Here is a 72,089-nt window from a genome sequence, read left to right on the forward strand (position 1 = left end):
GTTGGAGAGAGCCCAGGATCATATACATGGTATACATGCAGACGTGTGATGAGATAATGGACCCTCCCTGGAATTTCTAATGGATCAGCGTGCCAGACACAGATACTGGCTTCTCCCTGAATCCACAAGGACCCCCACACAGATACTGACTCCTTCCTGAATACCCTGCTGACCCCTTGGGACGGAGACTTCCTCTGTTCATGTCCTCACCCCTCACCCAACCGCAGTATAAAACAAAACACTCCCCTCCCTGTTGGCACAAATCCACTGGCCCTGTCTTTGGGGTTCGTGGGTCGCCTGAGGACGCAGAATAAAACCTTTCCTTTTCTTTCTTTTCTGATTGACTCGGCTCTCTTTATTCCCTATGCCACCTCCTGAGCCACCTAACCTAACATTTGGTGCCTTGAAACTAGGGTGGTGTGAGCACCCCATTTGGTCATTTCTCAATGGCTCGGGGTGCCCGCCTCTACCTCCTCGTGGCTCTGGATCCCTCAGGACCATACTTCTTCAACTCAGCAGGCTTTCTAGGTTTGGCAACATCAGCAGTCCCTACCTCCCTCGGTCCCTCCATCCGTCCGTAGCTTGGGTCAAATCGCTAGGATGCTGGCCTTTGGCCCCCGCTACAGGCCACAGGTATCAAGCACGGGGAATCCAAATTCCAAACCTGACCTGAGCACACGTCTAGGGTGCCTGCCTGCCGACCTGGGTAAACACTAGGCCTGCCCCGGACCTGCGTCCTATTTCTGTAACATATAGCATGGCCTCAGTATGAAAACGGGACTTTGATTTTGCCATCTGTACCGATCTCAGTAATTTCTGGCAGCGAACAGGGAAATATGCTCAAGGCTCTCTCTCTCTGTCTCTCCCTCTCTCTGAGTCCCCTTCCCTCCCTCCAATGCCCCTCCTGCCTTCTCTCCTTGCCCCGTCCTCCCTCCTCCCCCTTGGCTGTGGCCGCGCAGCATGCCACCAAGCCCACGGTATGTGTGGTGCGTGTGAGGGTGGGTTCATGTGCTGTGTGTGGGGGGTCGGCGATGGCATTGCCATTGTCCCCGCGTCCACCCCTCCCCACCGGAGACCACCGAGAACTCCCCCGGCAAAAGCCACCCGTTCTCCTGCCGGGCTTGTGCCCCTGTCCGTCCATACCCTCTCCTCCTCCCTCCCTGCTGGACCCACCTCTAACCACGTCTTCTCCACTACCTACTGACCCTGCCTCCCCTCTTCAGCCTACACAGCAGCCACAGCTGCTGCAGGAGCCAGAAACTCAAACCGCTGGATGACAACCCCTCCCCGACCCGTGCCTGCTTCCCCAGTTGGTAAACACATGCTTCCGCAGGCCCCACCTTCCATCTGTCCCTCCTCCCCTCTGCCCTGCCCCTGAGAGGTTGTGGAGTGTGAGTATGATTGAAAAGCGGCTGGTGTCTTTCTCGCCAACCCCACCGCATTCATCGAAGAATTCCGGTACCTCTCCCACGCCTACCCAAGCCACCTCTCCTGCTCCCCCCCCTCCCCCCCCCCCCCCCCCCCCGCTTACAGCCCTACCATAGTAACCTGTACCCCACGTAGTACCCAGTACCCTCTGTGAGTTCTAACCGCCCGCTTCACACCGTGCGCTCTCCACCAAATCTCTAGCAATTGAATTCACAGGTGGCTGGCCAGTTCCCTTTGGGAGAGGTTGCAGCTGGGAAGGATTTTATCTGGGTAGCCATTCTCTCTCACTTTGATCTTCCTCAAATTGAAAAAAGCCTTGTCTCTTTCTCTTCAGACCCTCTTAACCAGCAGCTGCCTTCTCCCCTATCCCTGAGAGCCCAAATCCTGAGAACATGAGCTGTTTCTGTGCCCATTCTACCCCTGAGGGAGGCAGCAGGGGCTGAGGGCATAGTCTGAATCTATGTCCCCCACTCTCTATGTCCAGCATCACAGATTGAGAGGCATCTCAGGTCCTTTTCCACTGACCTGACCACCTTTACCGTAAACTTCCATAAGCCCCTAAAAAGACCTTGTTAACCTGACCTTTAAGGTCCTTAATGGCCCTCAGACCCTGGTCTGAGATCTAGTAAATATGGCCTTTAAGGTTTTAATGCCCATGAGGAGCAGGCACAGTCAGAATGGGAGGCCCCCCTTCGACAGAAGGTAGGCCTGCCTTGGTTGTGGCCCTGCGGCTGATGGCAGCCGCCATGACCCCAAGGGGGGTGAAAAGAGAGAAATGCCACCCAGAGAATATTTCAAATGTGGAAATGAAGGCCAGTGGGCAAAGCAGTGCCCCCAGCTCCGGGCTACAACCAAGCCCTGCCCGGCGTGAGGTCAAAGCGGCCACTGGAAAAGTAACTGCCCCTGGAAAGGTGGCGGGCCCTCTGCACCCCAGCGTGGAGGGGCCACCCTTCCAGGTTATGACCCACCGCTGGCCATGCTGGGACTGGCTGAAGACTGAAGAAGCCCAGCCTCGACGGTCTCCACCACCCTCGCCAAGCCCTGGGCTGCACGGAAGGTAGTGGGTCACCTTCCTGGTCGACACAGGGGCTACCTTCTCTGTCCTGCCCTCCTTTTCAGGGCTCCTGTTTCCTTCCACGATCTCGGTCATGGGTATTGATGGCAAATCCACCTACCCGCTGACCACTGAACCCCTACCCTGCCTCTTTGATGATAACCCTATAACCCACTCTTTCTTAGTCAAGATTTCATGCCCCGTGCCCCTTTTAGGATGAGATATTCTCACCAAATTAACAGCCACTCTGCAGCCCACTCGGAGCCCTTCAGACTCCCTGCTCCTTCCACTTCTGGCCCCCTCCCTTCACAGGGACGCCGATTCCCCACTGCCATGCATCCCATTATGGGGTCCTGTTGTCCCAGGCCACAGTCACCTACCTCAGTCTCGCTGTGAACGCCTTATCTCCTTATCTCCTCCATGACTGTCCTCTCCTCTGAACAAGAAATGTTCTGCTTCTTCAGGCTCACTGGGCACTCTCGCCTCCGGGCTCACACCTGTAGTCTTCTTGAAAACCTCCTTTATAACATGACATGGCGATGGAACCCCCTCAATAAGCCCATAGATCCCAAGGCCAACATCCTCACCTCTTTAGTGCTCTGAAAACTGCTCTGACCTCAGCGCCTTCTCGCCCCACCCCCCTCCACCTTTCCCAAAGGAAACTTCCTTGAATGCACAGGTTTATTCAACAGTCTGACTATTATCAGAAACTGAGATCATTATCTCTAGGAAAAAGGCAGCAACTTTAAAAGCCAAGTGGCTAGAGGCCTGGGAACAAGCTGCACAACATGCTCCCTCCCTCCCCCTGCCTTTTCTCCAGCCTCATATCCAGGTCCCTGGCTTCCGCTGCTCCTTCCCTTTCTCTTTTCCCTTGGATAACAGTGCATTCTAATATTTCCTCCCCCTTTCACTGCAATACCTACCTCTCTCAGGCTCACCAAATGCCTCCCACCATCCCTGAAGAAGATTCAGCGACATCATCCAGGACCTGATGACCTATCATTCCTCACAGGCTCTTACCTGGCAAGGGACCCTCCAATTTTTACTCCAGAAAAAGCTCAGGTTTTTGATATTTTCAGGTGAAACGGACATGGAATGATGAGGAAGTCATCAATTCTGCTGTTTGAGATGGGAAATCCTCTAGTGTCACTCTCTATCTACGAAGCCTGGACCTACTCCTATGCCCACCCTCATCAACACAACTTTCCATCTACTCTCTAATATCAATCCCTCCTCCTCTACATCCTGCTGGATTTGCCTGTATCTGGCTCGAACCCTCATCATAGCCACTCCATTCCAACCTATTAGACCATCTAACTAAACTGTCTCTAGAAATTCGCAGCTCCTGGCTGAACCTCCTGCCCATGTCCCCGACTAGAATCCAGGCTACACCAAGGAGCCCCACCTTCTTAAGCCCTTTTTGAACTCCTATATGGGAGACATTCTTGCTCAACCACTGTCTCCTTACTGATCCTCCTCCCCTGGGTACGTATCTCCCATATCTGCCCTTACCCAGGCACCTTTTCTGAGAACACGCAGACAAGTTTCTGCCCAAGCCAGAGCCGACCAACCAGGACTTCCAAGGACCAGCCCTTCACCCTGTGACTCGGTCCTCCTTAAGAATCTACATCCAAAAGCCTTGGAGCCTAGGTGGACAGGACCTCACACTGTAATCCTCACAGCCACCACCATGGCCAAGCTGCTTGGTGACTCCAGCTTGGCGACCCATCGTGGCACCACCTCTCCAAACTCAAGGACCCTGGAGCAGCATGACTTCTATAAATGTGAGGTGTTGGGCCCCACTACGGTCTGCCTTGGTCACCCTCCCCCTCTTCCTTCTCCTCCCAGCCCTGAGCAACCTACACCCACCCCCACTTGCTTATGTGTGGAGGTGCAAGGTCTAGGAAACCTACTACCAGACGGCAAACAAGTCACCCAGCAGGTAGGCTCTCAGGACTGCCCTCTGGTCAGATGCCAGACAAAGATCCAGATGGCTGCTGACCCTATGTCTGTTTTGCTTACGACCAGCGGAACCCAGACAGGTGTAATCAAAATGTCAACACCTATGGGGGTTGCCTCTGGAGAGACTGTGTCATCCATGATGACTATAATGAGGTCAGGGGTGGCCCCCTTTTATTTCCCTTTGGGAACCCGAAATTCCAGAGTCCAACCGTGACCCCACGGATATGCTACCAGACCAGTAATCTGGTAACTGGGGGACGAGTCACTTGGAACTGCATCCAAAACCATACCGCAGCCAGTCTCACTGAGGCCAGCCCGGGTACCTTTTTGGTGCAACAGCACCTTAAGCAACTGCATGAACTCCTCTGACCCCGGGCCTTGCTTCATGGTCATAGTAGTTCCCCAACTAACCTTGTATGGAGAGTCGGAGCTCACCCGGCTGCTACCTCCTTCCCACCCCAGGACACTCCGGGTTCATTCCTCCCTGTCATGTTAGGGGTGAGTATCGCTGCCTCAATAGGCCTCACCGGGGGGCCCTTGGGAACAGTCTGGTCACTGCTCAGGACTTTAATGACAAGCTCCAGTTAGCCCTGGAGTCTACTACTGCCTCTTTTAGCCTCCCTACAGTGGCAAGCAACATCAATGGCCCAGGTAGCCCTACCGAACCAGCGTGCCTTAGATCTTCTGACTGCAGAAAAAGGAGGAACCTGCATATCCCTTCAGGAAGAATGCTGCTACTACATCAACGAGTCCGGAGTAGTGGAACAAAATGTACAGACCCTGACTAAGCTGAGTGAAGAACTACATGCAAGACACTTCCAAGACAACTCTCCTTTCTGCTGGTTCCAAAGCCCCTTAGCTACATGGGTCCTACCCATGATAGGGCCCCTGATTCTCATCTGTGTCTTTTTTCTCCTAGCCCCCTGCCTCCTCAAGTTCATCCACTCCCGGATCGCGGAGATGTCACAGGTGACTGTGAATCAGCTCCTGCTCCATCCCTACACTCAGCTGCCCTCTGACCTGCCTCTGCCTGACCCTGGCCTTTAAACTCCCCCCTTATCATCCCTGGTCAGCTGGAAGCAGTCAGAACTAGTTGGCAGCCCCTATCACCAAAAGGCTGGGATATTAGGTCAGAGAGAGCCCAGGATTGGATACCTGCAGATGTATGAGATAATGGACCCTCCCTGGAATTTCTAACAGATCAGCGTGCCAGACACAGATACTGGTTTCTCCCTGAATCCACAAGGACCCCCACACAGATACTGACTCTTTCCTGAATACCCTGCCTACCCTCTGAGACAGGGACTTCCTCAGTTCATGCCCCCACCCCTCACCCAATTGCAGTATAAAACAAAACGCCCCCCTCTCTGTTGGCGCGAATCCACTGGCCCTGTCTTTGGGGTTCTTGGGTCACCCGGGGACACAGAATAAAACCTTTCCTTTTCTTTCTTATCTGATTGACTCGGCTCTCTTTATTTCCTATGCCTCCTCCTGAGCCACCTAACCTAACAGAAAGCTTATCAAATATACCCCAAAGATTATATTATATACTTTTTATAATTATTCTAAAAGATATCAATTAACTTTAAACTGTTTTTTGTATTAAAAATTTGGTCGAGATCACAGGATCAATCCTCTTTTTTAATTAGACCATATAAAATATTATAGCTTAGGTTGAAATTTTACCACACTTGGTGCATTAATATAATTTAAACTAAGTTCTCTAGAGAAAACACAAGAATTATTTTCTCAAAAATAAATTTCTATACTTTATGCATTTTATTATCACAACTATATTATTTCTCCTAACTTAATATGAACTTTAAACTCTTAGAAGCCTTAAATTTTAGCTGGCAAGTTAAATACCTAGCATTTCTTAGATTAGTAATAACTACATTTTTAAAACACAAGACATTTTTAATTAATAGATTCAATTCTGTCCTCTGTCCTCTAGATGTTTCTTTTATATGAGGCAAACTCAGATTAACATTTCAGTACTTTGTTATTTCAAAATACTTAGGTAACTAATACATTTTTATTATTTAATTTAGTAAACTGTAAAGGTTAAAGTTGCCAATTACTTTAGAAAACTATGTTTGAGGCTGGCAAAACAGGTTTGACCTAGCCTGGTCTATTTAAATGTAAAATCGCCACATTCTTTCTGCTGGGGGAAGGGCGACTACTAGCCCCTTCCTCCAACAAGGAGTGAAGCCAGTTTCCCCTGGGCTACTAGACCCCCACTACCTATAATTATCACTGAAAAGCTCTACCACAAATCTTTCCTATTAGTTATATCCATGTTTCAACTATTTTGAAATTTTAAAGCCAATTATTATTATCCAAGGCATTTTACTTTGGAACAGAGATAATTTACTGACTTTCTGGCAGCCTTAATGTTAACTTTGGAATGTGGTTGATTAATATTTAAAAACTATCCTTTATTATGGAAAATACCAATTTTCTTGCTTAGAACCTGCCTGTATTATTTCTTTGGGTCATCTCCGCCATTATTTGAGGAAAAAACATCCTTAGGTTTATTCTGTAACATCCATAAAGAGATCAAATTTAGCCCAAAACCTTGTCTAATATCCGACGGAGAGCTCTTTTGTTTTAAGCTAGTTTTCTCTCTTTACAATACAGAAATCCTAGACGCATTCCTAAATTCTGCAAAACTTTTAAATGATGAACCAGGAAACAAAAATCATGGCAAAAATGAGACTTTTTTAATAGTACTCTCGGGAGTGGGTGTCCATTTTACAGGATCACACATTTCTCTCCACCCCCACATCTTGCTTGCTTTGGGAAATTTAGCAACTGACCTGGCTGCCCAGGTTTCCTTTCTTATTGAATTAAAGGCATGCTTAATAGACTAACAATGAACACATTAAACCAATAAAATGACAGATAAAACTACATTCAACAGATAACATATAAACTTAATAAATCATAGTTCTTTTCCTGAATCTTTTCCTATTCCACTCTCCACAGCATTGACTGGTCTTTAAAGTTATTTTAGCTAAAATCTGCCTATCCTAAGGCGTCCTATGGTAATTTGTTTTTAAAAAGCATCCGAGAGTTCTCGTGCATGAGGATTAATAGTTCCACCCTCTCTAGCAGGCCTTGAACCTCTTGACACCAGAAGTGGTGGATCTGGCAGGGCCTGAGGTATTACAAATTTTTGATCCCCAATACAAATTAGGCGTTTTGCAATTTGAACAAGAACCCACATAGTTAAAGATGACAACGGCACTCTTTTTCCTTGAGCCTGATTTTAAAGAGTACCTTTCTACATTTTAATTTCTTTATCCTTGAGCATGGAAGCTAAAAATTTACAATGATATTTTTGCCAAAGCTTGGTGTGGGCTTCACTGTCAGTGAATCTCCCCACCTTTACCAGTGATTAACTACTTTTCTTCACTCTGGCGAATCTTCTCCAGACGTACTTGTCTCGGGTACCATTAGTGCCAGGATCTTATCCATATCTACTAGGGTTCAGGGATCTGGAGAAAGGGCTGTGATGTAAATGAATAAGCTAGACATGAAATATAAATTTGGGAGGCATTTTGGGGGAGCCAGAGGAGGTTTAGTTCTAGTAACTAAGCTCTCTGAATCTCTGTACCCAGGGCTTTTTATTCACACATTTTGCCCTATAGCAAAACAGATATACATATCAAAGGTAAGGTTTGGTAAACTATAAAGTATTATCAGATTGGGGGAACTGCCCTCAGCTGTCTGGCAGCAGGCAATAATGTATGCAGATCTTCAGCCCTGCTGAAGGCCCAAGGTTCATCAACCTTTTGATGAACTTCCTGCATTTTATTATGCCCTGCTGAAATTTGCTTCCAGCATTAGGGGAAATGGTTTTAGTTTTTGCCCATTGAGTATGATGTTGGCTGTAGGCTTGTCATATAAGGCTTTTATTATGTTGAGGTATTGTTGTAATGTACCCCGCAAACCACAGAAGAGTGCCTCATGAAGTCGAATTAAAGAGTCACATTTATTGCAATCCGGGACTACAAGGGAGCAGTTAGGGCCAACCAGGTTGGCAGGAGAGGGCAGTTAGGGGTGACCAAGCAGGCAGGCAGAATAGTTAGGGGCAATCAAGCCAGCAGGCAGAGGTGGTTAGGGGCTATCAGGCAGGCAAGCAGGTAAGCAGTTTGGAGTCAGCAGTCCTGGATATGGTAGAAGGAATCAACAGCAGATTAGCGAAGAATGGCTCAATCACCTGGAAGAGAGACTAGTAGAAATTTAACAATAAAAACAGCCAAAAATTTTAAATATGTTAAATAAGAACAGTTTAAGGGATCCATGGTATAACATCGAGCACTCAAACATACATATTATAGGGATCCCAAGATGAAAAGAAGAGAAAAATGAACAGAAACTTTATTTGAAGATACATTTGCTGAAAATGTTTTTAACCTGGGAAAGGAAGCATGCAAACAAGTTCAGGTAGCACAGAGAGTACAAAACAAGATGAATGCAGAAACCCAGACAATGACATAGTATAATTAAAATAGAAAAGGTTGAAGATAAAGAGACAGTTTTAATGGTAGCAAGATATAAACAATGAATTACATAGAAATGAAACCACATAAGGCTATCTGCTGATTTCTCTGCAGCAACTTTACAGAGTAGAAGTGAGTGGCAGGACATCTTTAAAGTGCTGAAATAATGTACTCTACAACTTAGAATAATTTACACAAGTTATCAATCCGAATTGAAGGAGATATAAAGATTTTCCTAGAAAATCAACAATTTTAAAAGTTTATCACCATTAAACCAGCTTTACACAGAATTTTAAAGGAATTTATTTAAGCTGAAAAGGAAAACCATAACCATATAAGAATATATGGAAGAGGAAAAAAGTCACAGGAAAAATGAAATATTTAAGAGATACTGTTAATCAGACATTGCAAAATCTACTATGAAGGTCAAAAGACACAAATACAAAACTCAACTCAAGAACAATGAGCAGATAAGAGATACGTAAAAGAAAAAAGATGTAAAATATGACATCAAAACATACAGTATGGAGGATGAACTAAAAATATAATTATTTTATAATATATTTGAACTTAAATTATTATCAGCTTAAAATAAGTTGCTATAGCCCTGGCTGGTTTGGCTCAGTAGATGGAACATTGGTCTGAGGACTGAAGGGTCCCGGGTTCGATTCCTATCAGGGGCACATGTCCTGGTTGCGGGCTCCATCCTCAGTGGAGGGCATGCAGGAGGCAGCCAATCAATGATTCTCTCTCATCATTGATGTTTCTATCTCTCTCTCCTTCTTCCTTCCTCTCTGAAATCAATAAAAATATATTTAAAAAAATAAGTTGCTATAGATATAGAATGATATACATAAGCCTTGTGATTATCACAAACCAAAAATTTCTAAGAATATACAAAGAATAAAGTGCAAGGAATTTAAACAAAACACTAAAGAAAACCAGCAAACCACAAGAGGGGAGATCAAGAGAAGAAAGAAACAGACTAGAGTTACAAAAATAACAACACCAATAAAAAAGAATAAAATGGCAATAAGTACATAATTTTAATAATTAATTTTAATATACATTGACTAAATGTTCCAATGAAAAACAGAGTGGCAGAATGGATTATAAAACAGACTCATCTATATGCTGCTAACAAAGGACTAATTTTAAATAGAAAGTTATATAAAGACTGAAAGTGAAGGACTGGAAACATATATTTCATACAAATAGAAATGAAAAGAAAGCTAGGATAGCAATACTCATATCAGATAAGAATACTTTAAAATTAAAATAAAAAACAAACAAAAAAGACATTACATAATTATAAAGGGGTCAATCCTAAAAGAGTATAACACACACACAAAAATCTATGCACCCCAGGGTGTTTTCAAGATGGCAGCAGACTAGGCAGATGTTATTAGCACCTACTTCCAGAGCAAGACTGGAAAGAAAACTAAATTGAGGAACATTCACCCAAAATTAACAACTTAGACTAGCTGAAGAGGAGATTTTTAAACAAGGAAATGTAGAAACCATCAGGAGACATGTAGGAAAAGTGGGGTAATGAGAAGGGCTGGCCAAGCTTCCATAGGTGTCAGGCTGAGAGTGAGGAGAGATCTCTCAGATGCAGAGGGGGTTTCCCTGAAAGGATCAAGGCATGGACCCCAGGCTTGGCTTCCCAGCCCTGAGCATAAAAGCTGAGAACAGTAACATAAGTAGCATCCAGCCGTGAAAAGTGGTGGGGCTTCTAGCTGCCAGGGAGATCCAGAGCCAGTTGTAGATAAAGCCACATTTTTTAAAAAAAATAACACAGGACTTTCGTTTCCAGCCACTCACACAAGGCTTCAGGTGGTAAGGGTGGTACAGACTGGAGTAGCCTGAAAAGAGGCTGGGGTGAGAAGCATTGGAGGGAAACCTGGAACAGTGGCAGCCAGGAGGCCTGCAATTGGCTGCCCACCTGCCCAGACTGCAGCAGACATTTTCTTTTTCCTGAGAGGCAAAGGCCCTTCCTGGCAGCCATAGCTCAAGAAAATACAAATACCTTGCACTTGGGAATACAGCTCACTCCATCCTCAGGAATCCCACTTCTGTCACCCTGTATCTTGACCCCTGCTGAGGAGACAGCGGCAGATGTCAAACTTAGGGTTGGAACAGCCTCAGGGAGTATCAGTGACAGGCATTGGGGTGGAACCATCATGCCACTGTCCTGGGAGCCTGACTGGTGCTTCCCTTTCACAGGACAGCTGATAGAAACTCCCAGCTTCCAGCAGATCTCACTGGACTGCATATGAAGAGCTCCATCTAGCCTAGACCAGGGAAATATTCTGACAGCCTCAGAAGAATGGCTCTAGGATGGAGGGAACATACTCATCATCTTCCCTGATATCTGAATGGCACATATATTTCATGGGAGATCCAGAGGTCTCATACTCCTGATTCCACACAAAACCCTGGAAGAAACAGCCTTTTCAGTCACTAAGACTGCCAGTAGGCCAGCAGGCGGATGCAGGCTGAGGCAGGCAGAGGCAGAGCCCTAAGAACTTTAGAACTTTTGCTAAAATGTCCCTGGTTCCCAGGCTGCTAACTAGATGACCTTAATACAATTTGGCTCCTCCTGCATGCAGCCAAGTCCTGTGGAAGCAGGCAAAAACTAAATCGCTTGAAGCTTCTAACAAGTTGCTGAGAGGCAAATGCGGACAGTTTCTGACAGGGGCTAGCACCAAAGTACCTCCCAGGAGTACCATAAATGGCAGACAAAACAGGCAGCATCAATTCAATATAAAAGCAAGATCCAAAAGGAGTTCCCAGGAGACACTAAACTCTGTTGAGAGGAGTGACACTTCACTTTTTTTTTGCATTATTTTCTTTATTTTTTCTTTGTTATTATTTTGCCTCTAATTTTTTCTTTCATATCTCTTTATTTTTCTCTTTTCTTTTCTTACTGTATTTTTTCTTTCTCTTCCGTTTCATTTTTCCTTTTATTTCTGTATTTCTTCTTTCTCCTCTTTTTCATACTTTTTTTCTTCCTCTTTTCTTTTTTTAAAAAAATATATTTTGTTGATTTTTTTACAGAGAGGAAGGGAGAGGGAGGGATAGAGAGTTAGAAACATCGATGAGAGAGAAACATCGACCAGCTGCCTCCTGCACATCCCCCACTGGGGATGTGCCCACAACCAAGGTACATGCCCTTGACTGGAATCGAACCTGGGACCTTTTAGTCCACAGGCCGACGCTCTATCCACTGAGCCAAACCGGTTAGGGCATCTTCCTCTTTTCTTTTATGTCATTTTAGTATTCCTTCTCTCCCTTCTGTACTTTCAAATTACTTTTTATTGCCCTGTTTTTCTTCTTGTATTTTTTTCTTTTCTTATTTTATTTGTCTTTCCTAATTTTCCTTTCATTTGAGGTTGATTTATTGTTGTTTTAGGGTCTGTTGTATGTTTCTGTTTTGTTTCTTGTTTTGTTTTGTTTTTTCATCACCTGCACAACAGCTTGCATGACATGGTTGGGGTTGAGCCTCACAGTCAATCAGCTTGACAGGAAATTCTACTCATGAATGGGACAACAACAATCAAGACCAAATGACAACAGGTGATCCCAAATAACCCACTCAAGGGACATTCCTAGAGCATTCAGTACAGGAGATAAAATAGACTGCTCCATTGTGTTCCACACAACATTTACTATATAAGAACACCCTACAACGACTGGCATGCATAGTAGTTCCATGTAATATATAGTAACAAATCAAAGAGATAGCAAAAAAGGAGAAACAAAGAAACAACCCACAAATGAAAGAAAAGGAGGCAACTCCATAAAAAGAGCTAAACAAGCTATTTATCAGATATGGACTTCAAAGTAATGGTTATAGGGATGCTCAAGGAACTTAGTGGGAACTACAGCAGCATGAAATTGGAAATAGGAACCATGAAAAAGAACAAGTTGGAAATGAAGAATACCATATCTGACATCATGAAAACAGTGGGAGGAATCAAAAGTATATTGAATGAGGAAGAGGAACCAATCACTGATTTGTAATACAAGATAGACAAAAACTATCCAATCTGAACAAGAAAAATAAAAAAGAATTAAAAAGCAGGACAGTAGTTTAAGGGAACTTTGGCACAACATGAAACATAACAAAGTCTGCATCATAGGGGTACCTGAAGGAGGAGAAAGAGAGAAAGGAATAGAGAAAATGTTTAAAAAATAATGACAGAAACCTTTCCTAGTCTGGTAAATAGTTACACAAGTTCAAGAAGAACAGACAGTTCTAATCAAGATGAATAAAGGGACCCACTCTAAGATACTTCATAATTAAAATGACAAATGTTAAAGACAAAGAATCTTAAGGGCATCAAGAGAGAGACAAAGTGTTACCTATAAGGAAGTTCCCATTAGATTGTCAGCTGATTTCTCAACAGAAATCCTTTAGGTCAGAAGGGAATGTCATGAAGTATTCAAACTAATAAAAAGCAAAGACATGAACCCAAGACTATTCTATCCAGCAAGGCTATAATTTAACATTTAAGGTGAAATAAAAATATCCCTAGAGCACAAAAAGGCTAAAGGAGTACATTACTGTGAGATAAGCATTGCAATAAATGTTAAAGGGACTACTTTAAGAATAAAAAAAAAAACTGCATAGAGAGAGGAACATAGGTACAAAGGGAAATGGCAACAAATAAGTATCTATCATACAAGTAAATGGACTAAATGCTCTACTCAAAAGACTTAGGGCAGCAGAATGGATAAGAAAATATATGAGACCCAACACAGAACCAACAATTCAAACAGAATGAAAGTGAAGGGATAGAAAATAACATTCTATGCAAATGTAATTGAAATAAAAGCTGGGGTAGCAATACTTATATCTCACAAAATAGAATTCAAACCAAAGACCATAAGAAGAAACAAAGAAAGTTATGACTTAATACTAAAGGGATCAATCCAGCAAGAAAACATAACCTTTGTAAATGCATATTTACCATATATATATGTATATATATATATATATATATGTATATATATATATATATATATATCAAACTCTTGGAACACTTTCAGGTAGAGACTGATAGCAAAACATTAATAGTAGGTGACTTTAACCTACAACTAATGTCAATGGATATATTTCCCAGACACTGGGGCAGTGGGGGCCTGCCCTTGGAGGTGGGAGGGGTTGGGGGGTCAATTGAGGAAAAAGGAGACATACTAGTATGTAAAACTTTAGAAAAAAAATCAACAAGGAAACAGTGACCTTAAAGGGCACACTAAATCAGATGGATTCAATTGATATTTAGAGAACAATTCATCCCAAATTGTCAGAATACATAGTCTTCTCAAGTTCACATGGAACATTCTCAAAGTTAGATCATATTTTAGGACACAAAATAAGTCTTAAAAAATTTAAGAAGACTGAAATCATATCAAGCAACTTCTTGGATCACAATGGCATGACTAGAAATCAACTACAATAAGAAACAAAAACTAGAAAAGCCCAGCTGCTGTAGCTCAATGGTTGAGTGTTGACACATGAACCAAGAGGACACTGGTTCGATTTCCAGTCAGGGCACATGCCTGGGTTGCGGGCTCAATCCCCAGTAGGTGGCATACAAGAAGCAACCAATCAATGATGTTTCTCTCTCCTCAATGTTTTTATTTCTCTATCCTTTTCCCTTCCTCTCTCTCTAACAGTAAGTAAAAAATATATTTTAAGAAACTAAAAATAGATTCAAATACATGTAGGATAAATAGCATGTTATTAAACAATAAATTGATTTGTTACTTGCCCAGCTGGTGTGGCTCAGTAGTTGAGTGTTGACCCATGAACCAGAAGAAAACAGTTCAATTCCCCATCAGGAGTGTTGTATAGGAGACAGCCAATCAATGAATTAATGATACTCTCTCATCATTGATGTTTCTATTTCTTGCTCCCTCTCCCTTTTTCCCTGAAATCAATATATATATATAGTATTACCAAGCAGATATCAACAAAGAAATAAAAAACTTCCTGGAAACAAATACAAATGAACACAAACCAAACCAAATCATCATTATCATCATCATCATCATCATCATCATCATCATCATCATCATCATCTATGGGACACAGGGAACACAGTCCTGAAAGGGAAGTTCATAGCATTACAAGCCTACCTCAAGAAACAAGAAATGCCCAAATAAATAGGCTAACCCTACAACTAAAAGAATTAGGAAGAGAGAAAACAAAACAAACAAACAAACAAAAAAACAGAACAGAGTAAGTAGAAGAAAGGAAATAATAAAACTCAGAGCAGGAATAAATTACATACAGACCAAAAAATAAGTCAGTACAAAAGATCAATGAAACCAAGAGCTTTTTCTTCAGAAAGATAAAAAAAGATTGATGAACCTTTAGTCAGACTCTTCAAGAAATAGAGAGGCCTCAAATAAATAAAGTCAGAAATGATAGAGGTGAAGTAACAACTGACATCACAGATATACAAATGATTGTAAGAAAATATGTTGAACAACTACATTCCAACAAACTACATCCTAAAAAAATGAAAAATTCCTAGAAACATACAATCTTCCAAAGCTCAATCAGAAAAAAAAAAAATCCTGTATAAGCCAATAACAAGCAGTAATGAAAACACTCCCAGCAAACAAACTCCCTGGTTAGGATGGCTTCACAGGCGAGTTTTATCAAACATTCAATGAAGAATTAACACCTATCCTTCTGAAATTATTTTAAAAAATCAAGACTTCCAAGATGTTCATAGGAGGAAAAATTATTCTAATTGTAAAACAAGGTAGATACCTCAAAAAAAGAAAATGACAGGCCAATATCCCTGATAAACATAAATGTTAAAATTATAAAAAATATTATTGATAAAATTAACCTAGCTTTTTGAAATTATAATTGTAAATTGACCATAACTCTGTGATAGATTCATGAGAGAGTTGTCAAGTAGTTTGTAAATAGGCAAGTAATTTTATGTGTGATATAATTCAATTTATATGAGTGGCATTAATCTTTGTCAGAATTTCTAAATGGATGTGATTTATTCAATTTTAAGGAGCATAGCTAGGGCATATGTTCAATAAATGAAGATGATAGAAATATTATCGGTGGCCAGGAGGAAATTATTATTTTTTAAGGAAATGTGTTAATAGGAATTGCGTTGGATATATAGTTGCTTTGGGAAGCATGCACATTTTAATGATGTTAATTCTTCCAATCCATGAACATGTTACATGCTTCCACTTATTTGTAACTTTCTCAAATTCTTGGTTAAATATCCTATATTTCTCAGTTCAGGGTTTTAGTTAAACACAGTCCTAGGAGCTTTGTTTTTGTTGATGCAATCTTGAATGGGATTGTTTTCATAGTTTATCTTTCTGATATCTCATTATTGGTGTATAAAAATGCCACCAATTCCTTAATATTGCTTTTATATCCTGCTTATTTTTCAAATTCATTTATTAGGTCTAGTAGTTTTTTGCTGAGTTTTTAGGGTTTTCTATGAACAGTATCTTGACAGCAAATAATGACAATATTAATTCCCCCTTTCCAATTTAGATGCCATTTTATTTCTTACTAGTAGCCCGTCACGCGATATCGCACACAGTAGGCTGCCCACCACTTCTGGGGGAGCTGGTGGGAACCGCAGCATGCGGCCAGGAGCTGCGCTGCTTCCACAGGAGCTGTGCGGCTTCCACGGGAGGTGGAAGCAAGCTGCAGGCACCCATGGGAGCCGGAAGGGAGCAGCACCGCTTCTGCAGGAGGCAAGAGGGACCCGCACTGCTTCAGCAAGAGCTGGGAGGTACCCGCTCCAATTCAGTGGGAGGTGGGAGGGACCCGAGCTGCTCCTGTGGGAGGTGGTTCGCCAGCTCCTCTCTGGGCCTGTGCTTGGCAGCAGAGGCTGAGGACCAGCCTCCCTGTCCCTGTCCATGTCCATTCTGGCTCTGGGGGGCTGGCCCAAGCCAGGCACAGAGACAAAGCAAGCATTCCGCCAGGCTGCTCATGCTTCCTGCTCTCAGCGGCCACCTCCCCGCCCGCTCCCCCCCCCTCCCCCCCCCCCCCCCCCCGGACTGGGGGACTGCGGCAGGGCTGACAGGACTGGGCCCTGCCATCTTGTGGCTATGGGTGCCGCCATATTTTTGACAGAGTGATGGTTAATTTACATATTGCCCTTTTATTAGATAAGATGTTTATTTGATTGCTGTGGCTAGGACTTCCAGTAATGTGTTGAATATAAGTCATGAAAGTGGACATCTCTATCTTGTTCCTAATCTTAAGGAAAATACTTTTACTTTTTGCCAATTGAGTATGATGTTGGAAACAGGTTTTTCAAACGTGACTTTTATTATGATGAGGTATGACCCCTCTGTTCCCACATTGTTGAGAGTTTCTATCATTAACTAGAGGCACCATGCACTAGTGGGATCCCTCAGCCTGGCCTGCAGGATTGGGCTGAAACTGGCTCTCCGACATCCTCAGAGGGGTCCCAGATTGCAAGAGGGTGCAGGCCAGGCTGAGGGACCCCACCAGTGCACAATCAGGGCTGGGGAGTGTGCGGGAGTTTGGCTAGCTGGGGAGGGACCGCGGGAGGGCTCCAGGACCTGTCTGGCCCATCTCGCTCAGTCCCGATTGGCCAAACTCCAACAGCAAGCTAATCTACCTGTCGGAGTGTCTACCCCTTGGTGGTCAGTACACGTCATAGTGAATGGTCAACCGATTGACTGTCTGACCCCAGTGGTCAGTGCATGTCATAGTGAGCAATTGAGGGGCCTTAGCATATCATTAGCATATTACACTTTGATTGGTTGAACAGGGTACCAGATGACCGGTCCTTAGCATATTAGGCTTTTATTATATAGGATGGGTGCTGGATTTTATTTTATTATTATTTTTTATTATTGTCTAAAGTTTTACAAATGTCTCTTTTTCGCCAATTGACCCCACCACCCCAGCCATTTCCATCCCGGGCAAGCCCCCACTGCCCCAGTGCCTGTATCCATTGGTTATTCTAATATGCATGCATACAAGTCCTTTGGTTGCTCTCTAAGCTTCCCTCCCTTACTATTTGTCTTTGGATCTATTCTTGTTCATCAAATTATGTTGATCATTATATCCCACGTATGAGTGAGATCATGTGATATTTATCTTTCTCCTACTGGCTTATTTCACTTAGGATAATGCTCTCCAGTTCAATCCATACTGTTGCAAATGGTAAAAGTTCCTTCTTTTTTATAGCGGCATAGTATTCCATTGTGTAGATGTACTACAGTTTTTTAATCTACTCATCTGCTAATAGGCACTTAGGCTGTTTCCAAATCCTTGCTATTGTAAATTGTGCTGCTATGAACATAGGGGTACATATATTCTTTCTGATTGCTGATTGAATGCTCTTTCTGAATCTATTGATATAATCATATGATTTTTATATTTCCTTTTGTTTATGTGATTATCACATTTATTGATTTGTGAATATTGTACCAAGCTTGCATTCACATAAAATATCCCACTTGATCAGGGTGTATAATATTTTATTTGACTGCTGGATCTGGATTGTTAATATTTTGTTAAGAATTTTAGTATCTATGTTCATCAGGGATATTGGTCTATAATTTTATTTCTATGTAATTGCTATCTGGTTTTGGAATTAGGATATACTGACCTCATAAAAAGAGATTGAAAGTTTTCCCTCCTCTTATTTTTTTTGGAATAGTTTGAGAAGGATAGGTACTAGTTCTTCTTTGCATTATTGGTAAAATTTGCCTGTGAAGCCATCAAGTCCAGGACATTTGCTGGGAGTTATTATTATTACTATTTCAATTTCATTAGTTTTATTTTTTCCATTTATTTATTTATTTACTTACTTATTTATTTATTTTTTATTGCTTAAAGTATTACAAAGAGTATTACATATGTCTCCTTTTTTTCCCCCTGCCCTTGACAATCCCCTGGACTCCCCTACCCCCCAGTGTCTTATGTCCATTGGTTATGCTTATATGCATGCATACAAGTCCTTTGGTTGCTCTCTTACCCACACCCCTCCTGCTTTCCCACCCACCCCGGCCTTCCTGCTGTAGTTTGACAGTCTGTTTGAGGCAGCTCTGCCTCTGTATCTATTTTTGTTCATAAGTTTATAATGGTCTTTATTATCCAGAAATGAGTGACATCATGTGGTATTTTTCCTTCATTGACTGGCTTATTTCACTTAGCATAATGCTCTCCAGTTCCATCCATGCTGTTGCAAATGGTAGGAGTTCCTTCTTTTTTATAGCAGCATAGTATTCCATCGTGTAGATGTACCACAGTTTTCTAATCCATTCATCTACAGATGGGCACTTAGGTTGTTTCCAGATCTTAGCTATGGTGAATTGTGCTGCTACGAACATAGGGGTGCATATATCCTTTCTGATTGGTGTTTCTGGTTTCCTGGGATATATTCCTAGAAGTAGGATCACAGGGTCAAATGGGAGTTCCATTTGTAGTTTTTTGAGGAAACTCCATACTGTCTTCCATAGTGGCTGCACCAGTCTGCATTACCACCAGCAGTGCACAAGTGTTCCTTTTTCTCCACATCCTCTCCAGCACTTGTCGTTTGTTGATTTGTTGATGATAGCCAGTCTGACAGGTGTGAGATGGTACCTCATTGTTGTTTTGATTTGCATCTCTCGGATGATTAGTGACTTTGAGCATGTTTTCATATGTCTGTTGGCTTTCTGAATGTCCTTTTTTGAAAGGTGTCTATTTAGGTCCTTTGCCCATTTTTTGATTGGATTGTTTATCTTCCTTTTGTTAACTTGTATGAGTTCCCTGTAAATTTTGGAGATTAGGCCCTTATCAGATATGACATTGGCAAATATGTTTTCCCACGCAGTAGGTTTTCTTGTTGTTTTGTTGATGGTTTCTTTTGCTGTGCAGAGGCTTTTTATTTTGATGTAGTCCCATTTGTTTATTTTCTCTTTAGTTTCCCATGCCCTAGAAGCTGTATCGGTGAAGAAATTGCTTCGGCATATGTCTGAGATTTTGTTGCCTTTGGATTCTTCTAGTATTTGTATGGTTTCCCATCGTATATTTAAGTCCTTTATCCATTTTGAGTTTATTTTTGTGAATGGTGTAAGTTGGTAGTCTAGTTTAATTTTTTTGCATGTATCTGTCCAATTTTCCCAACACCATTTATTGAAGAGACTATCTTGACTCCATTGTATTTTCTTGCCTCCTTTGTCAAATATTAATTGAGCGTATTGGTTGGGGCTGATTTCTGGGCTCTCTATTCTATTCCATTGATCTATATGTCTGTTCTTGTGCCAGTACCAGGCAGTTTTGAGAACAGTGGCTTTGTAATACAGCTTAATATCTGGTATTGAGATCCCACCTACTTTGTTCTTTCTCAGGATTGCTGCAGCTATTCGAGGTCGTTTTTTATTCCAGATGATTTTTTGGAGAGTTCGTTCTAGATCTGTGAAGTATGCTGTTGGTATTTTAATGGGAAGTGCGTTGAATTTATAGATTGCTTTGGGCAGTATGGACATTTTAATGATGTTGATTCTACCAATCCAAGAACATGGTATGTTCTTCCATCTGTTTATGTCTTCCTCTATCTCTTCTTCAATGTCCTGTAGTTTTCTGAGAAGAGGTCTTTTACCTCTTTAGTTAAGTTTATGCCTAGGTAGCTTAATTTTTTTGGTGCGATGGTAAATGAGATTGCTTTTTTAGTCTCTCTTTCTGCACATTCACTATTGGTGTATAGAAATGCCATAGATTTCTTGGCGTTAATTTTGTATCCTGCTACATTGCCAAATTCTTTTATTAAGTCTAATAGTTTATTGATGGGGTCTTTAGGGTTTTTTAAGTATAATATCATGTCATCTGCAAATAAGGAGAGTTTTACTTATTCTTTTCCAATTTGGATGCCTTTTATTTCTTCTTCTTGTCTAATTGCAATGGCTAATACTTCCAATACTATGTTGAACAGGACTGGTGAGAGTGGGCATCCCTGTCTTGTTCCTGTTCTTAGAGGAAATGGTGTTAGTTTTTGTCCATTGAGTATGATGTTGGCTGTGGGCCTGTCATATATGGCTTTTATTATGTTGAGGTATGATCCTTCAATTCCCACCTTGCTGAGAGTTTTTGTCAAAAATGGGTGTTGAATTTTGTCAAATGCTTTTTCTGCATCAATTGATATGACCATGTGGTTTTTTTTTCTTTCAATTTGTTTATGTGATGTATCACGTTTATTGATTTGCGGATATTGTACCATCCTTGCATCCCTGGGATAAATTCTACTTGGTCATGGTGTATGATCTTTCTGATGTACTGCTGGATCCGATTTGCTAAGATTTTGTTGAGGATTTTGGCATCGATGTTCATGAGGGATATGGGCCTGTAATTCTCTTTCATTGTGTTGTCTTTACCTGGTTTTGGTATTAGGGTGATGCTGGCTTCATAGAATGAGCTTGGAAGTGTTCCTTCCTCTTGGATTTTTTGTAGCAGTCTGAGGAGGATAGGTTTTAGTTCTTCCTTGAATGTTTGGTAAAACTCCCCTGTGAAGCCATCTGGTCCTGGGCTTTTGTTTGCTGGAAGCTTTTTGATGACTGCTTCAATTTCTTCCATAGTTATTGGCCTATTGAGATTTTTAGATTCTTCCTGATTAAGTTTTGGAATGTTGTATTTTTCTAGGAATATGTCCACTTCCTCCAGGTTGTCTAGTTTGTTGGAGTAGAGTTGTCCATAGTATTTTTTAACAATCATTTGTATTTCTGTGGGGTCTGTTGTTATTTCACCTCTATCATTTCTGATTTTGTTGATTTGGGTCCTTTCTCTTTGCTTCTTAGTGAGCCTGGCTAGAGGTTTGTCAATCTTGTTTATCCTTTCAAAGAACCAGCTCTTTGTTTCATTGACTTTCTGTATTGTTTTTTTGGTCTCTATGTCATTTGTTTCTGCTCTAATCTTTATTATCTCCTTCCTTGTGCTCACTCTGGGCTTTTCTTGTTGCTCCCTTTCTAATTCTTTGAGCTGTAGATTTAGATGATTTACTACCATTTTTTCTTGTTTTTTGAGGTAGGCCTGTAGAGCTATAAACTTCCCTCTCAGGACTGCTTTCATTGCGTCCCAAAGGTTTTGGATTGTTGTGTTTTCATTGTCATTAGTTTCCAGGATGTTTTTAATTTCTTCTTTGATCTGATTGGTAACCCAATCAATATTTAATAACGTGCTATTCAGCTTCCAAGTGTTTGACTATTTTGAGTTGTTTTTGTTGTAGTTTATTTCTAATATTATGGCCTTGTGGTCTGAGAAGATGCCTGGTATGATTTCAATCTTCTTGAATTTGGGGAGACTTTGTTTGTGACACAAATATGTGGTCTATTTTTGAAGATGTCCCATGAGGACTTGAGAAGAACGTATATTTTGTGGCTTTGGGGTGAAGTGTTCTGAAGATGTCAATTAAGTCCATCTGATCTAGTGAGTCATTTAGGATTGCTGTTTCTTTGCTGAGTTTTTGTCTAGCGGATTTATCCTGTGATGTCAGTGGTGTATTAAAGTCCCTTACTATGATTGTATTGTTGTTGATCTCTCCCCTGATATCCTCCAGGAGTTTTCTTATGTATGTGGGTGCTCCTGCATTGGGTTATATATGTTTATCAGGGTTATATCCTCTTGTTGTATTGATCCCTTTAGTATTATGAAGTGGCCTTTCTTATCTCTTGTTATGGCCTTCACTTTGAGGTTTATTTTGTCTGATATAAGTATTGCTACCCCAGCTTTTTTTTTTCATTTCCATTTGTCTGAAAGATATTTTTCCATCCCTTCACTTTCAGTCTGTGTGAGTCCCTTCTAATGAGGTGGGTCTCTTGTAGACAGCAAATATATGGGTCATGTTTTTTTATCAATTCAGCCACTTGATGTCTTTTGATTGGACCATTTAGTCCATTTACGTTTAAAGTTATTATTGAAAGGTACTTGTTTGTAGCCATTTCTATTTTTTTTTTGTGGCTGCTTTCTTTCTGGGCTTTTTAGTTCTTCTTTTTACACCAGTTCCTTTAGCATTTCTTGCATTGCTGGCTTGGTGGTGATAAACTCCCTTAGCCTTTTTTTGTCTGTGAAGCTTCTTATTTCCCCTTCAATTTTGAATGACAGCCTTGCTGGAAAGAGTATTCTTGGATTCAGCCCTTTGCTTTGCATCACTTTGTAAATTTCTGTCCATTCTTTTCTGGCCTGATGTGTTTCTGTTGAGAAATCATTCGATAATCTGATGGGGGATCCTTTGTAGGTAACTCTCTGTTTCTCTCTTGCAGCCTTTAAGATTATGTCTTTGTCTTGTACATTTGCCATTGTTATTATGACGTGTCTTGGTGTGGGTCTTTTGGGGTTTATCTTGCCTGGGACTCTCTGTACTTGCGTAACTTTTTTCTTCCCCATATCTGGGAAGTTTTCTGACATTATTTCTTCAAATAGATTTTCTCATCCTTGCTGCTCTTCTTGTCCTTCTTGAAGCCCTATTATGCGTATGTTACTTCGTTTCATGTTGTCCCGAAGCTCCCTTAGGCTCTCCTCCTGCTTTTAAATTTTTTTCTCCAGTTGCTGTCCAGATTGAGCTTGTTTCTATGCCTTATCTTCTAATTCACTAATTCGGTCCTCTGCTTCTTCTAGTCTGCTGTTGAAACTTTCCATGGTGTTTTTGATTGTAGCTATATCACTTTTCATTTCTTCCTGATTCTTGCATAGGTTGTTGATTTTCTCATCCATTCGGTGAATGAATTGTACAACCATTATTCTGAATTCTTTTTCTGTCATGTTGCATGCTTCAACTTCATTAATGTCCTTTCTTGGTGACTCCTCATTGTCTTTCCTCTGGGTGTTGTTTCCTCTCTTCATTCTGATTATCTCCCGATTGTTCAATCGTCGAGTTGCGTGGTCCTGGGCCGTGTGCAGTGGGAGCCTCCCATCACCCTAGTGTCACTGAAGAGCTCTGACACTAAGATGTGTGGTTGTGGTGGGTTGGTGGGAACCAGGCTCGCTCTGAGTCAGTGTTGTCAGCGCTCAATGTGGCCTCGTACGCGCCCTTAGAATCAGGGACCCTGCCTGCACTGTGCTGAAACAGAGACCCCCCCTGAAGCGTGTTGAAAACCAGAGCCCCCTAGCGTGTGCCAGGAGTCAGAGTTCCCCAGAATTCAGTATCAGAGTCTCTGATGCTTCGTGTGACCTTGCCTTGAGAATCAAGGTCCCTGTGTGCCCTTGCACCACTGGCTCTTAGTATGAATGCACAGGAAATCAGGATCTCAGGTGCAGGTGATAAGAAACACAGTCAAGTCACTGGTGCTTGGTGCTGCCTCCTGCCCAGAGAATCGGGGTCCCTGGGCCTGTGATACACGGGACTAATTCCCAGCCCAGGGCTCAGAAGCTGGCAGTGCGAGTAGGATCAGTTCCAAGGTGCTCACCCACTTCCAGGCTAAAGTTCCTGGAGCGCTGAGGCCCTGGCAAGGGGTGGGTCTATCAGTTAGTTACTCTGGTGCTGCCCACAAGCCTGCGGGAAGGGGGGATGGGCTCTGTTACTCACGGATCTGCCGCGGGGATTTCTGAACTTTTGGTGTCCGCAGGTCTGTAGCTGTGGTCGCAGGTCTCTGTCCCCAGTGGCCGCAGGGTCCTGGTATGCCTCTGAGATCAGACTGGGTGGTGCTGAGGCCAGGATCCTAGTCTCAAGCAGCTCTGTTTCCCAAGATGGCATGGTTGCCGTGCCTGTGCTGGCTGCCCAGGAGTGTCCGTGCAGGGAGCCAGACTCCGCCGCCTAAGACTGCCCGGTTTAGCATCCCCTTAGAAGACCTGCAGAATCTAACTGTCCCTAGCTCATACACACACACCACACGTGTCCACACACTCCTCTATCACTTCCTTGCACTCTCACACTCTCTCCCTCCCTACCTTCCTGCTGGTCGCCATTTTGGAAGTCCCAATTTCATTAGTTTTAATTGGTCTATTAAAATACCAATTACATATTACACATATATAGAACAAATTTTCCAAAAATACATATGAAGACAAATAAGTCCCTGAATAGCCTCTGTAATCTTCATAAAAAAAAAGAACAAAGTTTTAAGGGTCACAATACATGTTATGAAACTGTACTACAAGGTATTTTAACCAAAGCAGCCTCGTACTGGCATAATAACAGACAAATAGATCAATGGAATTGAACACAGAGCCCAGAAACCAACCCACACCCCAAACCAATATGCTCAATTAATACTTGACAATGGAGGCAAGAGCATACAATGGAATAAAAATAGTATCTTCAATAAATGATGTTGGGAAAATTGGACAAGTACATGCAAAAAAATGAATTTAGACAACCAACTTATACCATATACAAGATTTAATTCAAAATGAGTAAAAGACTAAAATGTAAAACCACAAAACCATAAAAATCCTAAAAGAAAACGTTGGCAATAAAATCTCAGTCATCTCTCATAACAATACTTTTGTCGATATAGCTCCTTGGGCAGGGAAAACAAAAGAAAAAATAAGGAAATGGGACATGAAACTAAAGTGTTTTGGCACAGCAAAAGAAACCAGCAACAAAATGAAGAGGTAGCCTACTGTATGGGAGAGTATATTTGCTAAGGATGCATCTGATAAGGGATTAATTTTCAAAATATATAAGAACTTATACAATTCAACACCAGGAAGACAGAAAAATCCAATTAAAACATGGGCAAAGACATGAATAAACTTTTTTCCAAAGAGGACATACAAATGACCAATAGACATATGAAAAACTGCTCAACATCACAAATCATCAGAGAGATGCAAATTAAAATCACAAGGAGACATCATTCCAAACCTGCCAGAATAGCTACCATCAATAAATTAAAAACAAACAAACAAACAAGTGCTGGACAGGATGTAGAAGAAAGGAAACACAAGTGTACTCTTCATGGGAATGCACACTTGTGCAGCCACTTTGTAAAACAGTATGGAATAATGGCTTTGTAATAAGGCTTGATATCTGGTATTGAGATTCCTCCTAGTTTGTTCTTCCTTCTCAGGACTGCTGCAGCTATTCGGGGTCTTTTTTTATTCCAGATGAATTTTTGGAAAGTTCGTTCTAGGTCTGTGAAATGTGCCGTTGGTAATTTAATGGGGACTGCATTGAATGTTTAGATGGCTTTGGGTAGTATGGACATTTTGATGATGTTGATTCTACCAATCCATGAGCACAATATGTTCTTCCATCTGTTTATGTCTTCTTCTATCTCTTTTTTCAGTGTCCTGTAGTTTTCCATGTAAAGGTCTTTTACCTCCTTAGTTAAGTTAATTCCTAGGTATCTTATTTTTTGGTGCGATGGTAAATGGGGTTGCTTTTTTAGTCTCTCTTTCTGTAAGTTCACTATTGGTGTATAGAAGTGCCATAGATTTCTTGGTGCTAATTTTGTTTTCTGCTACATTACTGAATTCATTTATTAAGTCTAATAATTTTTTGATGGAATCTTTAAGGTTTTCTACATACAGTGTCATGTTATCTGCAAATAAGGACAGTTTTATTTCTTTCCAATTTGGATACCTTTTATTACTTCTTCTTGTCTGATTGCAATGGCTAGTACTTCCAGTACTATGTCGACTAGGAGTGGTGAGAGTGGGCATCCCTGTCTTGTTCCTGTTCTTAGGGGAAATGGTTTTAGTTTTTGCCCATTGAGTATGATGTTGGCTGTGGGTTTGTCATATATGGCTTTTATTATGTTAGGGTATGATCCTTCTATTCCCCCCTTGCTGAGAGTTTTTATCAGGAAAGGGTGTTGGATTTTGTCAAATGCTTTTTCTGCATCAATTGATATGACTATGTGATTTTTATCTCACAATTTGTTTATGTGATGTATCACATGTATAGATTTGTGGATATTGTACCATCCTTGCATGCCTGGGATAAATCCTACTTGGTCATGGTGTATGATCTTTCTGATGTACTGCTGGATCGGATTTGCTAAAATTTTGTTCTCATTTTGTTCTCAGAACAGCCTGGAACTGGCACAAGAACAGATATATAGATCAATGGAATAAAATAGAGAACCCAGAAATCGACCCAAACCACTATGCTCAATTAATATTCAACAAAGGAGGCATGAACATACAATGGAGTCAAGACAGTCTCTTCAATAAATGGTGTTGAGAAAATTGGACAGATACATGCAAAAAAATTAAACTAGACTACCAACTTACACCATTCACAAAAATAAACTCAAAATGGATAAAGGACTTAAACAGTAGATGGGAAACCATAAAAATAATAGAGGAACCCACAGGCAGCAAAATCTCAGACATATGCCAAAGCAATTTCTTCACTGATACTGCTCCTAGGGCAATGGAAACTAAAGAGAAAATAAACATATGGGACTACATCAAAATAAAAAGCTTTTGCACAGCAAAAGAAACCATCAACAAAACAACATGAAAACCCACTGTATGGGAGAACATATTTGCCAGTGTTATCACCGATAAGGATTTCATCTCCAACATTTACAGGGAACTCATACAACTTAACAAAAGGAAGATAAACAACCCAATCAAAAAATGGGCACTGCACCTAAATAGATACTTTTCAAAAGAAGACAGAAGGAAAGCCAAGAGTCATACGAAAACATGTTCAAAGTCATTAATTATCAGAGAAATGCAAATCAAAATGACAATGCGGTGCCATGTCATACCTGTCAGAATGGCTATCATCAACAAATCAACGAAGGACAAATGCTGGCGAGGATGCAGAGAAAAAGGAACCCTTGTGCACTGCTGGTGGGAATACAGATTGGTGCAGCCACTGTGGAGAACAGTATGGAGCTTCCTCAAAAAACTAAAAATGGAACTCCCATTTGACTCAGTAATCCCACTTGTAGGAATATATCCCAAGAAAGTTGAAACACTAATCAGAAAGGATATATGCACCCCTATGTTCATAGCAGCACAATTCACCATAGCTAAGATTTGGAAACAGCCTAAGTGCCCATCAGCAGATGAATGGATTAGAAAACTGTGGTACATCTACACAATGGAATACTATGCTTCAGTAATGAAGAAGGAATTTTTATCATTTGCAACAGCATGTATGGAACTGTAAAGCATTATGCTAAGTGAAATAAGCCAGTCAGAGAAAGATAAATATCACATGACCTCACTCATTTATGGACTATAATGAACAACATAAACTGATGTACAAAAACAGATTCAGAGACAGAGAAGCATCTTTCAGACCATCAAATCTCAGAGTGAAGGTAGGGGAGAGTGGCGGTAACGGGGAGAGATCAACCAAAGGACTTGTATGCATCCATATAAGCCTAACCAATGGACACAGACAACAGGGGGGTGAGGGCATGAGTTTGGGAGTCAGTAATGGGGCGATAAGGACACATATTTAATACCTTAATAAAGAAATTAAAAAATACAAATAACAGTAACAATAAAAATTTAAAAAATAAAAATAGTATAGAGTGTCCTGAAAAATTAAATATAGTATTGCAAGTCTGGGCATATATACTAAGAATCCCAAAAGACCAATTCAAAAGAATATATGCACCCATATGTTTGTAGCAGCATTTTGTATAATAGCAAATATCTGGAAACAGCCCAGTTGCCAATCATTAGATGAGTATATAAAAATTTTGTGGTATATTTATACAATGGAATATTATATGTGCATAAAAAGAAGGAAATCTTTCCTTTTGCAGCAGCAAGATTGGACCTGGATATTATTGTGCTAAGTGAAATAAACCAGTAAGAGAAATACAAATATCATATGATCTTATTTATATGTGGAATCTAATGAACAAAATGAACCAAGTAACAAAATAGAACCAGAGACATGGATGCATGGAACATATTGAAAGCTGTTAGAGTGGGAATGGGGGTGGGTGGTGGGACTGGATGAAAGAAGGTGAAGGGATTAGCCAAAGAACATATATGCATAGCTCATAGACACAGACAACAGTGTGGTTATGGCCAGAGCAAAGGGAGGACAGGGGAGTTGTGCAATTGGGCAAAGGTTTGTTAAATAGGGATATCTGTAATAGTGTGAACAATCCTATCTAATAAAAGAGAAAAATGGTAATTGGCGTACGACGATACCCTTTTCATTGGCTAATCAGGGCTATATGCAAATTAACTGCCAACTAAGATTGGCAGTTAGCTGCCAACTAAGATTCGCAGTTAACTGCCAACAAGATGGCGGTTAATTTGCATATGTAGGCACAATGCAGGGAGGCGAAAGGGAAAGCAGGAAGAAGCCCCCTGCCACTGACAGTGATCGGAAACCCAGGGGGGAGCTAAGAGCTGGGGGGCAGGGCAAAGGCGGCCCTGGGGCTGCCTTTGCCCTGCCCCCCAGCCATGATCGGAGAATCAGGTGCCTTTTCCGCCCTGGCCAGTGTTAGCAAGAAGTAGGGGTGGAGCCAGCGATGGGAGCTGGGCACGGTCGAAGCTGGCAGTCCCAGGAGCTAGGGGTCCCTTGCCTGGGCCTAAAGCGGAGCCCACTATCGCGGGGCCACTGCAGCTGCGGGTCCCCGCTGCCCGGGCGGACGCCTCAGCCCAAGGCTTCCTGCAGGGGCAGGGGCGGAGCCTGCAACCGCGGGGAGCTGGGGGTCCCCTGCCCAGGCCTGACACCTCTGCCAGAGGCCTCAGGCCTGGTCAAGGGGCCGATCCGGTGATTGGTGATCGGAGGGTGATGAGGGTCAACTCCTCTGGCCGAGGCATCAGGCCTGGGCGGGGGGCTGAGCCGGGGATTGGGGGGATATGATGGTCCCCTTGCCCAGGCCTGAAGCCTGGGTCAGAGGCGTCAGGCTTGGGCAGGGGGTGGAGCAAGAAATCAGATGGAGATGGGGGTCCCCTGCCCAGGCATGATTCCTGGGCCAGAGGCCTCAGGCCTGAGCGGGGGCCAGAGCCAGTGATCAGGGGGAGATGGGGGTCCCCTGTCCAATCCTGACACCTCTGGCGGAGGCGTCAGGCCTGGGCAAGGGGCCGATCAGGCGATCGGAGGGTGATGGGGGTCTACGCCTCTGGTCGAGGCATCAGGCCTGGGCAAGGGGCCGATCCTGCGATTGGAGGGTGATGGGGGTCAACGCCTAAGGGCTCCCAGTATGTGAGAGGGGGCAGGCTGGGCTGAGGGACACTCCCCCCCCACACACACACCCAGTGCACGAATTTCGTGCACCGGGCCCCTAGTAAAAAATAAAGTTAAAAAAGTTATATGTACTAAACAAAAAAGAAGATATGTAATAGAAAATATTTATGACCCAGTATTAAGCAAAAATTCTCATATACAACATCATAACCTAAATTCCATAAAAGAAAAAAATCAATAGGATTTAATCAAAATAAAGTATTTTTCTCTGTGAAAGACACTGTTAAGAGAATGAAAGACAAGCCACATAATGGGAGAAAATATTACCAAAATTATATTTAAGAAAATACTTTTTATTCTGAATATGTAAAGGACACAAACTTAAATTATAAAAAACAACAACAACCCAATTTTAAATTAGAATAAGGGGAACTCAACTGGTGTTGCTCAGTGGTTGAGCATCAACCTATGATCCAGGAGGTCATGATTAGATTCCTGGTCAGGGCACCTGTAGGAGTTGAGGCTTGATCCCCAATAGGAGGTGTGGAGGAGGCAGCCAAGTGCTGATTTTCTCTCATCATTGATGTTTCTATCTCTCTTTCCCTCTCCCTTCCTCCTTCTTCTCTATGAAATCAATAAAAACACATTTAAAATAGATATATAGGACTTAAAATTTTAAAAAATGGTTGATGGGGAGGTATGCTCAGATACTTCAACAAAAAGTAAATAAAGAACATAAATAATGACATTTAAATATTTTGACACCATTAACTATTAAGGAAACTGATGTTAAAAGCACAATGAGATACCAGGAACTAATAAAATATTTTATATCAATTTTAATTTTTTTAAAGTTAAGAAAAAACTTCCATCAATAATTATGAAGTACCTCTATAAAACTATTAGAATGACTATAATCAAAACAACTGACAATACCAAGGGTTGTCAAATATGCAGTACACCTAAAATTTTATACATTATCAGAAGAAATTCAAACCAGTAAGCCACTTTGAAAAGCTATTTAGACATTTCTTATAAGCTTAAGAATACAGTTTCATATAACTTTGCACTCTATTCCTAGGTATATACTCAGGTAAGGTAAAAACTTGTTTTAACATAAATATACACAAATGAATATAGCAGCTTTATTAATAACTGTCATAAAATGTTAGAAACAAAGATATAGTATATCTATATATTGAAATACTACTCAATAATAAAATAAGTAAATTATAGAGCATACAGACAAAATATCCCTGATGAACATAGATGCTAAAATCCTCAACAAAATATTCCAAATCAGATCCAGCAATACATTAAAAAGATCATACACCATGACTAAGTGGGATTTTTTTTTTTATGGGGATGCAAGGCTGGTAAAATATCCACAAAACAATAAACATGATACATCACATAAAGAAATTGAAAGACAAAAACCACGTGATCATATCAATTGATGCAGAAAAAGCATTTGACAAAATCCAACAACGTTTTTTGATAAAAACTCTCAGCAAAATGGGAATAAAGGGATAATAACTCAGCATAATAAAAGCCTTATATGACAACCATATAGCTAACATCATACTCAATAGGCATATACTAAACTCATTTTCCCTAAGAACAGGAACAAGACAGGGATGCCCACTTTCACCACTCTTGTTCAACATAGTACTAGAAGTGCTAGACATAGCAATCAAACAAGAAGAAGAAATAAAAGGCATCCAAATAGGAAAATAAAAAGTAAAATTGTCATTATTTGTAGAAGTTATTATACTGTACATAGAAAACCCTAAAGACTCCATAAAAAAACTATCCTATATAATAAAAGGCTAATATGCAAATCGACCAAATGGTGGAATGACCGGTCACTATGATGCACACTGACCACCAGGGGGCAGACGCTCAACACAGGTGCTGCCCCTTGGTGGTCAGTGCACTCCCACCAGGGGAGCACTGCTCAGCCACAAGCTGGATTCATGGCTGGTGAGAGGAGCAGCAGTGGCGGGAGCCTCTCCTGCCTCTGTGGCAGCACTAAGGATGTCTGACTGATGGCTTAGACCAGCCGTGGGCAAACTACGGCCCTTGGGCCGGATCCGGCCCGTTTGAAATGAATAAAACTATTGAAAAAAAAGACCGTACCCTTTTATGTAATGATGTTTAATTTGAATTTATATTAGTTCACACAAACACTCCATCCATGCTTTTGTTCCGGCCCTCCGGTCCAGTTTAAGAACCCATTGTGGCCATCGAGTCAAAAAGTTTGCCCACCGCTGGCTTAGACCCATTCCCTGCCTTCAGTCAGACATCTCTCGTCGGTTCCCCGACTGTGAGAGGGCACAAGCAGGGCTGAGGGACACCCTCGCACCTGGCATAAATTTTATTCACCGGGCCTCTCATTTATAATAATAAAAATGTAATATGCTAATTAGATTGGACAGCCAAACAACCTTCCGCACATCATTCTGGATGTCCTGCCAGACAACTTTCCAGACGAAGCCAGGGCTTTGAGGGCCAAGGCAAGCCCCCATGAGGGCCAAGGCAAGCTGCCACAGCTGCGAGGGCCAATCATGGAGCCCCGGCCAGGTGGGCAGGGCCTCCCTCTCTGCAGCATTGATGGCAGTACCCCAGCAGGGTGGGCAGGTCCTCCCCGTGGGCAGCAATTATCAAAGATGAAGTAATTAACAGGATCTGCTGAAGGAGAGGTTGTTCCTATTTCCAAGAATTGATTTGTCCTTGTCTAACACTGGCCTCCATTTAAATTAATTCAAAGACAGTTTCCCATGATGCCTGCATTTGCAATGATTATTAATAAATTACAAGGACAAACTCTAGACAGAGTAGGAATATTCTTACCTAAACCTGTTTTCAGACATGGTCAGTTATATGTTGCTTTCTCTCCAGTGTGAAGAGTGGGTGATGTTAAAATTATTGTAAATGCTTCATCACAGGGGAAATTAGTAAAGCAATCTGAAAGTGTTTTTAATCTCAATGTGGTGTACAGGGAGATATTAGAATAAGTTTAATGAATTTATCAGTCATTTTTATATCATGTTTTTGTTGTTTTTTATATCATGTCTTTGTTGTTATATCATGTTGTTAATGTTTATTTATTAATAAATTTATATATTATGTTCATATACATTTTACTAATTTTCTTACATCTCTGACACTTCTCTTATAGAGAAAGGGCAAATAGCAATATTAAAATATTTCCTCTAATTAATTCCCTTTCAATGTACACGAATTCATGCACCAGGCCACTAGTATATATATAAAAGGCTAATATGCTAAGTGTCCAACCATTCGACCATTCAACCATTCAACCAGTGGCTACGATGTGCACTGACCACCAGGGGGAAGACCCTCAATGCACAGGCATGGAAATATGGAACAGACTGATGAATCTCAGAGGGAAAGAGAGAGGGGCAAGGGTGGGAAGAGATTAACCAAAGATCTTATATTCATACTAGAGGCCTGGTGCATGGATTCGTGCACTGGTGGGGTTCTTCAGTCTGGCCTGCAAGAATAGGGCAAAATCCATGTACCAGGCTGAGGGACCCCACCAGTGCACGAATCTGTGCACTGGACCTCTAGTATTTAATAAAAGAATTTGGAAACATACCAGGATAGAAAATTAACACCCAGAAATCTATGGGAGTTTTATACACCAATAATGAATTCACAGAAAGAGAAACTTAAAAATCCCATTTACCTTTGCAACATACAACATGAATGGATCACTATTGCATTTAACTGAAAGAAGCCATAATCTATACAGATAGATATAGATGATATAGATAGAGAGATAGAGATACAGGTAGAGATAGATATAGAGATAGAGATGTAGATATGTAGATGTATAGATATATAGATATATAGACATATAGACATCTATACTAATAAAAGGGTAATATGCTAATTAGACTGGACAACTTCCAGACATCCTTCTAGACATCCTTCTGGACAAAGTCATGGTGGCAGGGCTGAGGCAGAGGCAGATAGGGGCGACCAGGCCAGTAGGGGAGGGCAGTTAGGGGCAACCAGGCCAGCAGGAGAGGGTAGTTAGGGTTGACCAGGCCAGCAGGAGGGGGTAGTTAGGGGCAAACAGGCTGGCAGGGGATGGCAGTTAGGGACAACCAGGCATGCAGGCAGAGTGGTTAGGGGTGATCAGACAGGCAGGCAGGTGAGAGGTTAAGAGCCAGCAATTCTGCATTGCAAGAGGGATATCCAACTGTTGGTTTAGGACTGATCCCTGTGGGATCCCCCAAGGGGTCCTGGATTGTGGGGTGCAGGCTGGGCTGAGGGACCCCCTCCCTTCCATGCACTAATTTCATGCACTGGGCCTCTTGTATAGATATATAGATGATAGATGATAGATAGATGATAGATAGGTAGATCAATAGATAGATAGATGATAGATACTGTGTTATTACATTTGTATGAATGACAAAGGCAAACCTATACCAATGAAGAAGAGAGCGATTTTTGCCAGGGGATGTGAAAGAAGAGAAAGCTGACTAGTAGCTATATGGTGGATGGGAACTGGATCTGAGGCTAAGTATTACTTTACTACTATGTATTTTTAGGGAAAACATCACATGTAATCACTATGTTCCTTAATTTTCTCATATTTATATTGTGGGTAATAATTACTTTTCCACTTGTCTCATAGGCTTGCTTTGATGACTAAATTTGTTAATGGACATACAAGTTCTTAAAAATAATAAATATAAACATTTATATAGTAATTTTACTAGAATACCTGTAATTTGGTAGGTGTGTTATAAATGATTATTAAATTAAAGGTGATATAACTATAATGGGGTCTTTCTCTTAATAAATCCCATTGTTTTGTTAAGGATCTATATTTTTCTGCTATATAGCATAATCATAGAATGTTTACTCAGTGCCAAAAATAAACTCAATGCTGAAGATATACATGAATTAAGCATACATCCAGCCGTCAAGAGCACACAGTCTATTAAAGGAATCAGAGACTATAATAATTTTAAAAAGTATAGGTTGGTCATTTTTCCTCTGCCAGAACCTTTTTAAAAAATAACCAATATAGCCCTGACTGGTTTGGCTCAGTGGATAGAGCATCGGCCTGTGTACTGAAAGGTCCCAGGTATGATTCCGGTCAAAGGCATGTACCTTGGTTGCGGGCACAGCCCCAGTGTTGGCTGTGCAGGAGGCAGCTGATCGATGTTTCTCTCTCATAGATGTTTCTAACTCTCTGTCCCTCTCCCTTCGTCTCTGTAAAAAATCAATAAATTATATTAAAAAAATAATAACCAATATACAAATGTGGGCAGTAACAGGGGAAAAAAAACAATAGAAATGTAAAACAGTCAAGAAATCAAGAAATATGACTCATTAGTAAGTCCTTACATATTAATAATTATGCTAAATTTAATGTTTTGCACTCACAAATCAAAAGGCACAGAATGGTTGGATGGATAAAAAACAGCACTCAACAGTATGCTGCCTAAAACAGACTTACTTTAAATTTAAGCACAGGAGGCTTACTTTATTTTTATTTATTTATTTATTTATTTATTTATTTATTTATTTATGCATGATTATTTTTAAATTTATCTTTATTGTTGAAAGTATTACAGATGTCCCCTTTTCTTCTTCCCATTTCCTCCCTCATGCCCACTTCTATACCCTCCCCAGGCCTTCACCCTACTATTTTCTGTGTCCAGGGGTTATGCATATATGCATATAAGTTCTTTGGGTTGATCTCTTCCCTCTCCCACTTTTTTAATCCATTCATTTTCTGATGGGCACTTGGGCTATATTTTTTATTGTTTATGAAGTGCATGAGCAGATTAATTGAACCCAAGGTTGAGGTTGTTGGAACCTCCTATTGATAGCTGGTCAGTCAAAAGCACAGATGACACTCAAGCTAAATAGTAACAGAATTAAATTGAATAATATGACATTCCACTGGTGTTGCAGAATTGAGCAGTGGTATGGAAACCACACACTCCCATATTTAAAATTGTCCCAGAATTCTTATTAATATAAAGAATGAGAAAATATTTTCAAACGATATATTGGATAAGAAGCTCATAATCATAACATATATAAATTCATATAACTCAACTAGGGGCCCGGTGCACGAAATTCGTGCACTGGGTGTGTGTGTGGGGGAGTGTCCCTCAGCCCAGCCTGCCCCCTCTCACATACTGGGAGCCCTCAGGCGTTGACCCCCATCACTCTCCAATCGCAGGATCGGCCCCTTGCCCAGGCCTAACGCCTCTGACAGAGGTGTCAGGCATGGGCAGGGGACCCCCAGATCCCTCCGATTGCTGGCTCTGCCCCTTGCCCAGGCCTGATGCCTCAGCCAGAGGCGTAGACCCCCATCACCCTCCAATCGCATGATCGGCCCCTTGCCCAGGCCTGACGCCTCCACCAGAGGTGTCAGGCTTGGACAGGGGACCCCCATCTCCCCCTGATCACTGGCTCTGGCCCCCGCCCAGGCCTGAGGCCTCTGGCCCAGGAATCATGCCTGGGCAGGGGACCCCCATCTCCATCTGATCGCTTGCTCCACCCCCTGCCCAAGCCTGACGCCTCTGACCCAGGCTTCAGGCCTGGGCAAGGGGACCATCATATCCCCCCAATCCCCGGCTCAGCCCCCCGCCCAGGCCTGATGCCTCGGCCAGAGGAGTTGACCCTCATCACCCTCCGATCACCAATCACTGGATCGGCCCCTTGACCAGGCCTGAGGTCTCCGGCAGAGGTGTCAGGCCTGGGCAGGGGACCCCCAGCTCCCCGCGGTTGCAGGCTCCGCTTTAGGCCCAGGCAAGGGACCCCGAGCTCCCGGGACTGCCAGCTTCGACCGTGCCCAGCTCCCATCGCTGGCTCCACCCCTACTTCCTGCTGTCACTGGCCAGGGCGGCAAAGGCGCCTGATTCTCCGATCATGGCTGGGGGGCAGGGCAAAGGCGGCCCCAGGGCCGCCTTTGCCCTGCCCCCCAGCTCTTAGCTCCCCCCTGGGTTTCCGATCACTGTCAGTGGCAGGGGGCTTCTTCCTGCTTTCCCTTTCGCCTCCCTGCATTGTGCCTACATATGCAAATTAACCGCCATCTTGTTGGCAGTTAACTGCCAATCTTAGTTGGCAGTTAACTGCCAATCATAGTTGGCAGTTAATTTGCATATAGCCCTGATTAGCCAATGAAAAGGGTATCGTCGTACGCCAATTACCATTTTTCTCTTTTATTATATAGGATAATGAAAAGAAAGACAAAAAATAGACAGTGGAATTGAATAGACTTTTTTTCTTCAAAAATAGCATGTAGGAGGCAAAAAATGGCGGCTGAATAGGCAGACGTGTCCTGAGCCCTATCCCGGAAAAGATAGAAGGAGCATCTAAATCGAATAACATCCACCAAGGAATTGGTGAAGTAGACACAGCTAGTGAGACAAGTCACAGCCTGGAGAGGCAGAAGACGCCTGGATAATGGGAGAATTGGGGATCTGGGCTGGAGAGAGTCACAAGACCACTGAGCCGAGAGGGTCAGAAGGAAGCTGCACTGCACCAAGGCCGCATCCCTTGGGGTCAGACGGAACATCCAACTGTGGAAAGGAAATTCACAGGGCTGCTGGAAGCAGGGGATTCTAGATCTAAGGCCACAGTCACCAGAGGCTGAGCACAAAAAGGCAGCCTGAAGAACTACCCAAACTGCATGGTGCTGGGGGTGAGAGAAACTCACGGTTGTGTGGTTGTTTTGCTTATGTTTGGTCTTTGTTTTTATTCTCTAAACCCAGTTCATAGGACCTTTTAAATACAAACACTCACCCGTGGCTGAGGTGCATGTGGAGGTGCGGACTTATGGAGTCTGGGCAGAGGCTGTGGAGGAGAGAGGGTTAGGAAGAGGTGACCAAGAATCTGGCATTGAGACATTCCTGATCCTCCGGACCTAAGCAGCCATTTTTCTCCTGAAAAGCCAGCCCCTCCCAGCAGCCTCAAGACAGCTAATACAGTCACAGACTACACCCTGAGCAGTACAAAGGACACAAAAACTCTGAATAGCCCCAAAGAGTCCTCAGGGACTAGGTTTGAAGAGAGGCCTTTCATTCCCAGAAAGCAATAAAGTACTCTCCTCATATATAGCCCTGTCAGAAACAGACACTTGAGAGATTAATATTGACAGCAGGCAGACAGGAAAAGTGGACAGATTAGCCCTGCCTGCTTGCAGCCGAAGCTGTGTAGATAGACACAAAAAGGAGCAGTGGATCGCTTGGAATTCCAACACAGTGCTGACTACCAAACAAGAAACTGAGAAGTGGCAGACAGAACAGAAGAGTGGGGTCTTAAACCAGCCCCCATGCAGCATTAAAACTCGGCTGAAATGAATGACACTTCACTTTTTTATTTTACTTTATTTTATTTTTTATCTTTTATTAAAAAAGTATTTATTTATTTCATATTATGTTTTCTTCATTATATTTATTTTTATTGTTACCTTATCTTCTTTTTTTCCTTTCTTTTCCCCATCCTTTTCTTCTTCATGTCTCCCTCTTTTATTCTATTTTCTCTTCTTCTGTCCCCATTTCAGTTTCTCCATTTCCTTTCTTTTTACCCCTTGTTAAAATTAATCTTTATCTGCTTTATTGGCATGTTATTATCACTGTAGCCTCTGTTGGCTTACTAATATATCTAATTTCCTCTTCCACACTCCAAGTCCATGCACCCTTCTCCTTTCTCTTTCTTCATTAGTCAATTTTTATGCTTATTTTTCCTCTCCTCTCTTTTTCTCTTCTTCTCTTCATTGTTTAATTAGTTTCACTCACTAAACTCAAGCCTATCTGCTCTCTTCTCTATTCTTTTCAAAAGGTGGATGGATAAATGAATAAATAAAGTTTTAAAAAATTATTTTTGTTTTATCTTTTAATTATTTATTTACTTATTTTTATTTTATCTATTTTATTTATTTATTTATTATTTTTTGAATTTTTCCCTCTTTGTTTTCTTCTTATCCATTCATCTCTTTCTACATCCTCTATACTGAACCAAGGTCCTCCCCCTATTCATTCAATTCCTTAACATTACTTTCTGTATATATGTTCTGCCTCTACAGATTATGCTCTCCCTTTTTTCTGGGTGTTTGTTGTTTGCATTTTTTTGGTTTATCGGTTTGTTCTGTGGTGTTTTCTCCCCATATGTTTTTTCTTCCTTTATCTTCTTTTTCTTTTGTCTCTTACTTTTTTTCCCCCTTGATATCATTTTTGGTCTCTCTTATCTCTCCTGATTCTCTTTTCTCTGGTGGTCACTTATATTGGGGTTATTGGTGTTGTGAGTACATTTGTGTTTTGCTATCTTTGTGTTGTGTCTTGGCAAGTTGTATTTTGTGCTATTCGGACAACATGGTAGAGACCGAGCCACATAAACAGACACCCTGAAGGAGACACCATTCATGAATGGGACAATAACATTCAAGACCCAACTATACCAAGATAATGCAAATATCCCAAGTAGGGGCATCCCTAGATTACCCAGCCCAGAAGAAAAGAGAGATTGCACCACTGGATCCCACAAAAAATCTACTATATAATAGAAACACAAAACATTTGGGTAGCATAGCAGTATGATCTAATAAATAGAAATAATCACAAAGGAGAACAAAAATGGGAAGACAAAGACACAACCCTCATTCAAAATAAAAGGAGGAATCACCATAAAAGGAAATAAACAAAATGGAGGCAAGCAATTTGTCAGAGAAAGAATCCAGAGCAATGGTTCTAAGGATGCTGAAAATGATGGAAGACAAATTCAACATGTGTAAGAATCAAGAGGAAATGAAGAATGATATAGCTGCAATAAAGAACCCAATGGAAAGTTTTAACAGTATACTAGAAGAAGCTGAAGACCACTACAGTGACTTAGAAGACAAGGTAGAAAAAAAAAAAAACTCAAGAAGAGCAACAACTTGCCCTAGCTTGTTTGGCTCAGTGAATAGAGTGTCAACCTGCAGACTGAAAGGTCCCAGGTTCAATTCCAGTTAAGCGCACATGCCCAGATTGCAGGCTTGATCCCCAATGTGGAGTGTGCAAGAGGCAGCCAATCAATGATTCTCTCTCATCATTGATGTTTCTATCTCTCTCTCCCTCTTCCTTCTGGTCTGAAATCAATAAAAACATATTGTTTTTAAAAAGAAGAGCAGCAACTGGAAAAAAATAGAATAAAAAGCAGGAGGAGAGTTTAAGGGAACTTTGGACAACATTAAATGAAGTGACATACACATTATAGGTGTTCCAGAAGAAGAGGAAGCTTATATAAAGCCTGTTTGAAGAAATAATGACAGAAAACTTCCCTGAATTGGGGATGAAAAAATCACACAAGTGAGGAAGCACAGAAAGCCCCAAACAAGATGAATCCAAAATGAGCCACACGAAGACACAGCATAATTAAAATGGCAAACATTAAAGACAAAGAAAGAATCTTATGGGTAGCAAGAGAGAGACAGAAATTTACCCCCAAAGGATCTCCCATTAGATTATCAGCTGATTTCTCAACAGAAACACATCAGGCCAGAAAGGAGTGGCACAAAAAAGGCCAAAAAAGTATACAAAATAATGAAAAACAAGGGACTAAATCCAAGATTTCTCTGTCCAGCAAGGCTATCATTCTAAATAGAAGGTGAAATCAAGACCTTCGTAGAAACAAAAAAGAGGGAAGATAAGAAAGAAAGAAAGAAAGAAAGAAAGAAAGAAAGAAGAGAGAGAGAGAGAGAGAGAGAGAGAGAGAGAGAGAGAGAGAGAGAGAGAGAAAGAAAGAAAGAAGAAAAGAAAAGAAAAGAAAAGAAAAGAAAAGAAAAGAAAAGAAAAGAAAAGAAAAGAAAAGGCTAAAAGAGTTTATTACCACCAAACCAGTAATGCAAGAAATCCTAAAGGGGCTGCAGTAAAGAGAAGAAATAGAAAGACAGCAAGAAACACAGGCATAAATAATAAAAATGGCAATAAAAAGAAATACCTATCAGTAATAACCTTAAACGTAAATGGATTAAATGCTCCAATAAAAAGACATAGGGTAGCTGAATGCTTAGAAAACATAGCCTATATATATGCTTTCTACAAGAAGAAAGAAAAGACTCAGAAGAAAAAAAGCTGGAGTAGGAACACTTATATTTGACAAAACAGACCTCAAATAGAAGGTCATAACAAGAGATAATGAAGGTCACTTTATAATAATAAAGGGATTGATACAATAAAAGTACATAACTCTGTAAACATATATGCATCCAATGCAGGAGATTCCAAATACATAACAAAAACTTCTGGAAATATCAAGGGAGAGAACAACAGCAATGCAATCATAGTAGGTGATTTACATACCCCATTGACATCACTGGACAAGTCTTCTAGACAAAAATCATCAAGGAAACAGCAATCCTAAATGAATCACTGCATCTGATGGAACTAATTCACATCATCAGAATATTTTACACCAAAGCTACAAAATATACATTCATCTCAAGTGCATATGGGACATTTTCAAAGATAGACTACATGTTAGGACACAGGCTAAGTCTCTACAAACTAAATAAGATTGAAATAATATTAAGCATCTTCTCAGATCACAATGCCATAAAATTAGAAATCAACTACAATAAAAACATTGAGAAACAATCAAACCCATGGAGGCTAAATATCATGCTATTAAACAATTAATTGGTTACCAAAGAGATAAAAGAAGAAATAGAAAACATCAAGGAAACAAATAACAATGAAAATACAACAATCCTCAATCTATCGGACACACTGAAAGCAATCCTGAGAGGGAAGTTCATAGCACTACCAGCCTACCTCAAAGAACAAGAAAAACTTGTGATAAGTTATCTAACCCTACAGCTTAAATAATTCGAAAGGAAACAACAAAAGAAGCCAAAAGTAAGTAAAAGGAAGGAAATAATAAAGATCAGATCAGAAATGAATGACATAGAGACCAAAAAAGCAATACAAAGGATCAATAAAACAAAGATCTGGTTCTTTGAAAGGATAAATAAAATTGATGAACCCCTATCTAGGCTTACAAAAAAAAAAAAGATAGAGAACCCAAATACACAAAATCAGAAACAAAAGAGATGAAATAACAACAGACCCCACAGAAATAAAAAGGATCATAAAAAATACTTTGAAGGACTTTATTCCAACAAATGGGACAACCTGGATGAAAATGACATATTTCTAGAAAAATACTACATTCCAAAACTCAATCACAAAGAATCAAAAAACCTGAATAGGCTGATAACTACTGATGAAATTGAAGCAGTAATAATAATAAAAAACTTCCAGCAAACAAAAGCCCTGGTCTGGACGGATTCACAGGGGAGTTTTACCAAACATTGAAATAAGAAAAATTGTCCTCAAACTATTCCAAAAAATGCAAGAGGAAGGAACACTTCCAAGCTTTCGATGAGGCTAGAATTACTCTAATCCCCAAACCAGATAAAGACACTACAAAACAGGCCAATATCCCTGATGAACATAGATGCTAAAATACTCAACAAAATATTCCAAATCAGATCCAGCAATACATTAAAAATACAATACCCAATTGGGATTTATTGTGGGATGTAATACATACATAGATGCAAGGTTGGTACAATATCCACAAATCAATAAATGTGATACACTACAATAAAAGATTGCGAGACAAAAATCACATGATCATATCAATTGATGCAGAAAAAGCATTTGACAAAATCCAACATCCTTTTTTGATAAAAACTCTCAGCAAAGTGGGAATAGAGGGATAATACCTCAACATAATAAAAGCCTTTTGTGAAAAACCTATAGCCAACATTATACTCAGTGGGCAAAAACTAAAACCATTTTCCCTAAGAACAGGAACAAGACAGGGATACCCACTTTCATCACTCCTATTTGACATAGTACTAGAAATGCTAGCCATAGTAATAAGACCAAAAAAAGTAATAAAAGGCATCCAAATTGGAAAAGAAATAAAACTAATTATTCACAGATGGCATGATATTGTACATAAAAAACCCTAAAGACTCCATCAAAATACTACTAGACTTAATAAATGAATTCTGCAATGTAGTAGGATACAAAATTAGAACTCAGAAATCTACGGCTCTTTTATACACCAATAATGAACTTACAGAAAGAGAAACTAAAAACCAATCCCATTTACCATTGCACCAGAAAAAATTAAGATACCTAGAAATAAACTTAACTAAGGAGGTAAAAGACCTGTACTTGGTAAACTACAGAATATTGAAGAAAGAGATAGAGGAAGACATAAACAAATGAAAGAATATACCATGTTCATGGATTGGTAAAACCAACATATTAAAATGTCCATACAAACTGTGGAAACCATGATAGGGGTACCCGATAGTCAAGACCAATTAAATCACAGAGGCCTTGTTGGCAATACACCAGGCTGTCCAAGACCATTATTTGCCTAGGCTAAGATACATAGATGCAAGGCCACAGCGCTCTCCTGGGTTATAGAAGCTGTTCCTTTCTATAACCCAAAATGATTGATGGTTAACTATTGGCAAGAAGCCTTCTTTGTCTCTGGAATAATATATAGCTTATTCACTGGCTAGTGTGAGAAGCTGAGTCAGTAGGCACAGAGAATATAGCTTCTATGTGTGCGTGAGAGAGGAAAGCTCAGACAGATCTGAGAACTGATGCTGTTATGATGTAAGGCTAAGAGCTCATAGAGAGCTCAGATATAGCTACCATGTTAACCAGACAGTGTGTTGGGCAGGGGAAAACAGTAGAAGCTCCTGAGCCAGAGAGGCTAGAGAAGCTGATGAGGCAGAGAGCTTAGGTACCTCTATGATGTGAGGCAGTGAGTCTAGGGGGCAACATGCGATTGCTCAGATAATAGCTGTAGGTACAGGGACTGCTACTGCTCTGTGGAAAAGATATGTATTTACCAGCTGGTTTATGGTTGCTTGCTTGTATGGACTTTGCTGTAAATAACTGTTTTATCTGATGGTTATATGGACACTGGCTTCTGCAATAAAGACTCATTCTTATATGAGCCACAACTTCTCATGGCTTCTGTCTAAGACCCGGCATTCAAGGAGATCCAGCCCTAGGCAGAGTGGCTCAGACCCAACACCTGTAACTAGTGAGCAAAGGTAAAGGTGGAACTTGGACTAAGTTCCCAACAGTTAGTACAGTGGGAAGGGTTTGAGAAGGACTTGCCCTGCCATAGTCTGGAAGAATTTAGAAGAATATATGAACTCAGAACAACTCAGAGCATGGAAGGGGGACAGTTAAGGGCAACCAGGCTGGCAGGGGGCAGTAAGAAGTGACCAGGCTGGTGGGGGGCCAGTTAGGGGTGACCAGGCTGACAGGGGTGCAATTGGGGAAAACCAGGCCAGCAGGACGGACAGTTGAGGGCGATTAGGCTGGTGGGGGGGCAGTGAGGGTGACTAGGCTGGTGGGGGTGGGCAGTTGGGCGCAACCAGACAGGCAGGCATGTGAGCGATTTGGAGCCAGCAGTCCAGGATTGTGAGAGGGATGTCTGACTGCGGGTTTAGGCCAGATCCCCAGGATCAGGCCTAAACCAGCAGTTGGACATCCCCCAAGGGGTCCCGGATTGGAGAGGGTGCAGGCTGAGCTGAGGGGACACCCCACCCCCGTGCACAATTTTGTGCACCGGGCCTCTAGTATCAAAATGAAAACCTTCTGCACAGCAAAGAAACCATCAACAAAACAACAAGAGAGCCCACTGCATGGGAGAACGTATTTGCCAATGATAAATCTGATATGGGGTTAATCTTCAAAATTTATAGGGAACTCATACAACTTAACAAAAGGAAGGTAAACAATACAATTTAACAATGGGCAAATTATCTAAACAGACACTTCTAGAAAATCGACATACAGAAGGCCAAGAGGCAAATGAAAAAATGCTCAAAGTCACTAATCATATGAGAGATTCAAATCAAAACTACAATGAGGTACCACCTCACACTTGTCAGAATGGCTACCATAAACAAGTCAACAAAGGACAAGTGTTTGTGAGGATGTGGAAAAAAGGGAACCCTTGTGCACTGCTGGTGGGAATGCCGACTGGTGCAGCCTCTTTGGAAAATAGTATGGAGTTTCCTCAAAAAATTGAAAATGGAGCTCCCATTTGACTCAGTGGTTCCATTTCTAGGAATATATCCCAAGAAATCAGAAACACCAATCAGAAAGAATATAATGCACCTCTATGTGCATTGTAGTGCAATTTATAATAGCTAAGATTTGGAAACAGCGAAAGTGCCCATCAGCAGATGAGTGAATAAATAAAAAACAACTGTTGTACATCTACACAATGGCATTCTACACAGCTGTAAAAAAAGAAAGAACTCTTACCATTTGCTACAGCCTGGATGAATCTAGAGAGCATTATACTATGCAAAATAAACCAGTCAGAGAAAGATAAGTATTGCATTATCTCACTCATATGTGGAATATAACAAACAACATAAACTGATGAACAAATATAGATCCAGAGACACAGAAGAATCAAACAGGTGAAGACCTGGGTTGGGGTCTGGGGGCAGGCTGGGAGTAATCAATGGGAGAAAAAGGGACATATGTAATATTTTTCAACAATAAGGGTTTAAAAAATAAATGAAAGGCAGAGAGAACAGACTGTATAAAAACCCATACAAACCCAACAATGTATGCTGTTTACTGAGGCACATCTTAAATAATGGGAAAAAGAAAAATTGAAAATAATGTACACTTAAAACTAATACAAAATAATATTGAATTTAAAGTATGCTTTTAAATTGAAAATAAAAATAATCCATGAAAAATTTGCAAAGCAAACACTATGTAAAAGAAAGCTGAACTAGTTATACTCCACACAGGAAAAATGAGTCACTCAAGAATGACTATTAGAGATAAAGAGAAATACTTTAAAAAAATATATGTACATTCCACCAGGAAGGTAAAATAATTCTTTTTAAAATTTTTATTGATTTCAGAGAGAAAGGGAGAGGGAGCAAGAGATAGAAATATCAATGATGAGAAAGAACCGTTGATCCTCTGCCTTCTTCCTTCCCCCTACTAGGGATTGAGCCCACAACCTGGACATGTGCCCTTGATCAGAATTGAGCCCAGGACCCTTCAGTCCACAGGCTGATGCTCTATTCACTGAGCCAAACCAGTTAGGGTGTTAAAATAATCCTATCTAATAAAAGAGAAACATGGTAATTGGCGTACGACCGCTACCCTTCCCATTGGCTAACCAGCGAGATATGCAAATTAACTGCCAGCCAAGATGGCGGCCGGCAGCCAGGCAGCTTGAAAACAAAATGAGGCTTGCTTGCTTCAGTGATGGAGGAAACCAACGTTCCCCGCCTGCTTTGCCAGCCTCTGAGCTTGCAGTTTAAGAAACATTGTAACAAATATAGAAGCTACACAAAACCCCAGAAACCTGCTTTCAGCGAGCCGGGATCTCAGAGCTGGAGTTATACATTGTTTCGATTATAGAACCAAAACAAACCAGATACCTTCTTTCAGCAGCAGAAGCCTCAGAGCTGGAGCCAGAGCTAAAGCTGGCCCAGAATAAAAAAAAAAAAAGAAAGAAAAAAAGGAGCGGTTGGGAGCTTCCGTCACCCGCCAGCCTGAGAATAGTCCTCAGCCCTCACCCAGACTGGCCAGGCACCCCAGTGGGGACCCCCACCCTGATCCAGGACACCCTTCAGGGCAAACCAGCCAGCCCTACCCATGCACCAGGCCTCTATCCTATATAGTAAAAGGGTAATATGCCTCCCAGCACCAGGATCAGCGTGACAGGGGGGAGCTCCCCAACCCCCTGATTGCCCTGCGGCTCTGTGTGTGACAGGGTGCGGCACCCCAACCCTCCCACCCCCCACGGGCCCTGCTCTGTGTGTGACAGGGTAGAGCCATAACCTCCCCATCGGCCCTGCCCTGAGTGTGACAGTGGCGGCGCCCCACCCCCTGATTGGCCCTGCTCTGTGGGTGATAGAGGGCGGCGCCCCAGCCCCCTGATCCGCCCTGCTCTGTGTGTGACAGGGGGCAGTGACCCAACTCCCCTATCGGCCCTACTCTGTGAGTGACAGGGAGGAGCTCCCCAACCCCCTGATCGGCCCTGCTCTGTGCGTGACAGGGTACGGAGCCCCAACCCCCCTGATGGGCCCTGCTCTGTGCGTGACAGGGGCTGGCGCCGCAACCTCCCCATCGACCCTGCCTCGAGTGTGACAGGGGGCGGTGCCCCAACCCCCTAATCGGCCCTACCCTGAGTGTGACTGAGGGTAGCATCGCAACCTCCCGATCCGCCCTGCTCTGTGCATGACGGGCGGCGCCCCAACTCCCCAATCAGCCCTTCTCTGAGCCTGACCAGGGGCTGCACCTAGGGATTGGGCCTGCCCTCTGCCACCCAGGAACAGGCCTAAGCCAGCAGGTCGTTATCTCCTGAGAGGTCCCAGACTGTGAGAGGGCACAGGCCGGGCTGACGGACCCCCCCTTTCCCCCTAGTGCACAAATTTTTGTGCACCGGGCCTCTAGTTCTTAATAACATAGTTTCAAAATCTCTAAAATAAATGTTGAGAGAATTAAAAAGATAAACAGACAAATAAATGTTAACACATGCCTCTCAGTAATTGATAAACAGATCTGTAAGAATCTAGAAGGCTTAAATTCCATGATAAAAAATTGGGTCATATATAAATTTACCATATTCTAGCCAATTTTAAAGTATCGTAACCATACAAATTATATTCTCTTACTCTGGGTTAATTAAGTGAAAGCTAGTTAACAATGAGAAAACCCCCACATCACTATGAACTAAGCAATGCACTTCCAAATAATCCATAGATTGATAAATTATATACATTGAAAATTAGGAAGTATTCTGAGCTGGTAAGAATGGAGAAGCCCCTAGCAAAACTGAAGAAGTAAAATATAAGTAGGAACAATAACAACAATAATATGAGTAACAGCAACAAAAACATTAGTTACTGTTACCTAACACATTAATCACTTAATATTTTCCAGGTTCTGTACTAATAGCTATACATGTGTTATTTTGGGGTTCTCAACACTGTCTATCTATTAGAATCAAATAGTGAGCTCTTATAAAGTGATGTTCTGACTCCATCTAGACTGATTAAATGAAAATCTCTGCAAGTGAGTAGCAGTCATTGTCATTTCTGTAAAAGTACCTTAGTTGATCTTAATATGCAGGCTGGATGCAGAACTATTGCATTATATCATGTAATCCTTACAGCAACCTTATGAGGTATTACTATTATCAATGCCTTTATTTTTATAACTGAAAACTGAGATAAAAAGAGGCTAAATAACATACTCTGGGTTATATAGCTAGATAAGGTAATTAGTTAGCCAATTATTTCATCCCACAACTTGGGAAATGCTGAGGCCTCTCAGCCACATTGTATGGAAATAATGGCTTTGAACATCCCTACTACTGAATCACACTGGAGTCCTTGAGTGACACCTAAAACACCTCTGGAGTTTAGGATAAAGGCCAGAATTGTAGTCAAATCAAGCCATACCATACACTTAACCAACCTCTCACCAATTCTTCTTCTGTGTACATTTTGCTAGAATGAAAATTTCCACCAGTATAATGAAAACTTTCCTAGCCGTGTCCCCAGGTACACTTTCTCATTTGCTGCACAATGGAGTGTTAAGCCTTGTATGATATGAGCTTCAGGGGAAGAGACTACATGTTATTTGCTTCAGTATCCCCAGAAGTTAGCTCAGTGCCTGCCACATGGAATGTGCTTAATAATGATGAAAAAATGAATGAGTAAATGAATGACTGAATAGATGATAACGGAGCTTCTCTTACAATTATCGATGTAATTGTTAAGTCTCCATCAGTGTGAAGGCTTTCAATGTATTACCCTCTTCATAGTTGATAAAAGTTAAATGTCAGCCCCATGGATTTTTCTCAAGCTCTAAGTGAAGGAATAGTGTGCTTAGTGGTAAAATTGTATTTCTTTCTTTCTTTCTTTCTTTATTTTTTTTTATTGCTTAAAGTATTACAAAAGGTATTACATATGTCCCCTTTTTCCCCCTGCCCTTGACAATCCCCTAAGTTGTATTTCTTGATATAGATGTAAAAGTTAGAAATGTTCTTCAAGCTTCTTCAGTTGGCTTCTGGTTTCCTATAATGGTTAATATTTATTTGGTATTCACTATGTGCCAGGGTATCCTATATAATAAAGAGCTAATATGCAAATGGTCATCATGTCCTCACACTGTTATGCTGTAATGGCTCAGACATTCAAACTGGGGAGAGAGGAATGGGGACCAGCCAGGAACAAATGAGCTCGCAAGAGAGGAATGGGGACCAGTCAGGCTGCGGCCCAAGAGAGGGACAGGCTGCCCATCCTGTGGTCCTGGGCTCCAGCGGCTGTGCCTGCACCTGTGGCCCAAGAGAGGGACAAGCCGCCTGTTCCGTGGTCCCAGGCACCAGCAGCTGGGGTTGTGGCCCGGGAGAGGTACAAACTGCCCGCCCTGTGGTCCCAGGTGCCAACAGCTGTGTCTGCACCTGCAGCCCAAGAGAGGGACAAGCCGCACGCCCCGCAGTCCTAGGCGCCTGCAACTGCAGCCAGCCCAGGTCCCAGGTGCCTGTGACTGGCCGGAGAACAGAATCATGGGTCTTGGGTGTGGGGTGAGGCAGAGGAGGTTAGGGGCAATCAGTAAGGCAGGCAGAGGTGGTTAGGGGCGATCAGGCAGGCAGGCAGGCAAATGGTTAGGAGCCAGCAGTCCCAAATTGCAAGAGGCAATCGGACATTCCTTGAGGGATCCCAGATTGGAGAAGGTGCAGGCCAGGCTGAGGGGACCCACCCCCTCAACCCCCCATGCAGAATTTCATGCACCAGTGCCGGGAGCCGGTCTATCCTTTCTGTTTCAAGGGACCTGGCATATATGGCATACGGTTCTTAATATGTTTGCTCACCTTCTTGGCGCTGTGTTTTAACCAAGGTCACCTCTCCGAGAAAGGTTGTTTCCCCAGGTAGGGATTTTCCCCTGAAGTTAGGGAGGGAATAAAACCCCTGAACTAAGTGCCAGGCGGGTAATTAATCACTTTAACTACAAACAATCATGCTTAAGCTACATAATCTTTACTCCCTGGAATGGAGATAAGAAACGCCCTAACCTTTGTAATAGAAATTGACAGGATTAGAATCAACTGATATAAATACAGATGCAACAAGACAAAAACAGACAGAACTCAGAACACAGAACTCAGGAGACAGAGCTTAGAAGAGAATTCAGAAGACAGAACCTACACGGAGCCTGGAGACAGAAGAACTTCACTGGAGAGAACATGGCAAAAGATCCTGGATTGAACCTGACTATAGAACATGGCAAGAGAACCTGACTAGAACCTGGTGACTGAACCTGGCTGGAGATCCTAAGCAGAACCTCTCTGGAGATCCAGACCAGAACTTGGCTGGAGATCCTGGCTAGGCTGCTGATCAACTGAACGCTATCTCTGTGTCCTTCCTTCTTTGCCAACTCCGCCCACGCCTTTGGGGACCCCTGGACCCGCTGGGGTTGGACCTCGGCATATGGCGCCCGAACAGGGACCCCTAGGTAAGCGCCCCGCACTCGGGACGGATCAGACTCCACCGTAGGAAGAAGGTGGATAGTCTTCGCCGACTCCGTCCACACCTTTGGGAACCCCTGGAACAGGATTCCCCTAGGTAAGCCCCCCTCCCCCATTGAGAACCCCCACACTCGGGACGGATCAGACTCCACCGTAGGAAGAGGGTGGATAGTCTTCGCCGAATCCGTCCACACCTTTGGGAACCCCTGGAACAGGATTCCCTTAGGTAAGCCCCCCCCCCCATTGAGAACCCCACACTCGGGACGGATAGGACTCCACCAGGGTGCTACAGACCCCCCTATAGAGGATAAGTAGGGTAAGAAGGTGGATAGTACAGAACTTAGATTGAGAAGATGTGCCATACTGAGTCCAAAGAAAGAAGACTCTGTATTGGTTCTTAGATTGAGAAGATGTGCCATACTGAGTCCAAAGAAAGAAGACTCTGTATTGATCTTTAGATTAAGAAGATGTGCCATACTGAGTCTAAAGAAAAAAGACTCCGTATTGATCTTTTAACATATATGCTTGTTAGCAGAGGAATTAAGGTTACTCCCAGTCAGACAGAACATTTTATACAAGAAATATGTCCATGCTTTTCTGAGGAAGGAAAGGTGCCGGAAAGGTAAATGTAGAGGCATGGGAGAAGGTAGGCCCAAGGAGCCTTATCCTTAACCCCACTGCAGCCTTTCCACCCCGGGAAAGTGCAGGATTGGCAAGCTCTCCCTGGGGTGATAGATCAGGACTCAGGTAATAGCAGAAAGCGCCAATCCTACTCTTAAAATGGATGCAAGAGAGCGTTTCAGGTTTTTCTTTTTAATGCTTGCTTTTAAAAAATAAAAAAGGGGGAATTTGCCGGGAGCCGGTCCATCCTTGCTGTTTCAAGGGACCTGGCATATATGGCATACTGTTCTTAATATGTTTGCTCACCTTCTTGGCACTATGTGTTTTAACCAAGGTCTCTGAGAAAGGTTGTTTTCCCTAGGTAGGGATTTTCCCCTGAAGTTAGGGAGGGAATAAAACCCCTCAACTAAGTGCCAGGCGGGTAATTAATCCCTTTAACTACAAACAATCATGCTTAAACTACATAATCTTTTCTCCCTGGAATGGAGATAAGAAACGCCCTAACCTTTGTAATAGAGATTGATAGGATTGAATCAACTGGTATAAATACAGTTGTAACAAGACAGAAAGAGACAGAACTCAGAACACAGAACTGAGAACACAGGGCTTGGAAGACAGGACCAAGAGAGACAGAGCCTAGGCACAGAACCTACACAGAACGTTCTCTAGAGACAGAAGAACTTCGCTGGCGAGAGCATGCCGGAGGATCCTGGAGAGGGACTGGCCTCGGAGCCTAGAGACAGAGCCTAGCGGGAGAACATGGCAAGGGATCCTGGACTGAACCTGACTACAGAGATTGGCAGGAGAACCTGACTGAAACCTGGACACTGAACCTGACTGGAGAGCCTGGACAGAACCTGGCTGGAGAACCTAGCGAGGGAACATGGCTACAGAACCTCGCTGGAGATCCGAAGCAGAACCTCTCTGGAGATCCGGGCTAGAGATCCTGGCTAGGCTGCTGATCAACTGAACCCTATCTCCGTGTCATTCCTTCTTCGCCGACTCCGTCCACGCCTTTGGGGACCCCTGGACCCGCTGGGGTTGGACCTCGGCACACCAGGCCTCTAGTTTTATCTGAATTGAGTCTCAAAACAAATTTATCAGGTAGATACTATTGCTATCATTATTTATAGATGAGAAAAGTGAGTTTATAACTGGTTAAATTTTTTGCCCAACATTACCTAAGGGTAAATCCAGATTCATGATATAAGATGTAATTATTAAGCTACATTGCTTCTCTATTAATGATAGTAATAGATAAACCTAACATATCCTGAGCACTCATTTGTCAGGCATTCTAAAAAGTACTTCATATGTATGATTTTATTTATTTCTCACATACAACTGTGAGAGGTAAGTACTTTTATTATTCTTAGGCTTTACTAATAAAAAACACACCTTGTGTTTATTATATTTTTAATAATGCCTGGCTTGTCGTAAGCATTATGAAGTGTAAACTATTGTTATTCACCAATCCCCAACACCCTTACCCTTTGGTAACCATCACCTTGTACTCTGCATCTATACATCTATTTTTGTTTTGTTTTATATATTCATTTGTTTTTCTTAGATTTCTCATAAAAGTAAAATCATACGGTATTTGTCTTTCACTGTCTGACCTGTTTCACTTAGCATAATACCCTCTAGGTCCATCCATGTTGTCACAAATGGTACCTAGTCATTACTAAGTACTATTTCATTGTATATATACCACACCTTCTTTATCCATTCATCTACCTATAGACACTTAAGTTACTTCCATACATTGGCTATTGTAAATAGTACAGCAATAAACATAAGAATGCATATATCTTTTTCAAATTAGTGTTTTGGATTTCTTTGGATAAATAACCAGAAGTAGAATGGCTGCACCATTTTACAAACCCACCAACAGTGAACAGCAGTTCCCTTTTCTACATATCCTCACCAGCACTTATTTTTTGTTTTCTCATGGTAGCCATTCAGGAATGTTAGAATGAAAATTCCCACCAGTTTAATGAAAACTTTTCATGTCTGCTGGCCATCAGTTACGTTCTATTTGGAGAAATGTCTCTTCAGGTCCTATGCACATTAAACAAAATTATATATATATATATATATATATATATATATATATATATATATATATATATTGATTTTAGAGAGGAAAGGAGAGATATAGAGAGGTAGAAACATCCATGAGAGAGACACATCATGCCCCCGTACTGGGGATCAAGGCTATAACCCGGGAATGTGCCCTGACCAGGAATAGAACAGGGGATTTCTTGGTTCATGGGTCAAAATTTAATCACTGAACCACACCAGTTGGGCTCTGCACACATTTTTAATTAGATATTTTTGGTGTTAAATTATGCGTTTCTTATGTATTTTGGATATTAACCTTTTATTGGATATACCATTTGTAAATATATTATTTCATTCAGTAAGTAGTATTTTTATTTTGCTGATGGCTTTCCTCCCTGCAAAAACTTTTTTGTTTGATATAATCTTATTTTTTGTTGTTGTTGTTGTTGCCCTTCTTGCTTGAGGAGATATCCAATACTATATTGCCTAGACCAATGTCAAAGACTTTACTTCCTATGTGATTAAATAGCATATCCAAATTAATCCAGACCACTTCTGCATCTTTCTCTCATTTCACTCTCCCCATCTTTAACCTCAATTTATAGTGGCCCTCTTTCAAGTCCACAAGAAAACTAACTTATTTTTCACTTGACACACACTTTCTTATGTCTACAGTGCTTCCCCTGCCTACTCAGCTTAAATTACTTCTACATATCTTTCAAATTTCAGCTTAAACATTATTTTCTCAGAGAGGCCTTTCCTTACCTCAACTCAACCCCAGAACTAATTTATCACCACTATTTTACTCTCTCTCATAAACATAAACACATAATTTTTTAAAAACCATTTGAAAAACGTAATTTAACTTTAATTTTCATTAATTGTGAGACTCTTTGTTAAATATCTGTTTTCTCTATTGAATAGTAAGTTCCATGAAGGTGGATGACAGATGTTTTAATTATTGTGCTTTATCAAGTGCTTGGCACATAGAAGACAGTTCAAAAATACATGTTGAAAGAATAAATAAAACCTGACATTGAACTATAGATTTCTCGCTTCTGACATACACTCCCAATTGCTAGTTAACTAAAACATGTGTGTAAATTATATTCTCAGTATATGACTACCTCTCAACACAATGGGTCTCATAAAATTTATTCTATTAAGTAAATTAATATTTATATTTTCCCTAGATATTTTATTTTCTAGGATCAAAGGAAGCCTATTTATTTTACTTTGGCAAGATTTGGTTGGGAAAATCATTTGTTCTTCTTCCCTATATAATTTGTGGTGCTATGTACTTTGATCACTTTCCTTATCAGCAATTGTCTTTCAAGTTTAAGGAATCTCAATCTTTTAAATTTGTTTTCTTTGTTTAAGAGAACTCCTCAACATCTCTAATTCCATGACCCTTTTATAGTGGCATTTTATTTTAGATGATCTAAGTAAATGAACCAAATAACTACAATGACATTCCAATTGATGGTATCAACAGTACAATTCATAGAGAATAGTAGAAAACAATAAACAAATAAACATAAAACAGAAAAAAAAGCCCTTTGGCCAGATAATCCATTTTGATTTGTGGGATAAATGTCTCCTTGCTTAGAGTTCCTTTCAGAGTGATGCAATATACGTTATGAAAATAACTTTAATCATTTGTTTTTTAACCCAATTGTTATGTAATATCTTTGCAATCCATTCTTTTAAGCATTTAATATAGTTTGGCATCTATCAAAAAACTTTTCATTTTTTCCAAAGTTTATTCATTTATCTTTCTAAAAGGATGCTTAATAAGAATTTATAAAAGACATATAAGCATTATCTATTAAGAACAAGAATATTTTGGTCATCACATTCTAAAAAATGGTGGGGTCAGATTAGTGGAATTACTGTTTCTTGGTGTTTCAAAGGAAATGTTGAAGTTAAGATGACATTGACAAATTGCTACTATTTATTTAAATGGTGTAATGCAATCTACCAGTAGTTATACAATCTGTGTTTTAAAGTAGATGACCTGACCATAATGCAAACAAATTAGACTCCGGGGCACTGGATGTATTCTATAGGCAATTAAATGTCATAAGCTGGCATTATTTGCTATATACAATACACTATATAAAATGTTTTGTTGAATATGAATGGTAAAATTATAATATATATTAATATATATATATATTAAGCCCAGTGACAATGATTTCTATAAATTGCATGCTTAAAATAAAGTCTAAACCAGAAAAAAAATATAAGCAGCATAATGACTCTCTTAGATACAAATCAAAATCCTTTCCACTGTCTCAAAAGAGTTTTCCTTTTAGACTTAAATTTGAGTCCTTGGTCTCCACTGTGATATATTTTGTCTTCCTAGTTACTATCTTAGAAATTAAGTAAATTTAATATTAAGAAGAAAATCTGTAAGCCAATCAGAGGCTGTGAATGACAGCCATGCTTTATTTGTGAGGTTTATCTGAAACTGAAACACAGGCTATTTTTGCATAACATGCTAATGTGACCAAAATCAATCTACCTGTATGTATCTTTTCTTCCAAAGTGTCAAAAGGTCAATTACCAAGTCATAACTTGTCCAATGAAGGGTGAGTTCTAGTCAGTTATTAGTTTGATCTAAACAATTAGACCCAGTTATATGTGACTGCTCAGTGATCAACCTGTAAATGATTAATCAAAATAGCAGTATGAAAGCCTGAAAAAACAACCTTTTCAAAGTTCAGGTTTCAAAATACTTTAAGTGATAATAGCTCTTAAGTCTGAGTTTAAAAAGACTGTTAAGGCCTCTACAGGAAAAGTTTATAAGGAAGAAAATTCCTTTATGAGGAATAAAAGAAAAGAAACTATTGCTTTTACAAATCAAGGAATATGAATAAGCAAGTCATTTTAAAGTGGTTTTGTTTTGACAGTAAGAATTTTTGCAGAAAATGTGATTATTGATAAACAGAAACATTCTTTCTTTAAATAGATATGATTATATGTTGGTATAATTTATTTTATGAAAATGATACTTAATTGTATTTTTCAGTGTGCTTCATTGCTATCATTTTATCTCTTCCATTCCTCCATGATCAGCCCTGGGCAAACTACGGCCCACAGAGCTGGAGCCGAAAGAGCGGAGGGTTCTCTTGCTCTCCCCTCCGCTCCTTCACCAGCAGCAGTGTTAACATGGCAACATCGGGAAACACGGCTGCAGCTCCTTCTTCTGAGTCCAGTTTAAGAACCCATTGTGGCCCTCAAGTCAAAAAGTTTTCCACCCCTGCTCCATGATTATTCAAGGTTTGTTGTTTTTTTTAACCTATAATTCAGTGCAACCCAGACATTTAACATATATTACATACAAATAAATGTATTAGGAGTGATAGGGAGAGTTAAACTTCCCATTGTCTACCCAGCAAAAATTTACAAATATGTTGGAAGTGAAAAAGTATATATACATATATTTGTGTACAACTTTAATACATGGTTATCTTAAATTATTAAATGGCCAAAATGTTTTATTATTAATTTCTGATACCTTGTTATGTACCAAACACATTACTAATGAAACAAATACATTGCTTTTTACATATATTTCCTCATTTTATCCTCACATTTACCCTATAAGTCAGATTCTAATTGTAAGAAGAAACTAAGACATAGAAATTTTTATTCAAGCATGAATTATGCACTATGATTATATAAACCAGGGTTCCTCAAACTTTTTAAACAGGGGGCCAGTTCACTGTCCCTCAGACCGTTGGAGGGCCGGACTATAGTTTAAAAAAAAAAACTATGAACAAATTCCTATGCACACTGCACATATCTTATTTTGAAATAAAAAAACAAATGTTTTCCAAGGGCCACATGTGGCCCGCGGGCCATAGTTTGAGGACCCCTGATATAAACAAAGGAGGAATGAAATATTATTTCAGTATCTAAAAATTGTCAGTTTTTGGAAGGAATACACTGCCAATAGGGGAAGCTGAGGATCAAATCAGTGAATTAAAAGGCAGTTGAAAAGATCACTCAATAAGAGAACCAAAAAGAAAAAAAGCAATTAAAAAACAGGAGGACAGCTTAAGGGAGCTGTGGGACAACATGAAACATAACAATATTAGAATAGCAGGTGTGCCAGAAGAGGCAGAAAGGGAGAAAAGAATAGAGAACATGTTTTAAGAAATAATGGCAGAAAACTTTCCTAAACTGGTAAAGGAAAAAGTCACCCAAGTTCAGGAGGCACAGAGAACCCTAAGCAAGAAGAACCCAAACAGGCCCATTCCCAAACATATCATAATTATAATGCCAAAAAATAAAGACAAAGAGAGAATCTTAAAGGCAGCAAGAGAAAAGGAAACTGTTACCTACAAAGGAGTTTCCATAAGGCTGACACCTGATTTCCCATCAGAAAGTCTACAGGCCAGAAGGGAATGGCATGAAATACTTAAGGTAATGGAAAGTAAGGATCTGAGACCAAGATTACTATATCCAGTAAAGCTATCATTCAAAATAGATGGTCAAATAAAGAACTTCTCAGAGGGGAAAAACAAAAAAAAAGGCTAAAGGAGTACATCACAACCAAGCCAGCATTACAAGAAATGAGAAAGGGACTGCTATAATGAGAAGAAGCAACAGAGAGAGAAACCTTCCCATACAGAATTAAAATGGCAATAAATAAGGACCTATCAGTAGCAACCCTAAATGTAAATGGATTACATGCTCTAATCAAAAGATGTAGGGTAGCTGAATGGATACAAAGACATGACCCAATTATATGCTGTCTACAAGAAACCCACCTCAAAACAAAAGACACACACAGGATGAGAGTGAAGGGATGGAAAAAATTTTCCATGAAAATGGAAAAGAAAAAAAAGCTGGAGTAGCAATACTCATATCTAACAAAATAGACTAAAATGAAGGCCATCACAAGAGACAACAAAGGTCACTACATGATACTAAAGGGATTGATCCAACAAGAGGATATAACCCTGGTAAACATATATACACCCAATATAGGTGCACTTAAATATAAACACACACACACACACACACACACACACACAAAACAACAACAAACTTCTAAAGGACTTTACTGGAGAGACCAACAACAATACAGTCATAGTAGAGGACTTTACCACCCCTTTAATGTCACTGGATAGGTCTTCCAGACAAAAACTTAACAAGGAAACAGAGACTCTAAATGACACACTAGATCAGATGGATTTAGATGACATTTATACAACATATGACCCCAATGCAGCAGAATATACACTCTTCTCAAGTGCACATGGATCATTCGCAAAGACAGACCACATGTTAGGACGCAAAACAAGTCTCTACAAGTTCAAGAAGGTTGAAATCATATCAACTACAGTAAAAAGACCCCCAAACATTCAAACACATGGAGGCTCAATAGCATGTTATTAAATAATGAATGTGTTACCAACAAGATCAAGAAAGAAATAATAAACTTCCGGAAACAAATGAAAATGAACACACAATAACCTAAAATCTCTGGGACACAGCAAAGGCAGTCCTGAGAGGGAAACTCATAGCACTATAGGAACACCTCAAAAAAACAAGAAAAATAAGCAATAAACTATTTAACCCTACAACTTAAAGAACTAGAAAAAGAACAACAAGAAAGCCCCAGAGTAAGTAGAAGAAAGGAAATAATAATAATAAGGACCAGAGCAGAAATAAATAACATAGAGACTAAAAATATATATATACAAAAAATCAATGAAACTAAGAGCTGGTTCTTTGAAAGGATAAACAAAATTGTTAAACCGTTAACCAGATTCATCAAGAAACAAAAAGAGAGGACATAAATAAATAAAATCAGAAGCAAAGGTGGAGAAATAACCACGGACACCACAGAAATACAAGAATTATAAGAAAATACTATGAACAACTATATGCCAAGCTGGACAATGTGGATGAAATAGACAAATTCCTAGAAAAATATAATCTCCCAAAATTGAATCAGGAGGAATCAGAAAACATGAATAAGCCAATAACAACTGATGAAATAGAAGCAGTAATCAAAAAACTCCCACCAAACAAAAGCTTAGGTCTGGATGGCTTCACAGGGGAGTTTTACCAAACATTCAAAAGAGAACTAATACATATACTCCTCAAACTATTTCAGAAAATCCAACAGGAAGGAACACTTCTAAACTCTTTTTATGAGGCCAGCATGATCCTAATTCCAAAACCAGACAAAGACACTACAAAGAAAGAGAATTGGAGACCAATATCCCTGATGAACATAGATGCTAAAATCCTCAACAAAATATTAGCAAATCTCATCCAGCAATATATTAAAAAGATCATACACCATGATCAAGTGGGATTCATTCCAGGGATGCAAGTCTGGTAAAATATTCCCAAATTAATAAAGGTGACACATCATATCAACAAATTGAAAGACAAAAATCACATGGTCATGTTGTTAGATGCAGAAAAAACATTCAGCAAAATCCAATACCCATTTGTGAAAAAACTCTCAGCAAGTGGAACTAGAGGGAGCATATCACAATAAAATAAAGGCCATTATGACAAACCTACAGCCAACATCATACTCCATGGGCAAAACCAAAACCATTTCTCCTAATAACCGGAACAAAACAGGGATGACCACTTTCACCACTCCTGTTTGACATAGTACTGGAAGTGCTAGCCATAGCAATCAGACACGAAGAAGAAATAAAAGGCATGCAAGTTCGAAAAGAAGTAAAACTGTAATTATTCACAGAAGACATGTTATTATACATTAAAAAAAACTAAAGACTCCATCAAAAAACTAGTAGACTTAATAAATGAATTCAACAATGTAGCAGGATACAAAATTAGCACCCAGAAATCTATGGTTCTTTTATACACCAATAATGAACTCACAGAAAGAGAAACTAAAAAAAAACAAAAACAAAAACAAAAAATCCCATTTACCATTGCACCAAAAAAATTAAGATACCGAGGAATAAGCTTAACTAAGGAGGTAAAAGACCTGTACTCAGAAAACAATGTACTCAGGACATTTATAAAAGAGATAGAGGAAGACATAAACAAATGGAAGAATATACCATGTTCATGGATTGGTAGTATCGACATCATTACAATGTCCATACTACCAAAAGCAGTCTATAGGTTCAATGCAATCCCTACTAAAATACCAATTGCATAAATTTGTTGGAGCCTGAGGGCCAGGAGGAGGGACCAAGAGGCCTGCCTTCTAGCTGCTCGTCAGTCCCTGGGCCACTCACTCTGGTTCCCTGTTAACCAACCCCTGATCAATGGGAGCCTGCAGGCCAGGGGAGGGACCAAGCAGTCTGCCTCTTGCTGCTAATCGTGGGTTCAGGATATTAAAGAGACTAATTTCCTCATTTTCATTTTCTTCCTGTGTCTTACTATTAGAAGCCGATTCCTTTCTCTGAATCATTAGGTTGTTTCCTTTTTTGCTTAATCTTTAATGCCTGGACAGCAGTATTGCAAAAGAAAACTAATTTCTTCTTAGTCTTTGGATCATAGCTGTATATGGACCAATCTGCTAAAATTCAGCCCAGCAGGCTCCCTTCAGGAGTGGAAACAGAATAACCCCTGATGGCACAAAAGCACAAACCCAAAACCATAACCCTAGCACCGTGGTCGGCAAACTGCGGCTCGAGAGCCGCATGCGGCTCTTTGGCCCCTTGAGTGTGGCTCTTCCTAATCCTTAGGAGTACCCTAATTAAGTTAATAACAATTTACCTACCTATATAGTTTAAGTTTAAAAAATTTGGCTCTCAAAGAAATTTCAATCGTTGTACTGTTGATATTTGGCTCTGTTCACTAGTGAGTTTGCCGACTACTGCCCTAGCAAGACCCAAGGCAAAGTGGGACATATAAATAAAACTTGGATCCATAATTCCATTATTCCAAACGAGTGCTCTCAAGCAAGCCTTGGTGTCTTATCTCATGCCAGCTGATAAGAGTTCCTAAAATGGCATGAAGCCCAAGTAGTAGGATGGACTTCCAACTAGTACTGCAAATGGTCCTAACTAGACCCGAGTAGCACAAAGCCCCACTGGGGCAAAGCCCAGGTGGCAGGGATAGAGCACTCCTGATGTGCTTGCCTGTTTGACTTACCCAATCTTGGAATTTGTCTACTTCCCAAAAACCTTTTTCTTTCACCAGCCCAGCATTTCAGGTGGCTGACACTTTGAAGAGTGCAGGGAAATTCCCTGAGAAAGCTATTAGCAGCTCCTGGGAAATCCCCATATTCCCTCTTTCCTAGGTTTGGCCTGCCACAGGCAGCTGGGACCTCCAGGACGTACTGAAGTCTATGTGGAATCACCAAAAACTGCAACTGAGCAACAACAACAAAAAACAAAAACAACAACAACAAAGCACATAGGTTTGGCTTCCTGCTACAATGAAAGCCAGCCTCATGAGGCAGGTGCTGTACACAAGGAAAGAGGTTTTAGTAAGTAACCACACAACCTGAGAGAATGGCAGACTCCAGTTTCAAAGACCAATCAATTTTTCTGCTCAAGCCCAACATTCTTATAGAGATAGGAAGAGAAGGGCCTTTTTCTATACAATTATTTTGCTAGCTTTTGACATTCTTGGGGCCCTGTCCATTCATCTTTCTAGTATTTGCTGCACTCAGTGTAAGAAACTCCCCCTGCTGCCAACTTGGCCAAAGGGGGAGACTCACTGGCTCTCTGACTGACTGTTTCTGGTAACATAAGCACTATCATTTGCACTTTTCTTTTTAAAGTTTCAATGCCCTTGTATTATTGATCTCAATGAATACAGATCTATAATTCCACTGGAGAGACATACAGAAAATGTATAGATAAGTTATATTTGTTATATCCACAGATGGAAATTTTTATTGTATTTTTTTAAAAATATGTTTTTATTGATTTCAGAGAGAGAAAAGGAGAGGGAGAGAGAAATAGAAACATCAATAATGAGAGAGAATCATAGAGTGGCTTCCTGAACACACCTTACTGGGGTCTAGCCTACAACCTTGGCATATGCCCTGACCTGGAATTGAACAATGACCTCTTGGTTCATGAATTGATGCTCAACCACTGAGCCACACAAGCCAGCCAGAAATTTTTATTTTCTTGATTCATTTTTTTTTCTATTTTTCTTGGTTAAGTGTACCTGAATGTGGATGTGGGGTACCTCCAGACAATGATAAGTAGGTACCAAACTCTGAATGCAAGTAATAATCTAGACATTTTGGAGAAGCTGTCTTCTTTCTGTACCTAAAGTAATTTATTTAAGTTCATTCAAATTTTGATGCATGAAATGTGATGTTATTCTCTCAGGATAATTTGTGATTAGATACAACATTTGGTATTGTAAAAATAAATCTGGTGGTTTTCTAAGTTGTGTTCTGTCTTTGCCATTAAGTTGATATATGGCTTTGGATAATGTCCCTCCCACATGTGTAAATTGAACTATATTGGATATTTTCAATGGAGGTTGTCATGCCTCAATGAGGGGATAATTATATAACAACTAGTGGCCCGGTGCACAAAATTCATGCGGGGGAGGGGGGGGTGGTGTCCTTAGCCCAGCCTGCACCTCTCCAATCTAGGACCCCTAGGGGGTGTCCGACTGCCAGTTTAGGCTTGATCCCTCTCGAAATCCAGGACCTCTGGCTCCTAACCATTTACCTGCCTGCCCGATCACCCCTAGCCACTATTCCTGCTGGCCTGATTGCCCCCAACTGTCCCCCACCACCATGCTCACCCCCAACTGCCCTCCCCTGCCAGCCTGCTTGCTCCCAACTGCCTCCCCCTGCCAGCCTGATCATCCCCAACTGCCCCCTCTGCCAGCCTGGTCACCCCAACTGCCTCCCCCTGCCGGCATGCTCACCCCCACCTGGCCCCCTGCTGGCATGATCGCCCCCAACTGCCCCCACCTGCCGGCCTGCTCGCTCTCAACTGCCTCCCCCCCAAGCCTGCTCACCCCTAACTGCCTCTGCCTCGGCCCCGCCACCATGGCTTTGTCCAGAAGGACATCTGGAAGGTCTCCCAGAAGGTCTCCTGGTCTAATTTAGCATATTACCCTTTTATTAGTATAGATGTGATAGGAGGTAAAAATCATAGAGATATTTTGAAACATCCCCACCCCTGGAATTTGCTTCCTGCTAGACATATACATTTTCAGATGAAAATCAATAGGTTAGAAGAACTTGAAGTGACTTTTTAATACAAAATTCATGATGGATAATGTTTACTAGCACTCATATATTTCTGTGTTATTCAAATCTTGATCTGTTACTCAAGAAAAATGTAAGAATACAAATAAGAGTGACTGTTTTATAGGGAAAGTCTTGAATCTGCTCCAATGTATAAAAAGCAATTCTTTTATTGGATATGTTAATTATTCATTCAACTTGTTAACAAAAACAATTAACAATAAATATTTATTATCAGTAACAACATTTTATTACATTTCTTACAACTCATTGGGATAAATAAATGAATAATAATAAAAATACCCTGCTGTATTGTTCTAAAATTTTATTAATATCTGGTGGTAAGGATTTCAAGTTCCTGAACAGAAGAATAATGAAAATATTTGGGAAAAGTAAGTGGTCTTGTTGTATTTTAAAGTGCTCTGCATTGGCACCCTCTTAATTGATGTTTGCATAAAATTTGCTGTTGTCTTGGTATAAAAAAATAAAAGTATATATTTTATGATCCACATACTGGGGCTCTTCTCCTTTCTTGGATTTAAATTACAAATCCCATTAACTAGCTGTTACACTGTGCAATTCTCTTTTTTTCCTCTCGTAGCCTCAGTTTCTTCGCAGAAATAATATGAAGAAAATGCTGCCCATCTTATACTGAGTTATTTTGAAGATTAAATTACATAATGTATTGGCACTTATTTAATAGATTCTAAATCTGAGGAGTTACATGAAAGAAAATGTAAAAGTTTGGCAAGTAGAAAGTAAGCTTTAGATGTCTATCTTAGTGAGGTAAGCACTTAGTATATCTAGCTGAGACCAGAAATTGTCATCAATCCAGGTTGGGGCAATATAGACATAAGGATTGAAAAGAGACACCAATAAATCTCAATATAACTGATGCTTTATTGAAATACCTCTAAGTCAGCTAGAATTTCTAATAGTTCTCAACGCTAGCTGAATATTAAAATCACTTGGGTGCCTTTAAAAAAAATGTTTACCTGACCCTAATTCAGATAAATTAAATTAGAATATCTTGGAACTGTCTTTTTAAAATATATTTTTATTGATTTCAAAGAGGAAAAGAGAGATAGAAACATCAATAATGAGAGAGAATCACACCTACTGGAGATTGAGCCTGCAATATACCCTGACCAGAATCAAACCATGACCTCCTGGTTCATAGGTTGAAACTCAACCACTGAGCCACACCAACTGGGCTGGGAACTGTTTCTTGTGCACCAATAATATATTTTTCAGTTAACTTGGGTAAGTCTTTTTATTAATAAAAATTGTTTTGCTAATTAATTTAAAATTGAATTTTTAACAAATTGTTTAAATCGTATTTGCCAATGCTATTTCAGATAAGGGTTTAATCTCCAAAATTTACAGAGAACTCATACAGCTTAAGAAAACAAAGATAAATGATCCAATCAAAAAAATGGGAAAAGAATCTAGACACTTTTTGAAAGAGGACATACAGAAGGCCAAGAGATATATGAAAACATGTTCAAAGTCACTATTCATCTGAGAGATGCAAATCAAAGCAACAATGAGATATCATCTCACACCTGTCAGAATGGCTATCATCAACAAATCAATAACTGACAAGTGCTGGAGAGGATGTGGAGAAAAAGGAGCTCTCATGCACTGCTGGTGGGAATGCAGACTGGTGCAGCCACTGTGGAAGATAGTATGGAGTTTCCTCAAAAAGTTAAAAATGCAACTCCCACTTCTAGGACTATATCCCAACAAATCAGAAACACCAATCAGAAAGGATATATGCACTCATATGTTCATAGCAGCATAATTTACAATAGCTAAGATTTGGAAACAGCCTAAGTGCCCATCAGCAGATGAGTGCATTAAAAAGCTGTGGTACATCTACACAATGGAATACTATGCTGCTATAAAAAGGAAAGAACTTTTACCATTTGCAACTGCATGGATGGAGCATTATGTTAAGTGAAATAAGCCAGTCGGAGAAAAATAAATATCACATGATCTCACTCATATGTGGGATATAATGATCAACATAATTTGATGAACAAAAATAGAGCCAGAGACAAATGGCAATGGAGGTGGGGGATTAGTGAGCAACCTAATGACTTGTATGCATGCATATTATCATAACCAATAGACACAGATACTGGAGTGGTGAGGGCTGGTTGTGGTGTGAAAGCCACAACCAGCACTGCTAGGGTTCAGGATCTGGAGAAGGGCTGTGCACAAATGAATACACTAGACAAGAAATATGAATTTAGAAATCATGGGGAGCCAGGCAGAGAGCTTTCCTCTAGGGGAAAGGCTTCACTGGGGCCCAGGCCCTGTTAGATTTTATTCAATTTTAGAATATACATCTTGCCCTTAGTCAGGCAGGCAATCTCGTAGCAGACAGATTATCTTAAAGGTCAGTAAATATTAGTAAAGATTTACTTTGAGACTATTAGGTCAGGAAATTGCTTGAGCCACCATTGTCTCAACAGAACAATTGATGCATAGCTTTTAGCTCTTGCTAAAGCTCAAGGTCCTTCAGCCTTCTGAGTTCCCTGTTGCACTTTCATGATAATGTAGACAATGGATAGCTTCCAGCAGGGTGGGAGTAACTGGGTGGGTGGGGGGGGGGGTGTCAATCGGGGGAAAAGGAGACATATGTAAAATTTAGACAATACAAAAATAAAAATTAAAAAAGAATGTAAAAAGGAAAAAAATGAGCAAAAGACCTGAATAGATACTTCACCAAAGAGGATATACTGATGGCCAATAGACTTATGAAAAGATACTCATTGTCACTAATCATCAGAGAAATGCAAATTAAAACCACAAGGTGATATGTCCTGCCAGAATGGCTATCATCAATATATCAACAAACAACAAATGCTGGCAAGATGTGGACTGCTAGTGGGAATACAGACTGGTTCACAGCCACTGTGGAAAACAGTATGGAGTTGCCTCAAAAAATAAAAAAATGGAACTTCCTTTTGACCCAATAATCCCATTTCTGGGAATATATCCAAAGAATCTGAAACAATAATTTCAAAGAATACAGTATATGCACTCCTATGTTCATTTCAACATTATTTACAATAGCCAAGATCTGGGAACATCCCAAGTGCCCATTAGTAAATCAGTAAATAAAAAAGCCATGGTACAAATAAAGAAAAAGATGCTATGGTACTTTTACCCATTGGAATGCTACACAGCCATAAAAATGAAGGAAATCTTACCTTTTGCAACAGCGTGGATGGACCTGGAGATTATTATGCTATGTGAAATAAACCAGTCAGAAATAGAAAAATGCCATGTGATCTTACTTATATATGGAATATAATGAACAAAATAAAATGACAAACAAAATAGAAATAGAGGCATGGATACATGGAACGCACTGACAGCTGTCAGAGGGGGGTGGGTGGGGGGCTGAATGAAATAAGGTGAAGGGATTAGCTAAAGAATGTACATGCATAACCCTTACACACAGACAACAGTGTGGTAATGGCCAGAGGGAAAGGATGATGGGGCCCTGGGTGGAGGCTGGCAAAGGCAGGGAATGGAGACATGTGCAATAGTGTCTACAATAAAAATAAAATTAAAATATAAAATGGACAGCTTACGTTTTCAAAGAATATTTAATGGCATGGAGAAATTCTTGTAAGATGAAGACTGAAAAGGTTCTGGTAAAACCCTCTATATTACAATCCTAATTCATGGACAAATTTTAGAAAATAAGATACTAAAGAAATAAACCAAAATATTTGCATTAGTTTATTCTGACTAGTGGGTTATCTAAACTTCTTTATTTTCTTCTTTATATTTTTCACAATTCTGCAATAAACTGTATTATTGTGTAATTGGGAAAAATTGTAATTATATTTTAATAGACACTAAACCTGAAGAATAAAGGGATTGTAAAGAGTATGCAGTGGAGAAAGGGTGAACCTCCCACTTCTGAAGTAATGTCACCTAGTCAAATACATAGAGACAAGGCTATGTCTGTCTCAATTTTGAGAATGTTCTAGGCAGCTTATGCTAAAATATTTGATGACTGGCATATCCTAAACCTAATTTATTATCTAATGCTGCAATTATTTTTTAAAGATTTAGCAATGTCTCCCTTCTGTTTACTAGCACAACTTCCTTCAACTAATAAGTATATTTCTCAGAATGTGTGTGTGTGTGTGTGTGTGTGTGTGTGTGTGTGAGAGCGCATTGTAGACTATCCTACATGAATACACTATCTTTAGTTGAATACTTATTTTGTGTCACATAGTGTGCTATGTGTTTTCCAGACATAATTTTACTTAATTTATACAAGTCAGAAAATGAGGTACTGTATTCAATATTTTACAGTTGAGAAAACTGAGACTCAAGAATGTTAAATTATTTGCCCAGGGAAGTTTGCTCAGTTGAGAAGCTGCAAAGCTGAATATCAGGTTCACCATGGTCTGGTCACAATTATTGCTCCTTCCAATGTATCAGTTTGGCCTAATATTTGCCACCCAACCTCTGAACTTTGATTTTCTTTATTTTTAATATGAAGAGATGACAAGGTAAAAATAAAACCCACAGGATTCTTTCAGTTCTCACATTTCATGTATTTGCAATTATGATCACCCTCATAGAGTGGTTATGAGGATTTTGTGCAAGTGCCTTAAGTTTTTTTGAAGTATGATACAAAATCAAGTTGTAATTTTAGTAAATTAAATTCCATTTTTCATCAACTCACATTACAATTGCAGAGCTGCTTTATCATTCCATTTGACAGGTCTTCAATAGACAGTTGCTCCTAAAATTTCCGTTCAAATTTCTTAGGATCCTAACATTTTCATCCTAAATTTCTGAGGCTCTGTGTCTCTATGCAGATAAGCAACTGCAAGCACAATGCTCTGCTTGTCTGGATGTGTGTGTATTGAGGTATGGGGGGCCTTAGAAAATTAAACATTCTCTTTTGTAATGTGGTTAGGATTTAATTGAATTTTCATAAATGACTTGGTTTTGTAGTTTTTTTAATTAGAGCCTGCTCAAAGTAGAAGTAGAATGGAGTATACAAAAGGAGAAATCAACCTGAAGTACATAAAATGTTACTTCACTCTATCAAGATTCTTCAAGATGTTTTTTAAGTATTATCATTGGCATAGTACGAGGAGGAATCTACATTTGCTTTGTGCTTCCATCTGGATTTCAAAGCAGGTCATCAATGAGTTAATTAAAAAGGAATATCCTTTTCATAGCTATTCCCTACTCTTCCCCAGGCTCAGATTCCCAACAATAGTAACCAAGCTGTGGAATAGCAAAAGCCATTCATTAATGAATTTTTGCACTAATTGGGCACAGAATTCTTTCTTGTCTATGTAAATGGCTTGCATATGCAATTCCTGATTCAGCAGGTTTAAATTAAACAACATGTATAAAAAATTTAAGAGGGTCTTCTGCATCATATACTACATTTCTTCTTTAAAAATTATATATTCAAATGTATATACAACACCATGGCATTTGGAGTTAACATATATTACATGTTTTGGGAAGAAGGGGAGGCAAGGGGTGTTTTTAAGAATAATCAAGAAAAAAATCACTTTGATCTGTTCATATATTTAAATCATGTAACAATATTTATTATGACAGAAATATCAAAAAACAAAGATCCTGACAAGAAGTTTTAGCATGGGCAGTTGGAAGTAAGTAACCTCTTTAAAAATATTAGTTTAAAGGTCTGATGGCTGTAGCACATGTTCTATGTTAAGTTGATATGGACTTGATTAGTGATATTTCAGGTGTGTTTAAATCATGTATTGTGATGATGTTGTCTTCTGTTTCTCTTTTAAATCAGCAGATTACAATTTTACACAGCTATAATATTTTCATTTACTTTAGTCTGCTGTTAGAAACAATATAAATAGCTTGGAATAAATAAATTTAGAAGTGAATAATAATGTGTATAGAAATAAATACTGTGCTCACTTCAGCTGCACATATACTAGAAATAAATGTTGTTGATTGAAAAATGTTTAGAATTTGGATAACATTTTTCTAACCTATAGAACCATACTGACCATATTTTTAAGATAGGTAATATTAAATCCTCATATATATCTCTGGTACTCTTACATGGATTGTTCTCCATGCTGGGATCTGAAAATAATTTTTCATACAAGGAATAGTGAACTTTACTAACATTTGGCTTGAATGCTAAGAATGGAAGTCCCTCTTCTTGTGGGCATTGTAAAAACTGTTTGACTTAGTTTGAATTTACAAAATTCAAGTGTTATCAAATGAGAAGACTTTGCACAATCTATATTAATGATTCAACATATACAAATTATAGGGTCTACTGTCAGTAATACCAGTTGTGGGTAAACATGGCCAATATGGGTTCCAAGGGAAACTTGTCAGAGGGGAGTCATTTATATATTGGCAAGATATTATTCTTAGTTTTGCCACAATAAACCAGAGGGGATTTTATAGCTCTATTTTCCCTTAAGTCACTACTACCTGCCAAAAATAGTAAACAAAAGTATAAATAAATAAAAATAACGGTATTTAACATACTTGGATAATTGCAGTTATTTGATTTGCCTCTAATTTTATGTACAATTTTTTGGTCTGATGAATTGGGAGAAAACCAACATAGAAAGTAAGAGTTGTGTTTGAATTATGTGGTTCTTTTTGGATTAAATATGTTGTGACTAGTTTACTTTTTAACTCCTCTCAGAGCTAAACAGTTTAGCTGTCCATTGGAAATTAGTGCAGTTCATTTCAGAAGTTCAGAAACCACAGTCAAATGCATTCCTAGCCATGTTGTGATAAGCATGTCACTATAATTCTGTTTCTGTCACATTCTTTAACTGTAGCAATTGTATTAAAAATTCTATTATAAATTAAAAAGTAACTAAATGAAAAATATTAAACCAAAAATAAGCAAACCTTTTCACTATTTTGATTAGTGTGCATATTCATTTCTTTGAAAATTAATTGATTTATTTAAGAAAGGAATCCCAGTTGGATTACAAAATACAGTCCACCACTACTTTAGGAGATAAAGTACAGATGCTCTGTACTAAAGGGAGCTTGAAATTCATGTGGGTAATCAACTTTGTGACCTCAAAGCTGCTTCACTGCTCACAGGCATATTCATTTAATGATTAAAATGTGCTGGGATGTTTAAGATCCCATCATGCTGACTTTCTCAGCAGCAAGTGTATAGCGTACACTGGGACTGAGGATAAAAGGATCGCTACAGTTGAGTTTCAGGTATAAAGGAGGAGATTTATGGCAACCTCTTGAGTATGACTTTATTTAAGGCCTAGAATCCTTACAGTAATTCACATGAAGGACCTAACAGCACTGCAGTTGTTTTCAAGAGCAACAGACATACATATAAGAAAACTTTGTTTCTGAGAGCATTAACTGTACAGAAAATTGGACTTCCTAACTCACATGTCATGCTTGTGTGTGGAGGTTAAGACTAAATGCTCACTTCTCTGTTGCATTTTATCTGAATTATTCTTACTTTTACAATAATTTTCATATTTTTTAGAAATAAAAAGGTATCCCCATTATTTCAATTAATTTGGTATATCCTTCCTTCTCCCTTTCTTTTTTAAAAAGTCTATTTAGGACATAATATTATATTAATTTTTTTCAGGTGAACAGTTTAGTGATTTGATGTTTTTAAACCTTAAAATATTATGTCATACATACAACAAGCATATATACTCATAATCCAGTACACAATGCTTTTCAAGATAAGATGTATGATCATCATTTATCTGTGTAGATTTAAAATTTAGTGGTCAAAAGCATATACCTCCAGATAAATACTAAGTCGAACTTTCTTGTTTTCTGAATAGCATATTTGAATGATTGAATACTAAACAAAACACCTATAGAAAGGTCTTCTGACCTCAATAAAGATGTTCCTATTATCTCTTAAATGAACTGATGAGTATATTCAGTCAATGGTTACCATATCTGCTTTAAATGAATCACCAATATCAAGAGAAAATAAAAAATTTAAAAATATAATCATCATAATTTAATATTTTTAACAATACAGCCTCCCTCCCTTTGATCATGCAATTCCATCTATCTGTAATCTCTCTTCTTCCCTATGCAAATTCTAACCATCACTCAAGATAATTTCAAATTCCACTTATCCCTTGAATATTTGTGGATCCTGTCACTTTAAAATTCTCTATTTTAAAGTTGTGTAATTTATATAATGAGTTTTGTACTCCCTTATTCTATCTCTATTGTTCTCTTATGGGAAGTTTTACTTATTTTGTCTGCTGTCCCCATTAGAATGTAAACTTGTTTTTTTGTAAAGGGGGCTGCTATTTGCTTATGAAATTTTGTAGTGAAATTTCAACATTTAGAGAATGCTTAACGGATTTCAGGTATTATGTTCAGAGTTTTCCAGGCATTATCTCATCTTCATATTAAAATGCTTAGCCTGGTGTATAAACCTCATATACTTAGTATATCATAAGATGTGTTAGATACCTATATTACTATTGAGTGATGTCTATGAATCAGCATTTAAAGTCAGACATTCCTAAGAACAAATGCTGGCTCTGCTTCTTACTTGATCA

This window comes from Myotis daubentonii, chromosome X, assembly GCF_963259705.1.
Source record: "Myotis daubentonii chromosome X, mMyoDau2.1, whole genome shotgun sequence".
Classification (NCBI taxonomy): domain Eukaryota; kingdom Metazoa; phylum Chordata; class Mammalia; order Chiroptera; family Vespertilionidae; genus Myotis; species Myotis daubentonii.